We start from the raw sequence: 71,420 nt of genomic DNA, 5'->3' as shown, positions 1-71,420 counted from the left end.
GAAAACTTCAATCACACAAAACTCAACAAAACCTTCATGAGATCCGTTAGTATAAGAAACGAAATCACAACTACAAGTACTGTAGCAAACCAATTCATATTTTATTTTTGCATTATATCTACTGTATTCCAACTTTTCTATGGCAAAAACTCATTAAAGAAAACCATAGAATCATTAAAACAAGCACACAACGCAAAGAAAACAGAATCTGTCAAAAACAGAATAGTCTGTAGCAATCTGAATATTTCGAATACTTCTGAAACTCCAAATATTCTTAAAATTAGGACGACCTAAGAAATTTGTTTATTAATCCTCTGCAAAAATAATCAGGGCAAAGGCACGTTTCTGTGATTTATGAAAATTATTTTCGTGAGTGCATAAGTTTCTGTTTTTCAGCAAGATCAAACAACTATTACCCAAGAAGATCCTAAAGGCTTTGCTTGGCACAAACACTAATTAAAACACAAAAAAACACAATCATAATAGTAGAATAATTGTGCTAACACTCAAGAACAGAAAGCAAAAAGCAAAAATAAATTTTTATTCATTGGGTTGCCTCCCAACAAGCGCTATAGTTTTACGCCCTTAGCTAGGCATAAAGCAAGGATCTAAGTTTTGTCCTCCGCAGTTTTGGCAACTTTTGAGAGGGTTTTCTCAAACCCGGGAGGCTCTTTACACTTCCCTAAATTCTCTGAAAAAGATACCATCTTGAGATCTAAAATATCCAACCGCTCATTGCAAAGAGTAATCAAAGTATTCATGCGATTGATACTACCATTAAGATGTTTGAGAGGTTCACTATACTTTTACAATTCAACCATATGTTTGTGCAAATCACCAAGTTTGTCCAACATTTGAACTCCCTCTGGGGTGAAAGAGAACCCCTTCTTTTGAGGTGGAACCCCCAAAATTCCTTCTAAAATTTCATAGGCAGCATTGGCATCAAGCTCGATAAAATTCCCTTTAGCGGCAAAATCTTAGAGTTGTCTATGATGCAAAGCCAGTCCTATGTAAAAATTACGGAGTAAACTCTTTGCATCTCCTTTTAGGTTGCAAATACGATAAGATTCCATTAGCCTATACAAAGCATCTTTCATATTTTATCCTTGTTGTTGCTTGAAGTATAAAACTTCAAAATCTGGTGACAAAGGAGGAGTAAGCGCGCTAGCCATTATGACTAGAAGGCAAGAACAAGGATAGATCTGGCGAGAAAATGGCGAACGAAAATGAGGCCGAATAAAATGGCAAATTTTTGTGAAGTGGGGGAGAGGAAAATGGCAAATAATGTAAATTGCAAGGAGATGAGCTTTGTGATTAGGAACCTGGTAGATGTTGAAGATCCCCCCGGCAGTGGCGCCAGAAATTCCTTTTGATGCAGCTTGAAGCTACGTCGGTATTTCCCCAAAGAGGAAGGGATGATGCAGCACATCGACGTTAGGTATTTCCCTCAATGATGAGACCAAGGTTATCGAACCAGTAGGAGAACCAAGCAACTTTATGTAAACAACAGCTGCACACAAATAACAAATACTCGCAACCCGACGTGTAAAAGGGGTTGTCAATCCCTTTCAGGTAGCGGCGCATGAAGATAGGCAAACGGACATGAGATAGTTGTAAATATTGATAGATCGAACGCCAAATAATATAAATTGCAGCAAGGTATTTTTGTATTTTTTGGTTTAGTAAATCTGAAAATAAAAGGCAAATAAAATAGATCGCAAAGACAAATAATATGAGAAAGAGACCCGGGGTCCATAGGTTTCACTAGTGGCTTCTCTCGAGAAAAATAGAAAACGGTGGGTGAACAAATTACTGTTGGGCAATTGATAGAACTTGAAATTAAAAAACAGTATAACAGAGCCACCTACAAGCCCTCTCAGGGAGTTGAGCTCCTCGGCCGTCGGATCACATGTACGGACGTATCTGATCATTTGGGCGTTACTTCCTGCGTCAAATCGCGCTGCATGACTGGACAGCCGTATGTGGGCTGCTGCTCCGCGGGTTGACCTGGGTTTCCTCACGTTTACTGGGCCGACTATTTGACAAACGCGTTAAGTGGGCCGTGTATGCGATGCCCACCTCGTGCCTTTTCTTCTCTCTTCGTCTGCTGGGAAAGGCTGAGCGTCGCCGTTATATTGTGCGAGCTTTTCGGTTCCTTTTCTTGCCGGTAGTGGTGATGGTGGATGAATGTTTCATGTGTGCCCATCTCCTTTTCGTGTCGAGGCTGCCTCACTAGGCTGTCTTCTGCATCCCCCTCCCGCCGCCCCTATCATTTCTCACCGTCCCTGGAGTCTGGACCATGCGGCTCTAGGAGGTGAACCTACAGAATGATCGGGGCCGCATCGCTCTCCATCCGCGCGCTCTCACCAGCAAACAAGAAAACCGATCTCCTATGAGGTAAGTGTTTCAGTTCTGTCATTTTTTCCTTGCCTCGCACTGTCGTTCGTGTTGTTAGGTCAATCTCACAAGGAACGGCCATCAATGTATGAGTTTTAGGAGTACTTTATTTTCTAGAAAAGAGAGCTATATTTTTCAAGTACTCTCGCCGGTCCAAAATAAATAGAGGATTAACTTACCAGTGTATGAATAAAGTTGTGGCCAAATAGGTTTATATTATATTGTGTCCTCTATATATTTACACCAACTCCAAACATTCTATAGTCGAAACGAACGGGCGCGGCAACGCGCGCTATTATGATCTAGTAATCATGACGATATCCAGGCAATGATCATTATATAGGCATCACGTCCAAGATTAGTAGACCGGCTCCTGCCTGCATCTACTACTATTACTACACACATCGACCGCTATCCAGCATGCATCTAGTGTATTAAGTTCATGGAGAAACGGAGTAATGCAATAAGAACGATGACATGATGTAGACAAGATCTATTTATGTAGAAATAGACCCCATCATTTTATCCTTAGTAGCAACGATACATACGTGTCGGTTCCCCTTCTGTCACTATGATCAAGCACCGTAAGATCAAACCCACTACAAAGCACCTCTTCCCATTGCAAGATAAATAGATCAAGTTGGCCAAACAAAACCCAAATATCGGAGAAGAAATACGAGGCTATAAGCAATCATGCATATAAGAGATCAAAGAAACTCAAATAACTTCAATGGATAAAAACATAGATCTGATCATAAAGTCAAAGTTCATCGGATCCCAACAAACACACCGCAAAAAGAGTTACATCATATGGATCTCCAAGAGACCATTGTATTGAGAATCAAACGAGAGCAAGGAAGCCATCTAGCTACTAACTGCGGACCCGTAGGTCTACAAAGAACTACTCACGCATCATCCGAGAGGCACCAATGGACATGATGCACCCCTCCGTGATAGTGTCTAGATTGGATCTGGTGGTTCTGGACTCTGCGGCGGCTGGTATAGATTTTTGTCGACACCCCTAGGGTTTCTGGAATATTGGGATATTTATAGAGCAAAGAGTCGGTTCAGGGGGCACCCGAGGTGGGCACAACCCACCAGGGCGCGCCTGGGCCTCCTAGTGTGCCCTGGTGGGTCATGATCCCCTTGGAGCACCCCCCAGGCACTTCTCCGGCCCACTTGATGTCTTCTGGTCCAAAAAATTCTACAAAAAGTTTCGCTGCGTTTGGACTCCGTTTGGTATTGATTTCCTGCGATGTAAAAAACATACAGAAAACAACAACTGGCACTTGGCACTATGTCAATAGGTTAGTACCAAAAAATGATATAAAATGACTATAAAATGATTATAAAACATCCAAGAATGATAATATAACAGCATGGAACAATCAAAAATTATAGATACGTTGAAGACGTATCAATCTTCCACAACGAGCTCCAGGATTTTTCATCTCTATCAAAGTTGGACGACCCACCTCTTCCTTGCAACCATTCCTCCCTCTGTAGCTTGGTCTTATGCAAAAATTTGTAGGCCGAACTCACGGTGAACTTTCCCTTCTTCTGTGGGTACCACGCCCAGAAATCTTCTATGTTGCATGTGCATATGGGTATTTTAAGAATGTCTTCAGCATCAATAGGGAGAAAGACTACCCTAACTAGAGCTTCGTTCCATGATGTCGTGGCTAGGATAAGCAACTCTGAGACATACCTTGGAGGATCTGCCACAAGCGACGTGATCGGTTGCGGAGTCATCTCCTTTGGTATCCAGTTATCAACCCATATCTTGTTTGGCCATTACCAATCCAGCGAATAATTCCTTGTCATAAAAAGTCCCGGCCCTCCAGAACAACATGCCAAATTTGAGACGGTCTTGTACCCAGCTCCGCATCCAGAATCATACTTTCCGGGTAGTAAGCAGCCTTTAGGATCCTTGCGGTAAGGCTCGTTGGTTCCTGAAGTAGTTTCCATGCTTGGTGAGCCAACAACACCAAGTTAAATAGCTCAGGGTCTCTGAAACCAAGACCTCCCAAATGCTTCGGTCGCGTCATGACATCCCAAGAGACCCAAGCTGGCTTACGTTCTCCTTGTTTGCATCCCCACCAGATTTTCTGAATGATAGACTTTATATGATCACATAAACCTCTCGGGAGCTTAAAACAGAACATAGAGTAAACCGGGATAGCTTGGGCTACCAATTTGATTAGAACATCTTTTCCTCCGGCCGAGAGGCACTTGCTCATCCAGCCTTTCACCTTATCCCAAACCCTATCACTCAAATATTTGAACGTTCCCTTCTTTGAGTGACCCACATCAGTTGGCCTGCCTAGGTATCTATCACTTAAGGATTCATTAGGAACATGCAAGTATCCTTTAACAGCATTGCGCACTATCTCCGGGCAGCCCTTGCTGAAGAAGATGGAGGATTTTTCCTTGTTGATACTCTGTCCCGAAGCCATACAGTAAGTATCCAATAGGTTTGACACTTCTTCTGCTCCATTAACACTTGCCCTGAAAACAGCAGGTTGTCATCTGCGAATAAAAGGTGATTCATCATCGGTGCCGACGGTGCCACCTTAATGCCGCTGAGCTGGGATGACAGGTTCTGGGATTTTAAGAGGCACGAAAGGCCCTTCGCTGCTATCAAGAAAAGGTATGGAGAGATTGGTCTCCCTGTCGAATACCTCGTGAGGGGGTAAACACCTTGGACTTCACACCATTGAACATAACAGAGAAAGTTACTGAGCTCACCATGGTCATCACAATGTCAACCCACGATGGTGCAAAGCCCAGTTTATACATCATAGACCTCAAGTAGGTCCATTCCACTCGATCGTAAGCCTTCAACATATCAAGCTTCAGTGCAGCATATTGCTACCTCTTGAGCACTGCGTTGGATTTCCCCGAAGAGGAGAGGATGATGCAGCAAAGTAGCGTAAGTATTTCCCTTAGTTTTTGAGAACCAAGGTATCAATCCAGTAGGAGACCACGCACAAGTCCCTCGTACCTACACAAAACGATAGCTACTCGCAACCAACGCTTAGGGGTTGTCAATCCCTTCACGGTTACTTACGAGGCTGAGATCTGATAGAGATAATAAATAATATATTTTTGGTATTTTTTGATAGATAGATGCAAAGTGAAAGTAAAAGGCAAAGTAAAAACAAAGCAAGTAAATAAAGTGATAAAGATTGATATGATGAGAATAGACCCGGGGGCCATAGGTTTCACTAGTGGCTTCTCTCAAGAGCATAGATATTCTACGGTGGGTGAACAAATTACTGTTGAGCAATTGACAGAATTGAGCATAGTTATGAGTATATCTAGGCAATGATCATGTATATAGGCATCACGTCCGAGACAAGTAGACCGAAACGATTCTGCATCTACTACTATTACTCCACTCATTGACCGCTATCCAGCATGCATCTAGAGTATTAAGTTAAAAACAGAGTAACGCCTTAAGCAAGATGACATGATGTAGAGGGATAAATTCATGCAATATGATAAAAACCCCATCTTGTTATCCTCGATGGCAACAATACAATACGTGCCTTGCAACCCTTTCTGTCACTGGGTAAGGACACCGCAAGATTGAACCCAAAGCTAAGACTTCTCCCATTGCAAGAACTACCAATCTAGTTGGCCAAACCAAAAAGATAATTCGAAGAGACTTGCAAAGATAACTCAATCATACATAAAAGAATTCAGAGAAGAATCAAATATTTTCCATAGATAATACTAGATCATAAACCCACAATTCATCGGTCTCAACAAACACACCGCAAAAAGAAGATTACATCGAATAGATCTCCACAAGAGAGGGGGAGAACATTGTATTGAGATCCAAAAAGAGAGAAGAAGCAATCTAGCTACTAGCTATGGACCCCAAGGTCTGAAGTAAACTACTCACACTTCATCGGAGGGGCTATGGTGTTGATGTAGAAGCCCTCCGTGGTGGATGCCCTCTCCGGCGGAGCTCCGGAACAGGCCCCAAGATGGGATCTCGTGGATACAGAAAGTTACGGCGGTGGAATTAGGTTTTTGGCTCCTGTTCTGATCTGTCGTGGGTACATAGGTATATATAGGAGGAAGAGGTACGTCGGTGGAGCAACCGGGGGCCCACGAGGGTGGAGGGCGCGCCTTGGGGGGGAGGGCGCGCCCCCCTACCTCATGGCTTCCCTGTTGGTTGCTTGACGTAGGGTCCAAGTCTCCTGGATCTTATCCGATGAGAAAATCACGTTTCCGAAGGTTTCATTCCGTTTGGACTCCGTTTGATATTTTGTTTCTTCGAAACACTGAAATAGGCAAAAAAACAGCAATTCTGGGCTGGGCCTCCGGTTAATAGGTTAGTCCCAAAAATAATATAAAAGTGGGAAATAAAGCCCAATATGGTCCAAAACAGTAGATAAAGTAGCATGGAGCAATCAAAAATTATAGATACGTTGGAGACGTATCAGGCATCCCCAAGCTTAATTCCTGCTCATCCTCGAGTAGGTAAATGATAAAGAAAAGAATTTTTGATGCGGAGTGATACTTTGGCATAATTTCAATGTAAATCTTCTTAATTGTGAAATGAATATTCAGATCCGAAAGATTCAAGACAAAAGTTCATATTGACACAAAAGTAATAATACTTCAAGCATACTAATCAAAGTAATCATGTCTTCTCAAAAAAATCATGGCCAAAGAAAGTTCGTCCCTACAAAGATCATATAGTTAGGCTATGCTTCATTTTCGTCACACAAAGATGTTCCCAACTTCTATACCCTCGATGACAAGCCAAGCATTTGTTTCATACTTAAATAATCTCAAACTTTTTCAACCTTCACGCAATACATGAGCGTGAGTCATGGATATAGCACTATGGGTGGAATAGAATATGATGGTGGGGATTGTGTGGAGAAGACAAAAAAAGAGAAAGTCTCACATTGACGAGGATAATCAACGGGCTATGGAGATGCCCATCAATTGATGTCAACATGAGGAGTAGGGATTGCCATGCAACGGATGCACTAGAGCTATGAATGCTCAACAAAAGAAAACTAGTGGGTGTGCATCCAACTTGCTTGCTCATGAAGACCTAGGGCATTTGAGGAAGCCCATCGTAGGAATATACAAGCCAAGTTCTATAATGAAAAATTCCCACTAGTATGAAAAGACAACTTATGAGACTCACTACATGAAGAACAAGGTGCTACTTTGAAGCACAATATATGAGGCTCACTACATGAAAAACTAGGTGCTACTTTGAAGCACAATATATGAGACTCACTACATGAAAAACTAGGTGCTACTTTGAAGCACAAGTGTGGAAAAGAGATAGTAGCATTGCCCTCTTTTTTTTTGGCCTTTCTTTTTTTCTTTTGGCCTTTCTCCCTTTTTTTTATTTGGGCAATGCTCTAATAATGATGATCATCACACTTCTATTGATTACAACATAAGGATTACAACTCGAAACTTAGAACAAGATATGACTCTATATGAATGCCTCCGGCGGTGTACCGGGATGGTGCAATGAATCAAGAGTGACATGTATGAAAAATAATGCATGGTGGCTTTGCCACAAATACGATGTCAACTACATGATCATGCAATGGCAATATGACAAAAGTAACGTATGTCATGATGATGATGGAAGTTGCATGGCAATATATCTCAGAATGGCTATGGAAATGCCATGATAGGTAGGTATGGTGGCTATTTTGAGGAAGATATAAGGAGGTTTATGTGTGATAGAGCGTATCGTATCACGGGGTTTGGATGCACCGGCGAAGTTTGCACCAACTCTCAAGGTGAGAAAGGGCAATGCACGATACCGAAGAGGCTAGCAAAGGCGGAAAGGTGAGAGTGCGTATAATCCATGAAGTCAACATTAGTCAAAAGAACTCATATACTTATTGCAAAAATTTAGAAGTCATCAAAAATCAAGTACTACGTGCATGCTCCTAGGGGGATAGATTGGTAGGAAAAGACCATCGCTCGTCTCCGACCGCCACTCATAAGGATGCACAAGCCAGGTACACTTCATGTTTCAAATTTGTCACACAACTTTAACCATACGTGCATGCTACCGGACTTGCAAACTTCAACACAAGCATTTCTCAAATTCATAATCACCCAACTAGCATGACTTTGATATTATCACCTCCATATCTCAAAACAATTATCAAGCATCAAACTTATCTTAGTATTCAATTCACTCAAAAGAAAGTTTCACATATCTTGAATACCAAGTATATTAACATTAAGCAAATTACCCTGCTATTAACGACTCTCAAAATAATCTAAGTGAAGCATGACAGGTCAATAGTTTCTTTAAAACAAATCCACCACCGTGCTCTAAAAGATATAAGTGAAGCACTAGAGCAAAAATTATCACGCTCAAAAGATATAAGTGAAGCACTATGAGCAAAAACTATCAAGCTCAAAAGATATAAGTGAAGCACATAGAGTATTCTAGAAAATTCCAATTTATGTATGGCTCTCTCAAAAGGTGTGTACAGCAAGGATGATTGTGGTAAACTAACAAGCAAATACACAAATAATACAAGACGCTCCAAGCAAAACACATATCATGTGGTGAATAAAAATATAGCTCCAAGTAAATTACCGATGGAAGTGGACGAAAGAGGGGATGCCTTCCGGGGCATCCCCAAGCTTTGACTTTTTGGTGTCCTTGGATTATCTTGGGGGTGCCATGGGCATCCCCAAGCTTAGGCTCTTGCCACTCCTTGTTCCATAATCCATCAAAAGAATTCACCCAAAACTTGAAAACTTCACAACACAAAACTCAACCAAAATCTCGTGAGCTCCGTTAGCGAAAGAAAACAAAAGACCACTTCAAGGTACTGTAATGAACTCATTCTTTATTTATATTGGTGCTAAACCTACTGTATTCCAACTTCTCTATGGATTATAAACTATTTTATTAGCCATAGATTCATCAAAATAAGCAAACAACACACGAAAAACAGAATCTGTCAAAAACAGAACAGTCTGTAGTAATCTGTAACTAATGCAAACTTCTGGAACTCAAAAAAATCAGCCAAAATAGGACGACCTAGGCAATTTGTTTATTGATCAGCAGCAATTGGAATAAATAATTTATCACGTTCTGGTGATTTTTAACAATTGTTTTCGTGAGCAAAAAGTTTCTGGAAATTACAGCAAGATCAAATAACTATCATCCAAGAAGATCCTATAGGTTTAACTTGGCACAAACACTAATTAAAAGATAAAACCACATCCAAACAGAAGGTAGATGGATTATTTATTCCTAAACAGAAGAAAAAACAAAAAACACAAAATAAAATTGGGTTGCCTCCCAACAAGCGCTATTGTTTAACGCCCCTAGCTAGGCATAAAAGCAACGATAGATCTAGGTATTGCCATCTTTGGTAGGCAATCCATAAGTGGCTCTCATGATAGATCCATATGGTAATTTTATTTTCTTTCTAGGTAAGTGTTACATGCCCTTCTTTAAGGGAAATTGGAATCTAATATTCCCTTCCTTCATATCAATAATTGCACCAATCGTTCTAAGGAAAGGTCTACCAAGAATAATAGGACATGAAGGATTGCAATCTATATCAAGAACGGTAAAATCTACGGGCACATAATTCCTATTTGCAACAATAAGAACATCATTAATTCTTCCCATAGGCTTTTTAATAGTGGAATCCGCAAGATGCAATTTAGAGAGCAATCATCAAAATCACGGAAATCTAGCAAATCACATAAAATTTTGGGAATAGTAGAGACACTAGCACCCAAATCACACAAAGCATGAAATTCATAATCTTTAATTTTAATTTTAATAGTAGGTTCCCATTCATCATAGAGTTTCCTAGGGATAGAAACTTTCAACTCAAGTTTTTCTTCATAAGATTGCATCAAGGCATCAACAATGTGTTCGGTAAAGGCCTTATTTTGACTATAAGCATGAGGAGAATTTAGCACGGATTGCAGCAAGGAAATACAACCAATCAAAGAGCAACTTTCATAATTAAATTCCTTGAGATCCAAAATAGTGGGTTTAGCAACATCTAGGTTTTTATTTCTTTTAACACCACTTTCATCAATTTCATAATCAAGATCTAGAAACTCCGAATTCTTAGAACGCCTTCTAGGTAAAGGAAGATCATATTCAGTTTCATAAAGATTCATATTGCAAAACAAAGATTTGATAGGTGTCACATCAATAACTTTTAGATCTTCATCTTGATTTTCATAGGGATTGGAAGAACACGCTTTAATAAAGGCATCTTTGGAAGCACGCATCCTAGCGGTTCTTTCTTTGCACTCATCGATGGAAATTCTCATGTGTTTGAGAGACTCATTGATATCATGCTTAGGAGGAATAGATCTAAGTTTTAAAGAATCAATTTCAAGAGAAATTCTATCAACGTTCCTAGCTAAATCATCAACTTTAAGCAATTTCTCTTCAAGCAAAGCATTAAAATTCTTTTGTGAATTCATAAACTCTTTAACACTACTCTCAAATTCAGAGGGCATCTTATTAAAATTTCCATAAAAGTTGTTGTAGGAATTTCCATAATTATTAGAAGGATTACTAGGATAAGGCCTAGGATTAAAATTCCCTCTATACGCGTTGTTTCCAAAACTATTCCTACCAACAAAATTCACATCCATAGATTCATTATTATTCTCAAGCAAGGTAGACAAAGGCATATCATTGGGATCAAGAGGAGTATTTTTAGGAGCAAACATCTTCATAAGTTCATCCATCTTTTCACTCAAAACATTGATTTCTTCTATAGCATGCACTTTTTTACTAGAAGATCTTTCGGTGTGCCATTGAGAATAATTAGCCATAATATTATCAAGCAATTTGGTAGCATCTCCTAACGTAATTTCCATAAACGTGCCTCCCGCGGCCGAGTCTAAAAGATTTCTAGAAGCAAAATTCAATCCGGCATAAAATTTTTGTATAATCATCCATAAATTCAAACCATGAGTAGGGCAATTGCGAAGCATTAATTTCATTCTTTCCCAAGAATTGGCAACATGCTCATGATCAAGTTGTTTAAAATTCATGATATCGTTCCTAAGAGTGATAATCTTAGCGGGAGGAAAATACTTAGAGATAAAAGCATCTTTGCACTTGTTCCAAGAATCAATACTATTTTTAGGTAAAGATGAAAACCAAACTTTAGCACGATCTCTAAGTGAAAACGGAAATAACTTCAACTTGACAATATTGTTATCCGTATCTTTCTTCTTTTGCATATCACACAAATCAACAAAATTATTTAGATGAGTAGCGGCATCTTCATTAGGAAGGCCGGAGAATTGATCTTTCATAACAAGATTCAAAAGAGCGGTATTGATTTCACAAGACTCATCATTATTAAGAGGAGCAATCGGAGTACTAAGGAAATCATTATTATTGGTATTCGAGAAATCACACAATTTGGTATTATCTTGTGCCATGGCAACAAGTAATCCAACACACAAGCAAACGGAAAGGCAAAGGGAAAAAGGCAAACGGGAAAGAGAGGAGGAGATTGGGAAAGAGAGGGCGAATAAAACGGCAAGGGTGAAGTGGGGGAGAGGAAAACGAGAGGCAAATGGCAAATAATGTAATGCGAGAGATAGGGATTGCGATGGGTACTTGGTATGGTTGACTTGCTTGCGTGAGCCTCCCCGGCAACGGCGCCAGAAATCCTTCTTGCTACCTCTTGAGCACTGTGTTGGATTTCCCCGAAGAGGAGAGGATGATGCAGCAAAGTAGCGTAAGTATTTCCCTCAGTTTTTGAGAACCAAGGTATCAATCCAGTAGGAGACCACGCACAAGTCCCTCGTACCTACACAAAACGATAGCTACTCGCAACCAACGCTTAGGGGTTGTCAATCCCTTCACGGTTACTTACGAGGGTGAGATCTGATAGAGATAATAAATAATATATTTTTGGTATTTTTTGATAGATAGATGCAAAGTGAAAGTACAAGGCAAAGTAAAAACAAAGCAAGTAAATAAAGTGATAAAGATTGATATGATGAGAATAGACCCGGGGGCCATAGGTTTCACTAGTGGCTTCTCTCAAGAGCATAGATATTCTTCAGTGGGTGAACAAATTACTGTTGAGCAATTGACAGAATTGAGCATAGTTATGAGTATATCTAGGCAATGATCATGTATATAGGCATCACGTCCGAGACAAGTAGACCGAAACGATTCTGCATCTACTACTATTACTCCACTCATCGACCGCTATCCAGCATGCATCTAGAGTATTAAGTTAAAAACAGAGTAACGCCTTAAGCAAGATGACATGATGTAGAGGGATAAATTCATGCAATATGATAAAAACCCCATCTTGTTATCCTCGATGGCAACAATACAATACGTGCCTTGCAACCCTTTCTGTCACTGGGTAAGGACACCACAAGATTGAACCCAAAGCTAAGCACTTCTCCCATTGCAAGAACTACCAATCTAGTTGGCCAAACCAAAAAGATAATTCGAAGAGACTTGCAAAGATAACTCAATCATACATAAAAGAATTCAGAGAAGAATCAAATATTTTCCATAGATAATACTAGATCATAAACCCACAATTCATCGGTCTCAACAAACACACCGCAAAAAGAAGATTACATCGAATAGATCTCCACAAGAGAGGGGGAGAACATTGTATTGAGATCCAAAAAGAGAGAAGAAGCCATCTAGCTACTAGCTATGGACCCGAAGGTCTGAAGTAAACTACTCACACTTCATCGGAGGGGCTATGGTGTTGATGTAGAAGCCCTCCGTGGTGGATGCCCTCTCCGGCGGAGCTCCGGAACAGGCCCCAAGATGGGATCTCGTGGATACAGAAAGTTACGGCGGTGGAATTAGGTTTTTGGCTCCTGTTCTGATCTGTCGGGGGTACGTAGGTATATATAGGAGGAAGAGGTACGTCGGTGGAGCAACAGGGGGCCCACGAGGGTGGAGGGCGCGCCTGGGGGGGAGGGCACGCCCCCCTACCTCGTGGCTTCCCTGTTGGTTGCTTGACGTAGGGTCCAAGTCTCCTGGATCTTATCCGATGAGAAAATCACGTTTCCGAAGGTTTCATTCCGTTTGGACTCCGTTTGATATTCCGTTTCTTCGAAACACTGAAATAGGCAAAAAACAACAATTCTGGGTTGGGCCTCCGGTTAATAGGTTAGTCCCAAAAATAATATAAAAGTGGAAAATAAAGCCCAATATGGTCCAAAACAGTAGATAAAGTAGCATGGAGCAATCAAAAATTATAGATACGTTGGAGACGTATCACATATCTATTATCCTTTGATCTATTCCTCTTCATAAAATGCAAACATTCGTAGGCTAAGGTAATGTTATCTGTTATCAATCTCCCCGGTACAAAAGCTGATTGTTCCTCTGAAATAATATCCGGAAGGACTAACTTCAAACGGTTTGAGAGCACCTTCGAGGCAAACTTATAGAAAACGTTACACAAACTTATCAGACGAAATTGAGAAAGTAACATTGGGTTTTGTACCTTGGGGATGAGAACCAATAGTGTATCATTTAAGCACGCCGGGCTTTCCTCCCCCTTCACAATAGCTAGTACTGATTTGGTTACCACTTCGCCACAAATATCCCAATGCCTCTGAAAGAAATGACTTGGGAACCCTTCAGGGCCCGGTGCTTTTGTGGGAAACATTTGAAAAAGCGTCTCCTTCACCTCCTAGTCGCTGTACGGGGCAAGTAGGGTTTCATTCGTAGCGTGTGTTACTTTCACAGGTATGTGCTGAAGCAAATCATCAACTCCCTGAACCCCCTCCGAAGTGTATAAGGTTTTGTAGAAATCGAGAGCCATCTGTTGCACCTCTGTCAAATCATCTGTCATTTGCCCATTCGGACGTTGCAAGGCCTTGATGAGATTTTTCCTTCGATGCAAAGAAGCTCTCATGTGGAAAAAATGCGAGTTGCGATCCCCTGCTGAAAGCCACTCCATGCGGGACCTTTGCCTCCACATTAGTTCCTCCCTTAGGTACAACTCAATCAAGCGATCATTGATCTTGATCTCTGCATGTGATGGCCCTACTCGCAGAGCATCACTACGCATACATTCAAGTTCCTTCTTTAAGCACTTGATCTCCCCCCTTACACTACCGAAAGTAGTATGTGACCAGTCTCCTAGGTTGTTTGCTAGTGCCTCGAGATTAGCACGCACTTCATGCACATGAGGTTGTGGCTGTTGGACTCCCACGCTGACTGGATAGTAGATTTTAGCTCCGGGTGAGTGTCCCACATCACCTCATATCGGAACTGATTCTTCTTCTTTTTACCCCCATTCGGATGAGATAGTTGTAGCAAGACAGGGGAGTGGTCTGAGGTCGCCGCGGTCAGGTGCTCAACCGACGCAGCGGGAAAAAGACCGCACCAGTCTACCGAGCCCAGGGCTCTGTCCAGTCTAACACGAGTGTAAGAGCCACCCTCTACTCTCTTCTCATACGTCCACCTAGTGCCTTTGAAGCCGAGGTCTACCAAACCGCATACGTCAACTGCGTCTCTGAAGCCTTGTATTTGAGACTGACTTCTAGAGCCGATGCCATCATGTTCATCATGTTTCAGAACTTCGTTGAAATCTCCCAAACACACCCACGACATGTCTTGGAGAGTTGAGAGAATCTTCATTGTATCCCAGGTGTGTTGACGGAGATGGGTTCGAGCCTCCCCGTAAAAACAAGAGAGCCTCCAACTTTGTTCTCCTAAACCAGAAATTTTCCCATCTATATGGTGCTTAGAGTAGCCCAAAACCTCGATCTTTATTTCATTATTCCAAAAGATAGCTAGACCTCCACTCCTACCGGAGGAATCAACAACAAAAGATTTATCATAGCCTAAATTACTCTTTAAATTTTCAGCTCTAACCCCATTAATCTGGGTCTCCATGATACAGAGAACTTTAGGGGCAAACTTATCCGCGAGTTCGCGAAGCTCTTGAACTGTTGGGGCGTTGCCAATCCCCCGGCAGTTCCAGCTTAGAAGATTCATTGCGCCCGGTGGTCCTCCATCGGGAAGGCCGCCGATCTCGCGTCCGAGCTTTTTCTAGTAGTAGGGATCTTCTTTGCAACTCCACCGCTTGGCTTCTCCATCTGCACCGTTTTTGTCCTCTTCGGTTCTTGCTTTGGTGGAGGGCTTGGTGGTACCTTGGCCCCATCCTGCTTGCTTACCAGCACCATCTCCAGCCCCACCTGAGATTTGGGGTTAGGTGTGCCCTCCACCTCGTCAGAGGAACGCTTACAATTGGCATCGGTTGCTTCCATGTCCACCTCCTCTCGCTCAAACTCCTCTTCACCCTCATAACCGGACTGACCCATATCTTGCTTCTCCGTGGACTTGCTCTTCTGATTCTTGCCCCGACGCCTAGTGCCCCACGCTGTAGTAGCCGGTGCACATAGGTTTTTGAATATCAGAGCCGAGGGCGGGTGAATCCCGCTGCCATGTTCTTTGTACTCATGGCCCACCATGCCACAGACTTGACACCAGTCCGGCAGACGCTCATACTTGACAGCAAAAATCTATCTCTCCCCCCCTCGTATCAGTGAAGTAGCTTTTTTCAAAGGGTTTCGCACATCAAGCCTTACCCAGACCCTGTAGAAGTTCCCTTCAAAATCAAAGGATGATGGCTCTGACTCGACGAATTCACCAAACTTGGAGACCAGTGATACGTCTCCAACGTATCTATATTATGAAGTATTCATGCTATTATATTATCCATCTTAGACGTTTTATATGCATTTATATGCTATTTTATATGATTTTTGGGACTAACTTATTAACCTAGAGCCCAGTGCTAGTTTCTGTTTTTTCCTTGTTTTTGAGTTTTACAGAAAAGGAATACCAAACGGAGTCCAATTCATGTGCCAATTTTTGTTGATTTTTTATGGACCAAAAGAAGCCCCTGGAGCAAAAGAGTTGGGCCAGAAGAGTCCCGGGCTGTCCACGAGGGTGGGGGGCACGCCCACCCCCCTAGGCGTGGGCCCCTGCCTCGTGGACGACTCGGAGACCCCCCTGACGTGAAACCAATGCCAAAAATTCCTATAAATACATAAACCCCCAGAAAATAACCTATTTCAGAAGTTCCGCCGCCGCAAGCCTCTGTAGCTACGAGAAATCAATCTAGGCCCTCTCTGGCACCCTGCTGGAGGGGGCCATCATCACCGGAGGCCATGGAGGAGGATCCCGAAGGGGCCATCATCGCCATGAAGGCCAAGGACCAGAGGGAGAACCTCTCCCCATCTAGGGGGAGGCCATGGAGGAGGAAGCACTAGGGGGAGAACCTCTCCTCCTCTCTCTCGGTGGCGCCAGAGTGCCATCGGGAGGGGAATCATCGCCGCGGTGATCGTCTTCATCAACATCACCATCATCATCACCATGCTCGTCTATTTTACGCGGTCCACTCTCCCGCACCCCGCTGTAATCCCTACTTGAACATGGTGCTTTATGCCACATATTATGATCCAATGATGTGTTGCCATCCTATGATGTTTTGAGTAGATATCCTTTGTCTTTGGGTTGATTGATGATCTAGATTGGTACGAGTTGTATGTTTTATTTTGGTGCTGTCCTATTGTGCCCTCCGTGTCGCGCAAGCGTGAGGGATTCCCGCTGTAGGGTGTTGCAATACGTTCATGATTCGCTTATAGTGTGTTGCTTGAGTGACAGAAGCATAAACCCGAGTAAGGGGGTTGTGACGTATGGGATAAAGGGGACTTGATGCTTTAATGCTATGGTTGGGTTTTACCTTAATGATCTTTAGTAGTTGCGGATGCTTGCTAGAGTTCCAATCATAAGTGCATATGATCCAAGAAGAGAAAGTATGTTAGCTTATGCCTCTCCCTCATATGAAATTGCAATGACGACTACCGGTCTTGTTAACAATTGCCTAAGATAATTCCGCACACCGACCCATCATTATTCCACACTCGCTATTTATAATATTTAGTAATATATTCTAACTTTATGATAACAGCACCTACTTTTATGTTTTAGCTCTCCGATATCATGCAAAGTTATCCTCTTCATACCCACAACGTAGTTTTATTTCTCGTTTCTAGTCGGAAGCAAACGTTCGGTGTACGTAGAGTCGTATCAGTGGCAGATAGGACTTGAGAGAATATTGATCTTACCTTTAGCTCCTTGTGGGTTCGACACTCCATACTTATCACTTCCACCTTTGGAAATTGCTACGATGATTCCCTGCACTTGGGGATTATCAAGCTCTTTTCTGGCGCCGTTGCCGGGGAGCAATAGCGTGGGGTTGATATTCTCGTGTGTGCTTGTTTGCTTTCTTCACTAAGTAGATTTTGTTTTTCCTTTTTGTTTCTGTTTAGTTGTGGGTGAAACATACAAAAAAATTAAAGAATGAAAATACAAAAAAATTACTTGCCTCTCATGCCTAAAAAGTTTTTCAAAAAGAGAAGTGATTGGAAAGTTATGCATTGAAGAAGTGAGGGTCGACCTTGAGCACTTGTGTTCATGCTCACGGAAACAATGTAGAATTTTTCATGGAAGTTTCTCTGTAAATAATTATCCCCTTGTATATATCCATTGTATTATAAAAATAATGTGCCAAGCTTTGGTTTTAGGATGATTAGATTGCTTGTTTACTATGTGCAGAATAAAAACAGAAACTTTGGCTGTAGCGCGTGATTTTACATTTTTTACTGGAAGGTCAAATGGGTCTGAAACTTTTTGCACATTACTTATGTACAAATTTTCAAATTTTCAAATTTATTTCATAATTTTGGAGTTACAGAAGTTTACTAAACTTCCAGATTACTACAGACTGTCCTGTTTTTGACAGATTCTGTTTTTCGCGTGTTGTTTGCTTATTTTGATGAATCTATGGCTAGTATCGGGGGGTATGCACCATAGAGAAGTTGGAATACAGTAGGTTTAACACCAATATAAATAAAGAATGAGTTCATTACAGTACCTTAAAGTGGTAGTTTGCTTTATTACACTAACGGATCTCACAAAGTTTTTGTTAAAGTTTTGTGTGGATGAAGTGTTCGAAGATCGAGGAGCTATCAATATGAGAAGAATAAAGAGAGGCAAGAGTTCAAGCTTGGGGATGCCCAAGGCACCCCAAGTAAATATTTCAAAGGATACTCAAGCATCTAAGCTTGGGGATGCCCCGGTTGGCATCCCATCTTTCTTTTTCAACAAATATCGGTATACCTCGGTTTTTGTTTTGTTCACATGATTTGTGTCCTTTGTGTTTTTGTTTTTCCTTTAAGAACCAAGCTAGTATGAGATAGCCCTTCATTTATTTATAGAATACTTCATGTGCTTCACTTATATCTTTTAAGTATGATCTTATAGAATTGCTCTTTGTGCTTCACTTAAATCATTTGAGTACGGTTTTATAGAATGCTTTGTGTGCTTCACTTATATATTTTGAGCTTGGTTATTGGTTAGTCTATATTAATTGTAGAATGCTCCATGAACTTCACTTATATATTTTGGAGTATGCATAATACTATCATCTAAAGCGGGTTTGGAAGAGTGCCAACTTTAGGAATTAGCGATCCCACTATTCCGAATGAGAAGAATTTTGCTTATGTGGAGAGTAGAAAATTCTCTATGCTTGTAGATCATGAAAAGAATGCTTTATGTGATGGTTATATTGATTATTATATTGATGAATTCATTCATGATGCTACTGGAAAATATTATGAGGGAGGAATATATGCTTGTAGGAGTTGCAATAATATCAAGTTTCCTCTCTATGTGCTTAAAATTTTGAAGTTATACTTGTTTTGCCTTCCTATGCTAGTTGATTCTTATTGCTATAAATTATGTGCTCACAAAATCCCTAGGCATAGGAAGTGGGTTAGATTTAAATGTGCTAGTCATATTCTTCATGATGCTCTCTTTATGTTTCAATTCTTTTCTTTTATGTGAGCATCATTGAAATCATCATGCCTAGCTAAAAGGCATTAAAGAAAAGCGCTTGTTGGGAGACAACCCAATATTTACCCTTACTGTTTTTGTGTGTTTACATGATTAAGCTACTGTAGTAATCATGTTTTATAGCTTTTGTTTCAATAAAGTGCCAAGTAAGACCTTTGGGAAGACTTGGGTGAAAGTTAATGTGATCTTGCTGTAAAAAACAGAAACTTTGCGCTCACGAGATTAGCTGCCATTTTTTACAGAAGAGTGCTTTTGAGTTGATTCTTTTTGCAGAAGATTAATAGACAAATTCCTCACGTCCACCAATTTATTTCATAATTTTTGGAGTAGCAGAAGTATGGTTGCTGTTCAGATCATTACAGACTGTTCTGTTTCTGACAGATTCTGTTTTCATTGCATAGTTTGCTTGTTTTCTAGTTTCTATGGCTTATATTTCTCAATATAAATTGTAGAAATGATATGGTACAGTAGGCATTGTGTGAGAAAAATTATGAACCTTGTCTTTGACAGTACCAAAGTGAATGGTTTACTCTTTATCATACTAACCTATCTCACGAAGTTCCGTTAAGTTTTGTGTGATTGAAGTTTTCAAGCTTTGGGTGAGATATCGATATGAGGAGAATAAGGAGTGGAAAGACCCTAAGCTTGGGGATTCCCAAGGCACCCCAAGGTAATATTCAAGGAAGACTCAAGCGCCTAAGCTTGGGGATGCCCCGGAAGGCATCCCCTCTTTCGTCTTCAAAACTATCGGTATACCTTACTCGGAGCTATATTTTTATTCATCACATGATATGTGTTTTGCTTGGAGCGTATTTTCAATTTTACTTGCTGTTTGAATAAAATCATTGGATCTGAAATCTTGAATGAAAAAGAATCCTCCCATGGCTAGTTAATTATTTGACTACTCAGTGTTCTTCACTTATATCTTTTTGGAGTAGTTTGTCATTTACTCACGTGCTTCACATATATCCTATGAGTAAATGGTTGAATGAATTGAATATCATAAATCTGAATTTATATATGTTTCATATGCTTATACCATGGGGAGTAATGACTTCACACAGAATAAGTATAGGTAGTAAACTTATTGAAAGTTAGCAAACGCAGAATTGGTCACTTGAACAATTCATGAAAGAATATTGAAGGAAGAGAGATTTCACATATAAATATACTATCTTGGACATCTTTTGTAATTGTGAGCACTCATTAAAATATGACATGCTAAAAGGTTGATGTTGGACAAGGAAGACAACTTAATGGGTTATGTTTTCCTATATCCGAAACGTTATATTGTCTTGGATCATCCAACATGTTGGGCTTGCCTTTCCCTCTCATGCTAGCCAAATTCTTTGCACCAAGTAGAAATACTACTTGTGCTTCCAAACATCCCTTAAACTAGTTTTGCCATGAGAGTCCACCATACCTACCTAAGGATTGAGTAAGATCCTTAAAGTAAGTTGTCATCGGTGCATGCAATAAAAATTGCTCCTTAAATATGTATGATCTATTAGTGCGAAGAAAATAAGCTTTATACGAACTTGTGATAGGGAAGAAATAAAAGCGACGGACTGCATAATAAAGGTCTTTATCACAAGAGGCAATATAAAGTGACGTTCTTTTGCATTAAGATTTCGTGCATCCAACCATAAAAGCGCATGACAACCTCTGCTTCCCTCTGCGAAGGCCCTATCTTTTACTTTTATCTTCTACCCTTATACAAGAGTCATGATGATCATCACCTTTTCTTTTTACACTTTTCCTTTGGCAAGCACTTTGTGTTGGAGCGATCCGGATATATATATATCCACTTGGATGTAGGTTTTCATAAATTATTATTGTTGACATTACCCTTGAGGTAAAAGGTTGGGAGGCGAAACTATAAGCCCCTATCTTTCTCTGTGTCCGATTAAAACTTTGAACCCATAAATATCACATGAGTGTTAGCAATTGTGAAAGATTAAATGATAGTTGGGTATGTGGAGTTTGCTAAATCAAAGCTCTTACATAGACCCTTTCCGAAAATAAGATGAATTGCAATTGTTTGATGACTAAGAGCATTGTTTGTTAGTTTTCAAGAAAGTTTATGATCTATACTTTAACATGTGAATAGCTTGTTACTTGATCATGAAAAGTTTTATGAGATGAGCTACTGTTATGACATATAATGATGCTAGAAAAGGTTATTGAAATTATCATTGATGAAACTTGTGCACCTGCTAGCATTCACACTTCATAAATTATTTCTTTTATCATTTACCTACTCGAGGACGAGCAGGAATTAAGCTTGGGGATGCTGATACGTCTCCAACGTATCTATAATTTATGAAGTATTCATGCTATTATATTATCCATATTAGATGTTTTATATGCATTTATATGCTATTTTATATGATTTTTGGGACTAACTTATTAACCTAGAGCCCGGTGCCAGTTTCTGTTTTTTCCTTGTTTTTGAGTTTTACAGAAAAGGAATACCAAACGGAGTCCAATTGATGTGCCAATTTTTGTTGATTTTTTATGGACCAAAAGAAGCCCCTGGAGCAAAAGAGTTGGGCCAGAAGAGTCCCGGGCTGTCCACGAGGGTGGGGGGCACACCCACCCCCCTGGGCGTGGTCCCCTGCCTCGTGGACGACTCGGAGACCCCCCCGACGTGAAACCAACGCCAAAAAATCCTATAAATACAGAAACCCCCAGAAAATAACCTAGATCGGAAGTTCCGCCGCCACAAGCCTCTGTAGCTACGAGAAATCAATCTAGGCCCTCTCTGGCGCCCTGCTGGAGGGGGCCATCATCACCGGAGGCCATGGAGGAGGATCCCAAAGGGGCCATCATCGCCATGAAGGCCAAGGACCAGAGGGAGAACCTCTCCCCATCTAGGGGGGGAGGCCATGGAGGAGGAAGCACTAGGGGGAGAACCTCTCCTCCTCTCTCTCGGTGGCGCCGGAGTGCCATCGGGAGGGGAATCATCGCCGCGGTGATCGTCTTCATCAACATCACCACCATCATCACCATCCTCATCTATTTTACGCGGTCCATTCTCCCGCACCCCGCTGTAATCCCTACTTGAACATGGTGCTTTATGCCACATATTATGATCCAATGATGTGTTGCCATCTGATGATGTTTTGAGTAGATATCCTTTGTCTTTGGGTTGATTGATGATCTAGATTGGTACGAGTTGTATGTTTTATTTTGGTGTTGTCCTATTGTGCCCTCCGTGTCGCGCAAGCGTGAGGGATTCCCGCTGTAGGGTGTTGCAATACGTTCATGATTCGCTTATAGTGGGTTGCTTGAGTGACAGAAGCATAAACCCGAGTAAGGGGGTTGTGACGTATGGGATAAAGGGGACTTGATGCTTTAATGCTATGGTTGGGTTTTACCTTAATGATCTTTAGTAGTTGCGGATGCTTTCTAGAGTTCCAATCATAAGTGCATATGATCCAAGAAGAGAAAGTATGTTAGCTTATGCCTCTCCCTCATATGAAATTGCAATGACGACTACCGGTCATGTTAACAATTGCCTAGGATAATTCCGCACACCGATCCATCATTATTCCACACTTGCTATTTATAATATTTATTAATATATTCTAACCTTATGATAACAACACCTACTTTTATATTTTAGCTCACCGATATCATGCAAAGCTATCCTCTTCATACCCACAACGTAGTTTTATTTCTCGTATCTAGTTGGAAGCAAACGTTCGGTGTACGTAGAGTCGTATCAGTGGCAGATAGGACTTGAGAGAATATTGATCTTACCTTTAGCTCTTTGTGGGTTCGACACTCCATACTTATCACTTCCACCTTTGGAAATTGCTACGATGATTCCCTGCACTTGGGGATTATCAGCCAGCGCCTTCACTTTACCATGGAAAGCAATCGGGAGATCAATGATCCTTGCCCAAATCTCAAACTTGAAGAGCTCAACCGAGGATGGTTTTGTGTAGTCGTCATACAGAGCGATAATCATAGGGTTCCCCCTGAAGTGCCATGGCCCCCCTGTGTGACCCGCTCCCAATCCCCCAAGCAACCAAATTGCACATGGAACAAATTCTCCTCTGGAGTTTTGATCTTGGCTGGCCTAGCAAGATCCCAGGCCGTCTTCATGTTGCAGAAGAACCAATACGTACTAAAGCCCTTGTCCATGTGAACTCGAACTAAGATCATCCATCGAAGGTCCTCCTCCACAGGGCATCTTCTTCCTCGAAGATCACATCATCCAGATCATCCTCATTGAGAGCCAATTTCTTCATCAGATATTCCAGCTTGCCCTTGCCCTTGGATCCCGAGGCCGACGGATCGCCCTGGTTCGCCATAGCCGCCGCGGAAAGAGATCTTGCAGGCCCACGATGGAAAAAAACCCTAGCCCCCTCATGGTAAAAACCAACTTCGGGACGAGGGAACAATCAACCCCCCCCCCCCCCCCCCCCCCCCCGTGCTCTGGCCGAGTCAAGGACCCAAGCTCGACGACAGGGAGAATGATCGGATCTCAACGACGCCGGGGCGACGAGAGGAAGATAAACCCTAGCTAGAGGGAAGATCGGATCTCTATCCAGCAGATGCGTCGCGTGCCGTCACACGCCTAAACATGGTATGTGAAGGATTTTGTGTGAAACACAAGGGTAGGGCTAGCATTTTGGGGGAAAAATAGACGGACCGAGGCCAGCCCAGCCCAGCCCAAGGGGACAGCCCGGCCCGCCAGGCACGCTCTCTTTTATATATCGGACAGGGGACGAGACACAAGGAAAGAGGAATCCCAATCTCGAACCCTAGCCGCATCCCTGTTCCAGATCGATCTCTCGTGCCGGCGGCGAACCATGGCGGTGGCGGCGCTACGCAACCTGGCCGCCAAGATACGGATCCCCGGGCCTGCCGCCCTTCGGGCTTCGCCTGCGCCGGGTCCTCTGGCCATCTCCCACTCCACACCTCCAAAGGTTTGCTCCGTCCGTCTCCCACACCGCGCTCAAGTAAATCACCAGTTCATCCTACTACGCAGAGCTAGGACACTACCTATATGTTTTGTGATCAATGTGTGCATGCGTATGGTTCACCAATCCATTGGTAGTTCGTCTCTTCGATTTACCCAATTTCGAATCTTTATCCTTCGCCGATCGGTACCTCAAGTCGCACCCTTTGCAAATTCAGGTCTTGCTGTTGCATCATGTTGCTTGTTTCGTTAAGCAGCAATTTTTAGGCTTTAGAGCGTATGTACACCATTCTCATTCGCGCATGGCTCGCTAATTAAGTATTAACATCGTAGTCTATCCTTGTGGCTTGCCTTTTTTGCACTGTTTCATCTGCATTAGCTATCTGCCGTCCAAATCTCATGGTTTTCACATGTGCCTTTGGCTGTTACAGATTACACTGAAATTCATATGCAAATTGTGTGTTTACTTAAGTAACCATCTTTTCATCAGTTATGGCTATTAGATTGTCATGAAAATGTTTCTCCTTTTACCTTTTGGTCGGTGCTGGACATTCGTTTACTCCCAGCAAGAGGGGTTTAATAATTCCAATGACATTGGTTGCAGTCCTCTTTTGAATGCTATTGTGTCTAGAAAGTTGGCTCCACATATGGTAGATAAATATTTGGATTAAAATCAGAACAGTGAGTATGTAACTCCGTAAATTAGGTAGCCTGGTGTACTGGGTATTTGGTAATGAAATTGAAGTTAGCTAACTTGGTGGGTTGCTTTGGTGATCAACATTAACTAGCTAGCTCCTCTAATATTTCTTTTGGAATTGGTTTATTTGAGGCACATCTAATATAGTGCTCTGTCTGGAGCTGGAAGAATTAGCATGCTATGAACTTGTACAAAGCTAATCCTTATAGGATTAAATGTAGTATCTTTGTTGCTATATACTCAGCCTCATATTGCTCCTCTATTCTATTGCAGAGTGATCTTGAAAAGGCTCTTCTCCTAAGAAACAATATTGAATCTGCTACATATGTGGATCTTCACTCTAGTGCAGAGGTGTTGGGCAAATATTGTGAGCAAACTGAAGAAATCATCAAGTAAGTAGCATGTGATGTTTAATTAAGTAGCAGGTTATCGAATTTTCCTACCTTGCAATAGGGATGTTAAATATAACATATTGTTTTGTTCATCTTTTGAAGACAATATTCTGATGTACATGGGGAGGTTGCAAACAAGATGCGTACACTTACGTTGAAGTATTTCTTTACCGGTGTCGCACTTGGTTTCACTGATTCTATGATATGCAACAAAGATGAAGTCGTGCTTCAGGAGCGTCAAGTTGAAGGCGTGCTTCAGGAGCGTCAAGTTGAATGAGCGCATATCTCTTAAGTTATTGCCAGCTCTACTAAGTTATTACTGTTTTAAGGGGCTATGTATCTCTGTACTCCCGAGTTATGGATGCTCAACAGCTCAAGGCAGCAGTGGTTTATGTGCATGCCAGCTTGTTATGTACTGTATTTGACTATATGTGGTTGCTTATGTATGTCTGTAGTACCTTCTCATGTAGTCATGTATACTAGGCAGCAGTTATATGTACTTTGCCGGCTTTTATGGATTTGGCAGTTGGAAGACATTATTCTATTGTACCCTCGGCCATTGTTCTATTCATCACAATTTGGTAATCCTGGCATTGTTGTATACGAGAGGTTTGCCCCGTCGATTTCCATGGATACTTGAGGTAAAACTGGTTCTTGGAATGCTAGGCCTGACCCCATATGAAGGGTAGACTCCTTGTCAATGTTGCAGTCCGCTAGGGTCTGGCTGCCATACAGGTACGTGCCAGCAAAGGTTAGGCGCTGCTATTTTGGACTCTAGGGTATCCAAGCTCCCAACCTCGAGGCTGATGGTCTTCCCATCCAGAGCCTTCACCAAGATCTGCATCATTCATCTAATACACGGGAGGACGACAAGAAGGATGGACTCCTTCCCAATGTTGTACTGTAGTTCACCAAGTTGTTCCCATCCTCCAACCGCTTGTCTTCAGTTCTTCACACTGTTGATGGCGTCTCGGCTATCGACGTCGAGGGCGATGGTCCTGTCCATAAGTCACATAGATCTACATCATCTCTTCAAGGTTGAGTGTAGATCAATTCATGCTGGATTTTTTTTACGGAGCCTCGTCAAAGGGCGGGAGCTCCTGCATTGCATTTAGAAGATAATTGGTCCAGTTAATAAGGGAAACCGGACCCAAAAATCATACATGGCACAGTTAATTAAGGGAAACCGGCAAACACCACACATGTTGGATGTTGTAATCAACCAGTATCTGATGGATCGACCCTGAGGCGGATCGTCTTGCCAGCGGGGTTCTGAACAAAGATGTACATCACTCTAAATGAGCAAAAACAACACATCACCAATTTTCTTGTTAGAACACTCTTAGTGGTTGTTTGAATAAAGAAAATTAACACCTGGTTTTAACAAAACTCGTTTTAGTAGGTTTTTTTGGAAAATTGGTTTTACTAACAATTCGGTTAAGAATATTTTTTTTTGACACAACTAGCCACCTCGTCGATTTCCATTAAAGAAACTGCCACAAGTTCCACAAAGTTTGCAAACATAACAGACTAACTCACAGATAGAAAACAACCTCGTCAATTTCCATTAAAAAAAGGGTTAATTATCCTTTTGCCCTCAGTGGTGTCCACAGTTTTGCCCTCAGTTGCGAATTGTGCCCAGTTTTTCCCCTAGTCCATGCGCAGCTACTATGACGAGGCCAAACGGCCAGATTTTAGCCGGCGTTAGTGGTAGTGGGTCCGGAGCTTACACGTGGGACCGCGTGGACGTGGGTTCGGAGCTGACATGTGGGACTGTGCAACAAAATCCCCAAATCAATCCTAGGGTTCTAACCTGCCAAATCGACGCCCACTCTATCACGTCTGCCGGCCGGCCGTCCTGCGCCGCCGCCGGCACCTGCGCCGCCACCAGCTGCGCTACCGCAGCCGCGGCCGTCCTGCTCCACCACTACCTACTCCGCCCGCCACCTTCCTGCGCCGCCACTGGTGGGGCGCCCGCCACCTGCTCGACCCGAGGCGCGGCCTCCTTCTGTGCGCCCGGCCGGAGCGCTGATAGGTGGGGGGCTGGTGGAGCAGTTTGAAGTACGAGGGTGAACCCCAGGGCGAAATGGCGAGCAGCGGCTACCCCGGAGTATTTGGCAAGGCAGGCATCATCGGGCTGGAGATCCGCCGCGTCCACGACTGGGTTCCCGAGGGTAAGTCACGCCTCCTGTTTAGATTGAGTTTAGTTGTGCATTTGAACAGTCGATTCGAGTTGGTTTGCCCGGTTAGTGTGCTGATTGCGTCTCTATTTTTCGTCGGTTAGGATGGAGTTGCGGTTTGCTTTCTTTGTGCACATTAGAAGGGACCGGTACATGTTGAATGCAAAGAATAAGAAGAAATTCCAAGGAGGTTTCGATTATCGGTTTCCAGTGGCTTGTAATTGGAGTTTCGGATAATTTGGGGAGGTAATTTGTAGCCAATATCCTTGGGGTTTGCTTGATGAAGTGGAATACAAATATTATGATGGGGAAAAGAAATGGGTGACAGTTAGTAATGATGAAGAGCTGGCTATCATGTTTGCGAGGCATAAGGAGAAAGAGGATTTTCATGTGAGGCTGCAAATTGATGTGCTTGAGCAGGCATTTGGACCTAGGATGGCGGGTGCAACATCTTGGGGAGAACCAAGTCGTCGTAATGGCAGCTCTAGCCAGAACAGTTCAGTTGGTGCACGACAACGTGGTGGCTCGACAAGCGTGGGCACCGGCAGTAGGGTCCCCCTTGAAGTGGAGCCTGATGCCTACAATTCTGGGGTTGATGAAGAGAAGTTATATTCTGATGTTATTCAGAATTTACGACGGGCACCTCGGGCTGAAAACCAAGATGAGGCTCAGAATGCAGTCCGTGTGGATGATGATGCGGTGGGTGAGGACGAAGACCTTGCAGTTGTTGAATGGGACCCTTTGAAACCTCATATGGAAGAAGGTACCCTTCTTGCATCCATGACTGATTGTAGAAATGCACTTGTGACATACTGCATCAAGGTAGAACGTACTTTCAAAGTTGACAAGAGCGATCAAGTACGTTACAGAGTGCACTGCCGACTGAGGGTTGTCCATGGAGGATGCTCGCATCTAAAATGCAAAATAGCACGAATGTTCAGGTCAAAGTGAACCCTTTTAAGCACACATGCTAGGAATCAACCCTTAGGAAGGATACAATCAGTAGAGCCAAGTCAAGATGGGTGGCAGAAGAAGTAAAGAAGTGGGTGAAAGAAAACTAGCAAGTGGGTCCAAAGGAATTGCAGAAGAACATCAAAGACAAGTTCAAGATAGATTTACAATACATGAGGTTGTTCAATGGTAAACAACATGCTATGGATTCTATTTATGGTAACTGGCAAGAAAGGTTTCAATTGTTGTATTCATTCAAAGGTGAAGTGGAGAGGACCAGCCCAGGTAGTATTGTAGATATTGACCACCACACCGTGGAGTACACATTCAGGGGAGTGACAAAGACCAAGGAATGCTTTAGGAGGGTTTTTGTCTGCTTTGAGGCTTGTCGCCGGGGTTTTTTGGCAGGCTGCGGGCCTTATTTGGCTATTGATGCTACTTTTCTCACAGGGAGGTTTAAAGGACAGTTAGTAGCAGCTTGTGCAGTTGATGCACACAGTTTTGTATTTCCAGTTGCGTACAATGTGCTAGAGACAGAGTTTGAGGAGAGCTGGACTTGGTTTTTGCATAATCTGCGCCGTGCTATTGCACATCCCAATGGGTTGGTAATTCATACAGATGCCTGCAAAGGTTTAGAAGTGGCCGTGGACAATGTGTTCCCTGGAGTAGAGCAAGGGAATGCATGCATCACCTTGCTGCAAATTTTGTGAAGAAATTCAAAGGAAAGGTGTATACCTACAATTTATGGCCAGCATCTTTGACTTGCAGTGTGAAGAAGCACAACTACGACTTGAGGCAGTTATACATGAATCCCAAAGTGAAAGAATACTTGGAAACACACCACTCCAAGTTATGGGCTAGAAGCCAATTCAGTGAACTGAGCAAAGTTGACTATGTGCACAATAATCTAGCAGCCTTTCAACTCAACGATCCGGAAACTAAAGGGTCATTATGTGGTGGATTTGCTTGACATGATAAGGATAGAATACATGCAGAAATTTCATTATCGTGCAGGAATAGCCGAGGCAAAATTCACGGGCCACATTATCATCCCTGCCGTGATGAATGAATTGAAGCAGAAAACAACATGCTTGGAAATGAACATGACTCTTTGCTCGGGTACCACAACAGAGATATCATATTTGGATAAAGAGAAGAGGGAATGGAGATATCCAGTGGATTTAGAAGCTAGAACTTGCAGTTGTAGGCAATGGCAGATAACTGGGTTGCCATGCATTCATGCCTTGTTTTTCATCACTTCTCTCCCAGGTCCAGCAGGGAACATACAACAGTATGTGCATGATTACTACTCTGTTGCAAGGTTCAAAGCCACATATGCGTATGCCTTGCCTGCTATGGAGGGAAAACAACAATGGGACATGGTGGACCCTGGATTCAAGCTTTGTGCTCCAGTTCTGAGAGAGCAGCAGGTAGACCAAGGAAGAGTCGAATCAGACCTTGCAGTGAAGGAGCTAGACTTGGAGCGAGGAAGCATAAGTGCACAAGGTGCGGTGGGTCTGGTCATTTCGGTAAGTATTGTGATAACACAGTAGATCCAGCGTTTGGAGAGAGTTTCGATGAAAATGTTGGTCAGCAGTCGGTTGCCTCAACAGATGATTGTTGGAAATATGCCCTAGAGGCAATAATAAAATGGTTATTATTATATTTCTTTGTTCATGATAATTGTCTATTGTTCATGCTATAATTGTGTTATCCGGAAATCGTAATACATGTGTGAATACATAGACCACAACACGTCCCTAGTGAGCCTCTAGTTGACTAGTTCGTTGATCAACAGATAGTCATGGTTTCCTGACTATGGACATTAGATGTCATTGATAACGGGATCACATCAGTACGAGAATGATGTGATGGACAAGACCCAATCCTAAGCATAGCACAAAGATCGTGTAGTTCGTTTTGCTAGAGCTTTTCCAAATGTCAAGTATCATTTCCTTAGACCATGAGATTGTGCAACTCCCGGATACCATAGGAGTGCTTTGGGTGTGCCAAACGTCGCAACGTAACTGGGTGACTATAAAGGTGCACTACGGGTATCTCCGAAAGTGGCTGTTGGGTTGGAACGAATCGAGACTGGGATTTGTCACTCTGTATGACGGAGAGGTATCTCTGGGCCCACTCGGTAATGCATCATCATAATGAGCTCAATGTGACCAAGTGTCTGGTCACGGGATCATGCATTACGGTACGAGTAAAGTGACTTGCCGGTAACGAGATTAAACGAGGTATCGGGATGCCGACGATCGAGTCTCGGGCAAGTACCGTACCGATTGACAAAGGGAATTGAATACGGGATTGATTGAATCCTCGACATCATGGTTCATCTGATGTGATCATCGAGGAGCATGTGGGAGCCAACATGGGTATCCAGATCCCGCTGTTGGTTATTGACCGGAGAGGTGTCTCGGTCATGTCTGCATGTCTCCCGAACCCGTAGGGTCTACACACTTAAGGTTCGGTGACGCTAGGGTTGTTGAGATATTAATATGCAGTACCCCGAAAGTTGTTCGGAGTCCCGGATGAGATCCCGGACGTCACGAGGAGTTCCGGAATGGTCCGGAGGTGAAGAATCATATATAGGAAGTCCAGTTTCGGCCATCAGGAATGTTTCGGGGGTCACCGGTATTGTACCGGGACCACCGGAAGGGTCCCGGGGGTCCACCGGATGGGGCCACCTAACCCGGAGGGCCCCATGGGCTGAAGTGGGAGGGGAACCAGCCCCTGGTGGGCTGGTGCGCCCCCCTTGGGCCCCCCACCTGCGCCTAGGGTTGGAAACCCTAGGGGTGGGGGCGCCCCACTTGGCTTGGGGGGCAAGCCACCCCCCTTGGCCGCCGCCCCCCTTGGAGATTGGATCTCCTAGGGCCGGCGCCCCCCTAGGGACCCTATATATAGAGGAGGGAGCGAGGGCAGCCGGAACCTAGCCCCTGGCGCCTCCCTCTCCCTCTCCAACACTCCCTCCTCCTCTGTAGAGCTTGGCGAAGCCCTGCCGAGATCCCCGCTGCATCCACCACCACGCCGTCGTGCTGCTGGATCTCTATCAACCTCTCCCTTCCCCTTGCTAGATCAAGAAGGAGGAGACATCTTCCCCAACCGTACGTGTGTTGAACGCGGAGGTGCTGTCCGTTCGGCACTAGGATCATCGGTGATTTGGATCACGATGAGTACGACTCCATCAACCCCGTTCACTTGAACGCTTCCGCTCGCGATCTACAAGGGTATGTAGATGCACTCCTCCCTCTCGTTGCTAGATGACTCCATAGATTGATCTTGGTGAAGCGTAGAATTTTTTTATTTTCCTGCAACGTTCCAAAATAGTGGCATCATGAGCTAGGTCTATGCGTAGTTTCTATGCACGAGTAGAACACAAGTCTGAGACCTTTGAAAGGTTCAAGGAATTTCAGAATGAGGTAGAGAATCAACGTGACCGAAAGATAAAGTTCTTACGATCAGATCGTGGGGGAGAATATTTAAGTCACGAATTTGGTACGCACTTAAGGAAATGTGGAATCGTTTCACAACTCACGCCTCCTGGAACACCTCAGCGTAACGGTGTGTCCGAACGTCGTAATCACACTCTATTGGATATGGTGCGATCTATGATGTCACTCACCGATTTACCGTTATCTTGTTGGGGATACGCTCTAGAGACAGCTGCATTCACTTTAAATAGGGCACCGTCTAAATCCGTTGAGACGACACCGTATGAATTATGGTTTGGAAAGAAACCTAAGCTGTCGTTTCTAAAAGTTTGGGGATGCGATGCTTATGTCAAGAAACTTCAACCTAAAAAGCTTGAACCCAAGTCGGAAAAATGTGTCTTCATAGGATACCCTAAGGAAACCATTGGGTATACCTTCTACCTCAGATCCGAAGGCAAGATCTTTGTTGCCAAGAACGGGTCCTTTCTGGAGAAAGAGTTTCTCTCGAAAGAAGTAAGTGGGAGGAAAGTGGAACTTGATGAAGTACTACCTCTTGAAAGTAGCGCAGCTCAGGAAGATGTTCCTGTGGTGCCTGCACCGGCTAGAGAGGAAATTAATGATGATGATCAAGATACTTCGGATCAAGTTACTACTGAACTTCGTAGGTCCACGAGGACACGTTCCACACCAGAGTGGTATGGCAACCCTGTCCTAGAAGTCATGTTGTTAGACAACGGTGAACCTTCGAACTATGAAGAAGCAATGGCGGGCCCAGATTCCAACAAATGGCTTGAAGCCATGCAATCCGAGATAGGATCCATGTATGAAAACAAAGTATGGACTTTGACAGACTTGCCCGATGATCGGCGGGCGATAGAAAACAAATGGATCTTTAAGAAGAAGATGGACGCGGATGGTAATGTTACCATCTATAAAGCTCGACTTGTCGCTAAGGGTTATCGACAAGTTCAAGGGGTTGACTACGATGAGACTTTCTCTCTCGTAGCGAAGCTGAAGTCCGTCCGAATCATGTTAGCAATTGCCGCATACTATGATTATGAGATATGGCAAATGGACGTCAAAACGGCATTCCTTAACGGCCATCTTAAGGAAGAACTGTATATGATGCAGCCGGAAGGTTTTGTCGATCCTAAGAATGCTAACAAGGTGTGCAAGCTCCAACGCTCAATCTATGGGCTGGTGCAAGCATCTCGGAGTTGGAACATTCGATTTGATGAGATGATCAAAGCGTTTGGGTTTACACAGACTTATGGAGAAGCCTGTGTTTACAAGAAAGTGAGTGGGAGCTCCGTAGCATTTCTCATATTATATGTGGATGACATACTGTTGATGGGAAATGATAAAGAATTCTTGGAAAGCATAAAGGCCTACTTGAACAAGTGTTTTTCAATGAAGGACCTTGGAGAAGCTGCTTATATATTAGGCATCGAGATCTATAGAGATAGATCGAGACGCCTCATTGGTCTTTCACAAAGTACGTACCTTGACAAGATATTGAAGAAGTTCAATATGGATCAGTCCAAGAAGGGGTTCTTCCCTGTATTGCAAGGAGTACGATTGAGCACAGCTCAATGCCCGACCACGGCAGAAGATAGAGAAAAGATGAGTGTCGTCCCCTATGCCTCGGCCATAGGGTCTATCATGTATGCCATGCTGTGTACCAGACCTGATGTAAACCTTGCCGTAAGTTTGGTAGGAAGGTACCAAAGTAATCCCGGCATGGAACACTGGACAGCGGTCAAGAACATCCTAAAGTACCTGAAAAGGACTAAGGATATGTTTCTCGTATATGGAGGTGACGAAGAGCTCGTCGTAAAGGGTTACGTCGACGCTAGCTTCGACACAGATATGGATGACTCTAAGTCACAAACCGGGTACGTGTATATTTTGAATGGTGGGGCAGTAAGCTGGTGCAGTTGCAAGCAGAGCGTCGTGGCGGGATCTACATGTGAAGCGGAATACATGGCAGCCTCGGAGGCAGCGCATGAAGCAATCTGGGTGAAGGAGTTCATCACCGACCTAGGAGTCATACCCAATGCGTCGGGGCCGATCACACTCTTCTGTGACAACACTGGAGCTATTGCCCTTGCTAAGGAGCCCAGGTTTCACAGGAAGACCAGGCATATCAAGCGTCGCTTCAACTCGATTCGTGAAAGTGTTCAAAATGGAGACATAGATATTTGTAAAGTGCATACGGACCTGAATGTAGCAGATCCGTTGACTAAACCTCTCCCTAGAGCAAAACATGATCAACACCAGAACTCTATGGGTGTTCGATTCATCACAATGTAACTAGATCATTGACTCTAGTGCAAGTGGGAGACTGTTGGAAATATGCCCTAGAGGCAATAATAAAATGGTTATTATTATATTTCTTTGTTCATGATAATTGTCTATTGTTCATGCTATAATTGTGTTATCCGGAAATCGTAATACATGTGTGAATACATAGACCACAACACGTCCCTAGTGAGCCTCTAGTTGACTAGCTCGTTGATCAACAGATAGTCATGGTTTCCTGACTATGGGCATTGGATGTCATTGATAACGGGATCACATCATTAGGAGAATGATGTGATGGACAAGACCCAATCCTAAGCATAGCACAAAGATCGTGTAGTTCGTTTTGCTAGAGCTTTTCCAAATGTCAAGTATCACTTCCTTAGACCATGAGATTGTGCAACTCCCGGATACCGTAGGAGTGCTTTGGGTGTGCCAAACGTCGCAATGTAACTGGGTGACTATAAAGGTGCACTATGGGTATCTCCGAAAGTGTCTGTTGGGTTGGCACGAATCGAGACTGGGATTTGTCACTCCGTATGATGGAGAGGTATCTCTGGGCCCACTCGGTAATGCATCATCATAATGAGCTCAATGTGACCAAGTGTCTGGTCACGGGATCATGCATTACGGTTCGAGTAAAGTGACTTGCCGGTAACGAGATTAAACGAGGTATTGGGATACCGACGATCGAGTCTCGGGCAAGTAACGTACCGATTGACGGAATTGAATACGGGATTGATTGAATCCTCGACATCGTGGTTCATCCGATGAGATCATCGAGGAGCATGTGGGAGCCAACATGGGTATCCAGATCCCGCTGTTGGTTATTGAACGGAGAGGTGTCTCGGTCATGTCTGCATGTCTCCCGAACCCGTAGGGTCTACACACTTAAGGTTCGGTGATGCTAGGGTTGTTGAGATATTAATATGCAGTAACCCGAAAGTTGTTCGGAGTCCCGGATGAGATCCAGGACATCACGAGGAGTTCCGGAATGGTCCGGAGTCCCGGATCGATTCTCGGGCACGTAACGTACCGATTGACAAAGGGAATTGAATACGGGATTGATTGAATCCTCGACATCGTGGTTCATCTGATGAGATCATCGAGGAGCATGTGGGAGCCAACATGGGTATCCAGATCCCGCTGTTGGTTATTGACCGGAGAGGTGTCCCGGTCATGTCTGCATGTCTCCCGAACCCGTAGGGTTGTTGAGATATTAATATGCAGTAACCCGAAAGTTGTTCAGAGTCCCGGATGAGATCCCGGACGTCACGAGGAGTTCCGGAATGGTCCGGAGGTGAAGAATTATATATAGGAAGTCCAGTTTCGGCCATCGGGAATGTTTCGGGGGTCACCGGTATTGTACCGGGACCACCGGAAGGGTCCTGGGGGTCCACCGGGTGGGGCCACCTATCCCGGAGGGACCCATGGGCTGAAGTGGGAGGGGAACCAGCCCCTAGTGGGCTGGTGCGCCCCCATTGGGCCTCCCACTGCGCCTAGGGTTGGAAACCCTAGGGGTGGGGGCGCCCCCCTTGGCTTGGGGGGCAAGCCACCCCCTTGGCCGCCGCCCCCCCTTGGAGATGGGATCTCCTAGGGCCGGTGCCCCCCCCCCCTTGGAGATGGGATCTCCTAGGGCCGGCGCCCCCCTAGGGGCCCTATATAAAGAGTGGGGGAGGGAGGGCAGCCGCACCCTAGCCCCTGGCACCTCCCTCTCCCTCTCCAACACTCCCTCCTCCTCCGTAGAGCTTGGCGAAGCCCTGCCGAGATCCCTGCTGCATCCACGACCACGCCGTCGTGCTGCTGGATCTCCATCAACCTCTCCCTCCCCCTTGCTAGATCAAGAAGGAGGAGACGTCTTCCCCAACCGTACGTGTGTTGAACGCGGAGGTGCTGTTCGTTCGACACTAGGATCATCGGTGATTTGGATCACGACGAGTACGACTCCATCAACCCCGTTCACTTGAATGCTTCCGCTCGCGATCTACAAGGGTATGTAGATGCACCCCTCTCTCTCGTTGCTAGATGACTCCATAGATTGATCTTGGTGAAGCGTAGAAATTTTTTATTTTCTGCAACGTTCCCCAACAACACTCCTCTCTCTCGTTGCTAGATGACTCCATAGATTGATCTTGGTGAAGCGTAGAAATTTTTTATTTTCTGCAACGTTCCCCAACAATGATGAAAATGATGGTCAACAGCCAGTTGCATCAGATGAGGATTTTGACGAGGTTCCAAATGATGATGGTCAACAGTCGCATGATTTTGACGATGATCCAAAATATCCTCCAAATGATGATTCAAGTGAGGCTCCAAATGGTGTTTCAAGTGAGGCTCCAAATGGTGATCCAAATGAGGCTCCGAATGGTGATCCAAATGAGGTTCCAAATGGTGATCCAAGTGAGGCTCCAAATGGTGACCAACCTTCTGTTGTTGTGAGTTCTGCTAGGTATGTAAATCTTGCAAATACTACTGTATATTTATCACTTGACATTATCTCATTACCCTTTATGTTTTGCACAGCTCTGCGGTAGGTTTGAAAAAGACGCGCAAGGTACCGACAACCAAGAGAAGAAGAGAAGAAGCAATGAGCACAAGGTGCACGAGGAGCAAAGTGATGACAAGAAGCTCAAGGAACAAACAAAAGCCCCAACGCTATTTATGAATAATTATGAAACAGTATGAATAATGTTGTATTTCTGTTGAATGATGTTGGACCTATGTTTGAATGATGTTGGACCTATGTTAGAACTTCAAATTTGACATGCTATATGGATGTTGTAATTCTTTCGAAACTTTGGTAAACTCACATTCATGAAAAATGTGCTAAAAAAGAGCTCCAAAGGTAGGGTAAACGGCCTCATTTCTAAGTGAGATTTTTTTGACCTTGTCTAACTAAGCCAAATAACTTTCCAACACATATATTCTATATACACAAACTATGTGTGCTGGTTTTTCCTTTTTTTGATTTTTTTAATTTTGTTTTGCTCATTTGAATTCCGGTCAAACTTAACTTTGACCAAGATTTAAACAAGTCTAAAACATCAAAATGAAAAACTAAGCCTGGATCCTTCTTAGTCACTCCAAAATGAAGCTGTGGTGAGGTTTTTGAAATTTTCATGAAAAATATGATAAAAAAGAGGGGTCCAAAGGTAGGGTAAACGACCTCATTTCTAAGCAAGTTTTTTTTTTGACTTTGTCTAAATCAGCCAAATAACTTTCCTACACATATATTCTATATATACAGACTATGTGTGCTGGTTTTTCCATTTTTTGATTTTCTTAATTTGTTTTGCTCATTTGAATTCTGGTCAAACCTAACTTTGACCAAGGTTTAAACAAGTCTAAAACATCAAAATGAAAAACTAAGCCTGGATCCTTCTTAGTCACTCCAAAATGAAGTTGTGGTGAGTTTTTTAAAATTTCATGTTCATTTCCCCAAAACACTTCTCTTCACTTCATGCAAGAGAGTTTGAGATACTTGAGATATCACATAAGACACATGAAATTTTCATTGTGTGCGCAGGTTTTCCATTTTTATGATATTTATTTAATTTATTATGCTCATTTGAAATCTGGTCAAACCTATGTTTGACTGCTCCAAACCCCTCCAAAACCCCGCTAACCCTAGCGCTGAACAAGGACCGTCCATCTAACCCTAGCGGCGATCAAGGACCGTCGATCTAACCCTTCTAGAAGGAATCTGCGGGGAGGAGGGGGGCGATCCGCGAGATGCAATCTGATTGGCTGGGCGATTTTTTTCTCAACACGTACCAGGCACGCTGGATGGACCGTTGGGCCGTCTCGCTGTCCGGGCCTGAGCGCAGTTAATTGCCCGTTTCATCCTTTCCAGGCCTGCATGCATGGGAAGGGCGGTGACGTGGGAATGTATGCGCGGGAGGCGGACATGCATGCATGCGAGCGACGTGGCCATGCACGTATTGATTCAGAATTAGGCCATTGTTTCAGATTACAACAGCGATTCAGATGCACGCGCCCGGTCAAAGAGCATCCCTGTGCGGTGATTCAGATGCACGCATGCGCTCCGTGCATCGTTTCCGTGCAAAAATTTAAGGGTCCAAAACTTAACGGATACACACACGCGTCCGGATTCACACACGCACCGTTCTCATCCCTTGTTTCTTCATCTCCCACCCACAGGCCTATTTATATGGGGTGGCTCTCTTCCTCTCCCACTCAGCACCCAAAAGCCAGATCCATTCTCTCAAACTTCAAACACCCAAGCGTCCGAGCCCTCCAAGCGACCAAGTGAAGATGCAGTACAACGGGCCGACCTTCCTTCGTCCTCCTGTCGTGCCGGAGCTGCGCTACCCACCGGACGTGCTCGTGGAGAAGGAGCTCCGTGTGTGGGCAACTTCAAGGTGGAGGGGGTCCGTCGAGCTCACCCGCGCCTTCCTCAGAGTCGGCTATGCCCACCTCCCACGGGGCTCGCCTAGGATGTACACCATCAACGAGGTACGTGACTGCGCCGGCATCCTCCTACTGCTCATAGTCACCTTCACTAACCCGTTTGACGCGCGCGAGCTCCTCGGCCAAGTGTTTTGGTGCGGCTGTGAGTCCATCTTCTTCACGGTGTACAACATCTTCACCAACTACGAGTGCATCTTCCCCACTAAAAACCAGATGCACTCCCTTCCCTATGACGACGAGGAGGAGTGAAGTTGAAGACGGTGTTGAAGGGGAGCATGGCCAAGGTGGAAGAAAGGTCAAGATGAAGATGTTCAAGAAGGGGTGCGAGCTCGGAGTGAAGTTGTTCGTCAAGCTCGTCATGTTTTAGTTTTATCGTTTTTTATTTGGTTGCTTTTTTATGTCCTGCGTGCCGTGTCGTGTCATGTCCCTGGACTTATCTATCTATGTAGGGTACCCATCTATGTAAGGGTACAGTGTGTTGCATCTTATCTATCCAAGTTATTATGTGTGTTAAAAAATGTTCGTGCCCAAAGATATCATTTCTTCCTTAAACCAAGCATGAACTAACATGCATGTTTATTCCGTTTAAATCCTAAACTAAGTGCCACTCTAACCAGAATCATGTGGCAGTGCAAACATACGTTTCCAACCCTTCAAAATTTCAGTGCAAAACAAAGGAAATCCACTCTCACGCGTGTGCAAACATTCAGTACAAACATGTGTTTTAAACCCTAAACCAAGTCACGGTCTCACTATGTATAGCTTCCTTTCCTAGCCATGTCAAAGTCTTTCCATTTGCCCTAGTGGTTACCAGCGCAGCCCTAAACGCCACAAACCCACGTGGTCCTGGGTTTGAGTCCCAGCCGCATCAATTTTTTGTGCATTTTCCACCCTTCATTTTTTAGACAAATTATTTTTTTCTCAACGTAATGCCCTTCAAAAATGTTCATTAATTTTGGCACCAGGTGTAAACCTCTACCAGAGCTGAGGCACATTTTCCATGACATTTAGGTCTTTGATTCACGGTGTATTTGATTAGGAGTAATTAAATTGCTTAAATATTTAACAGCTCCAAAAATAATTATAAACTTAATTGTTTGGCTCTGGAATAATTCAATTAGCTTCCACAAAAAGTTTCAGCCTTAAATAAAATGATTTACTGCCTAAATTAAATCAGAACAGAAAACAGAAAAACACGCAAGAGATCTCATTTGCCCACCCCGGAATGGGCCTAATTGGATGCAGTTGGCCCATTAGTCTAGCCGGCACTTGGATCTTCGCTCTGAATTTGGCCCACAGAGGAACTTTTTTTGACAGAAAGGCAGAGTAGAGGGCTGCATTTCATTGATCAAAGTTTCTGAATTTCTCATTTCTTCTCCCTTTTTCAACATTTTTAAATGTTGGTCATTTCTTCTTCTTTTTTCAATATTTAAACAACTTTGACCAACATTTAAACAAGGTGAATTTCTCATATAATCTCAAGCTTACAAATTTCTCCATAATTCGTGCCTTTCCATACAATTTCAACATTACACCCAATGCGATTACCATAGCTACAAATGCCCAAAAGTATAATGAAAGCCATTAACCTGGCAGAAAGTTTCGGCATGGGGCGGGTAATCTTCATGACGGATTTTCTCCCACTGAAACAAGCGCTGGATGCCAATTTGTCTGATCGAAGCCAACTCGGGTGCCTCTATCGCGAGTCCAAGTATTTGTTGCAGTTGGGTTTCATTGAGTATAAAATCGTGTTCGAGCGTCGCTCATGTAATAAACCAGCCCATCTGTTGGCTGGCTGATGTGTAAGGATGGGCACTGGTAGTGACCATGTATGGATCACGAACCTCCCCCTTGATGTAATGGGTGCTGTGGCCGACGATTTAGTTGAGCCCACTAGCTGATGGAATGCATGGTGTTCCAGATAAAAAAAAATTTATAAGAAGTTCTAGAGTATAAATTAAACTATTGCATGATGTTTTACCAAGAATGTATGTATGGATTTAGAGTACAAATTGAATTTAGATTTTTTCTGAATAATAGTGGTTCTAGTGTATTGTTAGAGTATAAATTAAACTACTAGCATCATGTGAATTCAGTTCGTCCTTCTCGTCGTGAGTGTTTGCGCGTGCCTTTGTGAAAAATGGGCGTTGTGATTTAAGGTCATCATTTAATCATGTGTTTGTTTGATCGTTTCAGTGTTTAGTCACCATATCATTAAAGACAAATGCTTATATGGTACAGCGAAATACTTGTTTATGTGACTCCATCTTATTTGCTTCAAACAATGCGCTATGTCACTTGACCGAACAAGTGCACGGTGGCTGCCATGCATGGATGGCGCCAATAGGGGCGGAGGGCGGATCCAAGGCAGGACCGGGGGGGGGGGGGGTAGACGGGTGTCGACCTTGACGAAGAGGCAGCTGGGTACCTAGGAGGTGAGGCGGCTGGGTAAAAAAAGCATAGGTCTAGAAAAGCCTGGGCGACATTGGGATCCGGTAGCAGATGAAGAGGGGCAGATTGCGATAAAATAATTAGTTGCTTCGGGTGGGGTTTTCGGTTAGTTCGGACTATTGGAGTGTGTCCAAACATATCTGGTCCAATATAGACGTCCATGTTAGAGACCTAAAAATATCCAAACCGTTCAATCCGAACATATAATGAAGAAATGAACGCCTGCGTTGGAAATGGCATGACACCTTTTTTCCCATGGAATGCTATGACACCTTGACACGCTATGCCTAAAGAAGAAACTCGTGCAGAGCGAAGAGCCGTTATTTAGAGTCACTCGTACCTTCAGCAGCGATGCATCTACGAAAATAATGTCGCATGAGAGCAAGTTTTTTTTAGCAGTGTGCTTGAGGACACGTTTTTCTTATGAGAAACAACTGTAATTTTAATCATACTCACATATATCGCAGTTACATTGTTTTAGATCTAGAATCCAATTGTTTTTTTACAAAGCTACTCTAAGAATTACAATAATATCTTTTGCCAAATCTGCTTCGTGCTATCAATCTCTTCAAGACGAATACTCTGAAGATTACAATAAAGAGACTGTAATTAGATTAGCACGGTGATAATGTCACTGTTCACCCGCACGAACATGATTGCCAATCAAGGTTTCTAAACCCCCTTGAGTCACCCATCCAAAAAGATGGAAAATCTTGAGCAATGAAAGTACTTGGGTCGGCATGAACCCCTAGAAGTGCATGATGTCGAATCACGAGATCGTCGCCATACTGTCGAGGAAAGATTCCAACCAAAAAGAGTCGAACCAAGAAAAGCAACATGGCACAATAATATGAACTCCTCAGATGTGAACAATCGGATCTGCAAGAACACAAACCTCTCTACTCCGCGGTAATGCCAAAGAAGGAATTAGAGTAACTTTATTCGTAGAAACACCAGGACCACCAGTAGACGCTGACAAAGAACATAAAACTCCTAAAAATTGGAGGTCCGTCCACCTCTCAGAATCAAGATGATAGTCAGAGGCGAGGGGACCTGTAGTGAATATAATCCTGATAGTACTTAGGGGGTGTGTGAATGTAGAGGCAATCTTATCTATTGATTAGTACAGATGGGAGTATTCTCAAGGTATTATGCAGGTTCGGGTAAATGTGCGCTGGGAGGGGGTGCCATAACAGACTGGTATAAATGCTGTTTGATGGTTGTATGCACGATTGACTATTCATGGTGGTTGTTGTATTTAACCAGATTATGCTGCCGTTGAGTAACAACTACATTGAATGCTTCGTGGTGGTTATGGTATCCTAGGACTTGGCTGACTGATCTTATCTTCTTGGTGACCGATTCATGGGCTCCGTCCATCGCCCATTAATCCATCTGTAGACAGTTAGCCCTTGTGCAGATCTTCCTTGGTACTACCTCCGTCCGGGTTTATTGGTCCCCATTGTATTTCGTGCCAAATTTTGACCATAGATTAAACTAACAAAATGTTCACGCATGTCACCAAACATTATATTTTTGAAAACTATGTTCAAATACGAATCCAATGAGATAATTTTTCTTGACATGCATTAACATTTTGTTAGTTAAATCTTTAGTCAAAATTTGACACAAACTATAAAAGGGACCTATAAACCAGGACGGAGGTAGTGACACCTCGGGCTATAGCTCCAATAGGCCTAGTGTGTAGCTCCTTGGCCAGTTGACTTTTAGACTGTATTCTTGACTGGCATGGGCCAGTAGCTAGGCCATATGTGTATTTGGGTCTACCCCTTAGGTATAACCCCGTATGTAGCCCCCGATTATGTCGATATCTTGTTGCCAAAACAGAATATACATCGACACATGGAGTTCTAACCATTCGATGGACCCAAAGAACCACTGGTTGAGTAGCCGAGAGACCTGAGCGGACTCTTTCGATCATACCTCCTAGAGGTTAAGGATGAGCAATTCAGAAAAAACTTGGTGATACCTGTTTCTTAATCTCTTCGGGAGAGGATGGCTCATGGCCCGACTATGGGCATATCATCAAATTTTGAGTGGCGATCTACGACGCATGGGCTTGAGTGGATCAAGTTTCCCGTGTCACTATCCTTTGTGCGGAACGCCCGATCAGATACCTTTCTCTGAACCAAGTTTGTGCAGCTATGCATTCAATTTTTCTTGGGAACCCGACTCGTGCCACGGGGGATGCCATGGGTGCTCCTTGCTCTACACAGAATGAATATGTGATGAGTGTCACTTCACTCGGTTTTTATTGGGTGTTGTGCACTCGGATTATCATCATGTTGAACGCATGGATTTTCTGACTCTGAACTGGCCTTGGCAGTCGAATCAGAGCGAACTCCTCGACCTGGTTGAACACTTTAGCCGACTAGAAGAATCGTCCAAAGTCATCATTGCAATTCTTTTTGAGCTGTCACGTCAAAATCTTTGGCATGTTGTTAGACTCCTTCCTGATTGGGTTGTGATAGCAAACTCCTCGGCTTGTGTGATCGGACTGATGAGAAATCCGATAGTCTCTTTGCATGTTGTTGGGTTGAAATGTTGAATGTATGGATTCCCACGCTTGTGATTGATGTTTTGGCTTCCCCTCATTAAATATTATATACTCAGAAACAAAAAATTTAATTCATGAACTCTTTTCAAATACATGAACATTTTTTGCAAATACATGAATACTTTTTTAGTTGAATGAACATTTTTTTGAATGCATGAACACGTGTTTCTAACTATATGAACATTTTTCAAACCCATGAACACTTTTCAGAAAATACATGAATACATATTTCTAACTAGATGAACATTTTTCAAAATCCTGGACATCTTTTTGAAAAATTCGTGAACATTTTACAAAATGCTCGAACATATTTTCAAAATACCATGAACATATTTTCGGTAATGCGCATGACATCTTAGTTACAAGGCAGTAACTAAATTCTTTTTTTTGCTTGGCCGCAGATAGTCACAATTTTTTAATTAGATAAATACCACTCTAATTATGGTGATTCATAAAAATGCCACTGTAATTTCCAAACTTTGAAAAATGCCACTGCAATTTTTGCGAACTTTGAAAAAAACCCTCCAGACTTCCAAAAAAGCCACTGAAAATGGCATTTTTCAAAGTTTGAAAATTGCCGTGCGATTTCTCGAAATCGCCAGATTTGGAGTGGCATTTATCAAATTAACCATTTTTTTTAAAATATTATGTATCATCAAGATGCAAAAGGCCCACCTAGTGGAAACTGGAAAGTGTCACACTACACTGGAGAGTGGGAAAAAAAAAGTTTGTCCCCATCCAGCCGTGCCTGCCGAGAGAGCACCAAATCGAAATCGGCGGCTAGCCGGCGGGGGTCGAAGGGGAGTCGGATCGAGATGGTCGCGCCGAGGGGGCGGCGCTCCCCGTCCGGTCCAGATCGACGGCCACAGGCGGGAGGTGGGGAGCGGAGCGCCGGAGGAGCCGCGGCCTCGGAGCAGAAGGCCGCCGCTAGGGTTTCGGTCAATCAGCCGGCCCCGCCGCCCAAGTTCAACGCCGGCGCGGACAGGATCAGCGCTCTCCCCGAGCACCTCCTCCTCGAGATCCTCGAGCGCCTTGACCTGCGCGAGGCGGTCCGCGCCGGGGCGCTCTCGAGACGGTGGCGGCGCCTCCCGAAGCACCTCTCGCGCGTGGACCTCGACGTCGCTCACTTCCAGGGCGCGACGCCGCTCGAGGCCATGGACGCGTTCACGGGTGCGGCGCGGTCGCTGCTCGCCGTGGTTCCCCTCGCCGAGAGCAGCGCCCTCAAGTCCCTTATCCTCGGCTTCTACATGCCTTCCCCTCCTCACCTGAGCACCATAGGCCGCCTCGTCCAGGACGTCGTGAGCTTGGGCCAGACCGAATGCCTTGAGTTTTGCATATCCCTGCCGTCCCCGAGCAACACCGTCCCGCAGCGCGCTGAGATTGGGCGGCAGTTCATGTCCTTCTGCCAGGCCTACCCGGTCGCCTTCTCTTGGCTCACGAGTCTTGCACTCGAGCGCCTTGCATTTGGTCATTCTGACATCACCGAGCTCATTAGCTCTTGTGGTAGGCTCAGGCGCCTCACCCTGCGTACCTGCAGACTGGTTGATCTGCCCTTCGTGCTCAAGATCGACACGCCGTGCTCTGGGATCCAGGAGCTCAAGTTCCTCTGTGTTGGGTGCACGCGGATCGACCTCATTTCTGTCCCTAAGCTTAGGCAAGTGGTGTGCCATTCTTGGATCTCCGAGAAGCTTCCACTGCACTTTGGCTATGTTCCTGAGCTTCGCAGTGTACTACTCGATTCTAGAGCCATGGCATGGTAGAGGCCATTTCCGCTGAGCGAGTGCCTGTCAAGGAGTGCCAGCAACCTGTTGAGTCTTCATCTTGGTTTCGAGCAACAAATGGTACAATTAATTTCTGCGCACCACTTAAATATCTTCTGCATCTACATACCATATGTCCTTCTGTACCAATTTCAGCCGTGTGTTTATGTTCTTGCTGTAGATTTGGATTCTGCCAGAACATCCGAAGAAGCTCACTGCTATGTTCAGAAACCTGACCTCTGTGTTTCTTTGGGATATCTTCAATGAGTGTGATCTGAACTGGACACTGTTTATCCTTGAAGCTGCACCTTGCCTACAGTGTATTGATGTAAGTGTTACTTAACCTTCTTTTTAGTTTAGTCCACATCTTAGCATGTACATGACTTATTCTACATTTTTACAATTATATGTTCTAAGGATATTCAGCATTAAAAACGTACCAGCAAGTTGATCTAATTTCCAACTACTCACCAACTTATTACAAATACTAAAAGTAGTGCATACAAGCCACATTCTATTTTTGCTGCGAGACAATGTCCATGCAAAAAAAAAAAAACTGCAGGATATCTTATGTTAAGAGTTCTCCAAAAGTTCTTCCTATGTTTTTCTCGAGGAGGAAAGCCCTCGCCTCTTGATGGAAATTCTTTATTATTCAAAGTATCTTGGTCGAAAGAAATACGAGGAATATAGTTGTAATTTCATAAGAACCCCGGAAGCATATTCATCTGTCGTACTTTACCTAGGATTTAATTCATGCAAATTTCTCCAAAATCTAGGGGCCTATACTTATATTTAATTGCAATTGTTGTCACGTTGTCCTTCATGGGTTGGTGGCAAGTTTAATTAACATGAGTTATTTACTTTCTATGTCCTTGCTTGAAGTTATCTCGACATTCATGCATCGAGACGCCCGACAACAGTGCCGAGAAGACCAACGTGGTGTGGGAGCCATCCAAGGATTTCAAGCACCTAAACTTGAAGTTGCTGGGGATCCAAGGGTGCGAGGATGAAGACAAGGTGACAAACTATGTAAGGCTTGTGATGGAACGAGCTGTGCGGCCGTTGATAATCAAGCTGCAGGATGAATTCCCATGCAGGGACTGCAATGCCACCAACCTTGACAGATCCAAGGCGGACAAAGCTAGCAGGCGCCGGATTAAGGAGCGACTCGCGCATGGATCATCCTCATGTGTGAAGATAATTATCTGATATGTCAAGGAATGCTGGTAGTTTCATAACGCTCACAGCCTTGCAGGAGCTAGAGCAATGACTGTGTGAGGCACATCCAGTAGTAATTCTGATTTCTAGTTATTGGTAGCTTAAGAATACTTGATTGGTGTGGACCTCGCGGTGTAGCTAAATTATGTGTGTACTGTAATCTGGCCGCATGGTTCTCTTTTTCAGTTTACCGAGTAACTAATTGCCTATTTGTCTACCTAGTATATGATGATTTGTTTGCCCTCGGATATTCAAATTCTTGACTTGTTTTTCTTTACAGGAAAAATTCTTGACTTGTTGAGGCTCTCTATTTTCAGAATGCGTCTTTGCCGCCTTGCCTGGACCCAGATTGTGGTCTTTGGGAAACATTCTGGTGGTAGACTTTGCTTTCTGAATTTGTCTTTGTCACTATGACCGAATCAATGGAAGCGAAGGTGGATTGCGATGACGGTGTAGGAAAGGGAAATTGTGAACTTTTTTTGTTTCTGTTTTATATACTCACAAACTCCATGTTGTATGCCCATTTCAGCCAGGAGGGTGTCATTCAAATTCTTGATGGGTTCTCTGCTTGGAATGTGACTGAATGAAAAGGGTGCAAATTAATTGAGTTCTGCTCTTTTATATCTGATGAGTGGAAGCCTGTCGTAACGCTCATGGAAAATGGAAGACAGTCCTGGAGATGGTATTGTTACATTCGGCCAGAGATACACAACAAGAGGTCTATGGTGCGAATTTTTGTCAATGTGAGGTTTAACCAGGCCTGGAGATGGTATTTGATGGATGGCACTCTTCTTTTTGCATGCCTCGAAGAAATTGCAGCTCCAGCAGGAACTTGTACGACATCAATATGCCAACCTGCGCCAGCGGAAAAGAAATCTCTGCTATTTGATTTTTGGATGATCAGAGGATTTAAACTACCTATGTTACATTACAGGGGAGGCAGATTTGGCTAGACTGTCCAGAGCCAACTAAAGAAACATAACTAGGCTCCCAGCTTGTATGTAAAAACTTGTCAAGCAAAATTTCCTGTGCTTTCCGGAACCAATAAAGCCATCTAACAGAGTAACAGGTGAAGAATAACGAAGTCTTACTCATTCAAGAGAAAGCTGACATGAATATATATGTTTAGCTTATAACGAGTGAAACTTTGATACCAACAACAAAATGACTACCAATGGCATGTGTGCGGTTCCGAACCAGTTGCTCTTGCAGGGGGTTTGGCAGCTTCAGAATGAAAACGGTGCGATAGGGAGTAATTGATACTTTGTTTGGCTGGGAATTTTCGACTATATAATGTTGACTATAGATAATGTGGCAACAAGATATAGCCATCAGTTGGCTCTATTATTGTCCTTGCCCTTGCTCTTATATGCATGTCAATTGGCTTCCACGGTTGCTTCCATGTTTCATTGTTTTTTATAATGTTTCATTGTTTTTAATAATGTTTTGTTGTTTTCCTGTATGTGGTTATGTGATTGGTAGAATGCTGATTTTAGTGTTCACCACTAGTGTCCTTTCATTCAGCGCAAGGTTTTTATGAGGCTAGTGAACTGACGTGAGGTGTAATGTTCCACATTTGTAAACTTATGTACCACATATTCCGAGAGCTCCGTGAATGTATTGATTCACCGAATAGAGATATACGCCAATATAGACAAATTGTCAACCGTGTTACCTTTTTTTGTGTGTGTAGAAACAGATGTGCTGGACAGAAAAGGTGTAAACAGTTATGCTGTTCAAGGAAAAAAGATGTAAGCAGATAGAGCAGCGTGCAGCAAGAATGCACTAGAAAAAGGGCTGCGTACATGGTTTCCGTCGACCGTGCTCATAGGAATAATGGTCTTTCAGCTCGTGCTCCTGCTCATCGGAGGTGTTGCTGGCGCCGACAATAGGCTTGTGGAGTCCAAGCTGTTGGGGCAACTTGGCGTTGCGTGTTGGCGTGATGGCGGGGATGGGCTGCTCTTGGAGTGCGGCGATAAATGACTGCTACGGATTTGCGGAAGACGGTGAAAGATCCGGCCTCCTGTTGAAGGGTGGGATGGAGTTGGCCCTGGATCCGGCGTTGAAGAGGCTCAGAGGGCTCCTCTGAATGATGTTCCTTATCAAACTAGATCCAGCCTTCCAGGATTGACGACTATTGTGGTTCGTTAACAGTGCCAAGGTGTGAACCATCTGTTGGCGCTCTCGGTATCGTTACTATTATGAATACAAGTATTGTATGCCTACGGGTGTACATCTTCAAAAAGGAAAAAAAAAGTGTAAACATTTGTGCTGTTTTTTAAAGGGTTTAAACAGTTTTTTTAGACAATTTTTTTAACAGTTTTTTTTAGCAGCGTGAAGCAGAGCGCCTGAGAACTGCGTGGAATGCAAGGCCCATAACACTGGCTAGGTTGGGCCGAGCTGAGCCGAATCACCAAAGAAAGCCCTTGGGCGTTGGCCCAGCTGCGCGAGAGGATTGCCTCGAAAAAAAAAAGTATGGAGGTGGTCGACAGGAGCAGAACGGCGGGGGACGGAGACGCCGCATCTCCGGCGGGAGGAGGAGAAAATATCGGCGCAACCTTCTTCCTCCTCCCCCCACCCCCACCCCCTTCCCGGCGTCACATTTGGAGCCAGTACGGGCTCGGGCGGCAGATATGGACGGGGAGCCGGCCAAGACGCGCCGCCACGCCGACGGCTTAGCGCGCGAGGCCGTCCGGGCGGAGTGCGGGAGCGAGAGCTTCTCAAAGGTGCGTGCTCTACATGCCAATTGAGCCATACAACCTATGCCCCTTGGCCTTTGTTACGGAATCTCGAGCCGAGGTGTCCTCGGTTGATGCCCGTGAGCAGTGAGCTAGAGTGGGCACAAGGTGTTTGTGGAAATGCTAGTGGCATATTTTTTCAGTTTTCACAAATCAATTTATCCTTGAAAGGAAACTTTACGGTGCTTATGCACTCCCCCAAAAGCTTATTTCAACAGATTTCAAAGTGTAGCATAGCATTACCTTGTTGATCAATGACTCTTTCAAGCGGGGTGTGGTGTTTATCAAAAACCCCAAAAAGAGGCGACACACAACCTTGGTATTGTTAAGGGTTCACATTCTCCTACACAAGTTTCTCATTTCTGGACCGATGGCACTTGCTTAGTTAAGGGTTATATCGTATACTTTAAGCACTCTGGATCAATGCGACATGATGCCTTTTCTTCTAGGTAAGCGTCGTGTATATTTTCTAATGTAATTTGAAGTTGCTTTTCTACATGATTTCCGGCACAATAAAGTGATGTATCCGATAACTCTGACTATTTCTTACTTTCATGCCTGTCTTAAAAAAAGCTCCATGGTAACTAAGAGACAAATTGCATGCAAAACTAAGAAATATACGATTCTACTATCCTTTTTTTAAGGACACAAAATTCAACTTCTTAACTCGCCTCCTTTTATGCATCCAAAATTCTTTCGTGAGAAGAGTCTTTAGTAAGAACATTTCGACCTCTCCCATTTTGCTGTGGGAGCCATCGGAGTTGAAATACATTATCTATATTAAAACAAAGCTTCTTCTTCTTCTTCTTCTTCTTCAATACAAATACCAGTTTCTTATCCGGTATACAGTTGTAAAAGGTACCCATGAATATGCAGAAACTAGACTGCTAGGTGCTAGCGTCCTTCTAGTACTGTAATGCTCATGTTGTTTGCAGACTTCACAGTATTTTCTGCTGCTCCATCAGTACCATAGTTATCTTCTGCAAAATACATGGGCTCTTTTGGAGTTGGAAGTGATATATCTCCATTTTCCAGGAAGGACACGATTGATGACACGAGTGGCCGCGCATTTGGGCTGCCTTGAACACATAAGAGTCCGATATGGATGCACCGTAAAGTTTCATTAAGTGAGAAGCTCCCCACAATTGACGAGTCAACAAAATCCTTTGTGTTCCCATCCTTCCATAAGCTCCATGCCTGCATCCATTCTTTACCCTTTCAAGATGCATATATTTTCTATACTTGCAGAAATTCGAGCATGTCATTTTACTTACATAGGCTATAATGCTGCTGAAGTCTGCTTTTAGGTGCACAGAGCTAATCTTTGAGCCACTCACAGTCTCCAGTAGTAAAACTCCAAAGCTATATACATCAGACTTGACAGAAAACACTCCTTTCAAAACATATTCAGGGGACATGTAACCGCTGTTTGAACACACAACAAAATTTTGGTCAAGCACAAGAATAATGCATAAAGATAATTCATGCAGTATATCACTTACTATGTGCCTGTTAGGAATAAGCAACTTGTATTCCCATGAGGCCATAGGCCGATATATATACATGTACAGGTGTGGAACATATGCAGGAAACCCCTTATACAACGGGATAAATACAAAGGGGTACATGACCTATATTATAACTCTAACACCCCCCCTCAAACTCATGGTGGAGGAACCACACTGAGTTTGGAGAGATAAAAGCCATGTTGCGCTCTAGTCTGGGCCTTCGTCAGGAAATCCGCCAACTGTGACTCGGAAGGCACATACTGAAGAGCAATAACCTGATCCTGCACAGCAGCGCGCACATAGAAAGCATCAACACCAATATGCTTGGTGAGCTCATGCTTCACAGGATCGCGCGCAATGCTAATAGCACCTGTACTGTCAGATAAGAGCATAGTCGGTGTAGTGACAGAAACACCAAAATCCTGAAGTAACCACCGTAACCAAGTCACCTCTGCCGTCAAAAGAGCCATAGCTCGCAACTCAGCCTCAGCACTCGAACGGGAAACTGCAATCTGTTTCTTCGTCTTCCAGGCAATGAGAGAACCGCCAAGAAAAACACAGTAAGCAGAAAGTGAACGGCGATCAGAAGGATCACTAGCCCACGTAGCATCCGCATAGGCCTGAAGCTGTAAAGAACTGGAGCTAGGAAAGAAGAGACGGTGAGAGATCGTGCCCCGAAGATATCGGAGAACACGAAGGAGATGACTATAATGAACCGATGTGGGAGCAGAGACAAACTGACTCAGAATATGAACCGGATAAGAGATGTCCGGACGAGTGACAGCTAGATAGACAAGACTGCCAACGAGATGACGATAACGCGTCGGATCAGGGAGAGGATCACCATCAGTAGCACGAAGGTGAACATTGAGCTCCATAGGAGTCTCAACAGTGCGCTCGTCAGAAAGAGCAGCACGAGCAAGAAGATCCTGGATATACTTTTCCTGGGATATAAAAAAGCCATCAGAGGTAGAAGAGACTTCAATCCCAAGAAAGTAGCGAAGAGGTCCAAGATCAGACATAAGAAACTGCTCACTAAGACGGGCCTTTACAAAGGCAATATACTCGGGGTCATCCCCAGTGATGACCATATCATCAACATAGAGAAGAAGAGTCCGGCCACGAGGAGAAAGGTGAATAAACAATGCGGGATCATGAGCACTTGCTGAAAAACCAGCAGTAGTGACCACAGAAGCAAAACGCTCAAACTAGGCGCGAGGGGCTTGCTTAAGGCCATAGAGAGAGCGACGAAGACGACACACCATGCCATCAGGAACAGAATACCCAGGTGGTGGCTGCATGTACACCTCCTCACGCAGTTCACCATTAAGAAAGGCATTCTTAACATCAAGCTGAGATATAGACCAGTGGCGTGCAGAGGCAACAACAAGAAGTGTACGAATAGTGGTCATATGGGCCACAGGAGCAAAAGTCTCGTCATAATCACGACCATGCTCCTGCTGAAAACCACGAGCCACGAGACGAGCTTTGTGACGCTCAAGAGAACCATCGGAGCGAGTCTTAACCTTGTAGACCCACTTACAAGTGATGGGACGGACTCCGGGAGGAAGAGAAACAAGATCCCAGGTACCAGTGCGTTCAAGAGCAGCAATCTCCTCTGCCATCGCAAACTGCCATTCAGGATGAACAACAGCCTGACGGTAAGAAGTCGGCTCAAGAACAGCAGCACCAGCGGTGGGAAATCCAAAGCGATCAATAGGCGGACGAGGACGAGAACGCAAGCCATAAGTAGGCTGAGAGGAAGAGGACGACTCATCCAAGGAAGCATCCACAGGTCGTGAACGACGAGTGTAATGCTGAGGAAGAGATGGAGCAAGAGAAGGAGGAATCGCCAAGGTAGAATCAGGGGGTGGCGACGAAGAAGTCACCGGAGATGAAGGTGTAGAATCCGGTGACATGCTAGGTGAGGAGACCGGGGAAGATGGTGGCGGCGAATCGACGAGGGGTGGAGAAGCAGAGGGAGTGGAACGAATAGGCACAGGCGCGACGGGAGTGATAGGAGAGTCAGGAAAAGTGAGGAAAGAGATATCCTCCACTGAAAAAAACGAGGAAGATGGGCGTGGGTAAAAAGGACGAGACTCATCAAAAGTCACGTCTCGAGAGATACGCATCCGACGACCGACAGGATCCCAATAACGATAGCCCTTATGCTCATCACTGTAGCCTAAGAAGACACACTCAACAGACTGAGCGGTCAGTTTGGTGCGTTCGCGAGGGGCAAGAAGAACATAGCAAACACAACCAAACAAGCGAAGCATCGAATAATCGGGAGAACGATCAAACAGACACTCAAAAGGAACACCACCCTGCAAAGTAGCAGATGGCTGAAGGTTGATGAGATAGACGGAAGTGGAGATAGCCTCGGCCCAAAAATGAGGCGGAAGAGAGGCGGCGATCATCATAGCACGAGCCGTCTCAAGAAGGTGACGATGCTTGCGCTCAGACACGCCATTCTGAGCATGAGCACCAGGACAAGAGAACTGGGCAAGAGTACCCTGCTCAGCAAGGACACCACGCAACATCTTAGAGATATACTCACCAGCGGAGTCAGCACGAAAAACACGAATAGGTGAAGAGAACTGAGTATGAACCATGGCAGCAAAACGCTTATAAATAGACAACACCTCACTACGTGAAGTCATGAAATAAAGCCATGTGTAACGAGAAAAATCATCGATGAAAATAATATAGTATTTATGACCACCTTTCGAAGCGAAAGGAGCCGGACCCCATACATCAGAATGGACTAAATCGAAAGGACGCTTAGACATTGACTCACTATGGGAATATGGTAACTGAATCTGCTTGCCAAGACGACAACCCTGACACTCTAAAGAGACATCTCCTAAGACAGACCCCAGAAGACCTCGACGAACTAAAGACGATAACCGAGAACCACACAGATGACCAAGTCGATGATGCCACTGCTTGAAGGAACCAGTAACAGAGGCGACAGCAGCGGAGGGACTGGCGATGGTGGTGGCAGCGGAAGGAACATGAAGCCAGTCCAACTCCCAAAGACCCTGAGAATCACGGCGGTGAGGGCCAGCCCCAACCAGAGTGTGCGTGCGACGATCCTGGACAGAACAAGAGTCAACATCAAGGATGACACGACAACCAGAATCAGTAAGTTGACCGGCAGAAAACAGATTCATGGTAAGTCGAGGAACATGAGCAACATCAGGAACAAAATAAGGAGTGGAAAGATGGCCTCTACTAGCAACAGAAAGTGGAGTACCATCAGCAGTGAAGACATGAACAGGAGAATCCAGCGAGCGAAGAGAGGACAAAGCGGAAGAATGAGAAGACATATGAAAAGAAGCTCCAGAATCCAGAACCCATGGGAATGTACCTGACTGTGTAGAGGGCGGGTGCTCAGTGCGGGAAGCATCAGTCACAGAACCAGCAGTACCCGTCGAGGAAGAACCTGAAGCCGCGAGCAGACGCTTAAGTCTCAGAATATCCTGCTCAGTCAAAGCAATGGCTGAAGCTGGCGAGGGAGATGACGAAGTCCCTGAGGAGGATGATCGCGCCTTGCGCAGGTGTTTCCGCTTTGTGTAGCACTGGGACTCAATATGACCATCATTGTTGCAGTAGTCACAATGTGAACGGGGGCGACCTGAGCCTCCAGAAGGAGTGGGCAAGAGCGGCGGAGCACTCGAGCGAGAATGGGGCAGTGCAGCAGGTGGAGTGGAAGAAACCCGAGTAGCGAGCACAGAGGGAACCTCCAGCAAACCAGCACCACGTAGGCGAGTCTCCTCAGCACGAATCTCTGAAAGCGCCTCCATGAGAGAAATACGGCCACGAGCAAGCAACTGAGCACGCCGGGGCTCAAACTCCTTACGGAGCCGAGACAGGAACTCGTAGACGCGATGAAACTCCAAATCGGCCTGGACAGCCTGGCAGCAGGGGCAAGTACGACAACCAGCACTGCGGAGAGAATCAAGCTGGCGCCAGATAGCAGAACTCTGTGCATAAAAGTCATCAACAGTAGAGTCACCCTGCTGAAGAGCATGCTCCTGACGAACCACAGAAAGGTATAAGGCATCACCAGAGGGCTCATAGCGCTGACGAAGACAGGTCCACATCTGGAAGACAGTAGGAAGACCCAGAAACTCAGAAGCAAACTGAGGCAGAACACTAGCAGTGAGAACAGCTGCAGCACGAGCATCATCATCAAGCCACTGGGTGTAAACAGACAAAGCACCATGATACGTCTGAAGAGCCTCCTCATAAGCCAAAGCCCTCTCATCATAGGCACGATCAGCAGCCTCATCAGCAATCTTAGCCGCATCCTTGGCGGCCTGATTAGCATCCGTAGGAAGAACCAGTGGAGTCGGCGGAGTAGGGGCCACCGGAGGAACCGGACGTGGCGGACAGCAGACCTCGCCAGAAAGAACACCCCAGAGACGGATGCCACGCATGTGAATGCGCATGAAGCCAGCGAACTCGGTGTAGTTAGTACCATCGAAGATCACCGGACAGCGAGGGACAGCAACATAGCCCGATGCAGCAGAATTTTTTTAATTTTTTTTTTGAAGAGACCCGAAAGCAGTAGAACACCGGACGGCAGGCGGAAGACCACGGGAGACCACGAGCGAACGGCAGCCGCGAGAAGTGGATGCGTGACCGCGAGCTTGGCGGACGGCAAGGGCGAAGTCCTGGCGGGAGGGCACCTGGCGGGCGGGAGCTGGCAGGCGGGAGCGGCGCCTGAGAGCGGGAGCGGCGCCTGAGATCGGGAGCGGCAGGAGCGACCGCGGAGTCCTGGCGGACGGCAGGAGCTGGCGGGCGGGAGCGGCCCTGAGAGCGGGAGCGGCGGGAGCGACCGCGAGTCCTGTGGCGGGCGGCGGGAGGCGTGAAGGGCGCCTGGAGACACAGCAGCGACGCCGAGGCAAAGAGAAACCGCGGCCGCGGCGGCGGAGATGGGATCGTAGCACGAGTTGCGCGTGCGAAAAAAAGAGACCTAAAGCTCTGATACCATGTTAGGAATAAGCAACTTGTATTCCCATGAGGCCATAGGCCGATATATATACATGTACAGGTGTGGAACATATGCAGGAAACCCCTTATACAACGGGATAAATACAAAGGGGTACATGACCTATATTATAATTCTAACAGTGCCAACAACGCGGTCGGTATTTTCTTGCTGCTGATTGCCGCCAAATATCCTTGCCATACCAAAATCAGATATTTTAGGGCTCATTTCGGCATCTAGTAATATGTTGCTTGCTTTCAGATCCCTGTGAATTATCTTCAGCCTTGAATCTTGATGAAGATAAAGAAGTCCTCTAGCTACCCCTTTGATTATCTCGAATCTCATCGGCCAATCAAGCATTGATTTTCTTGTGGCATCTGCTACCATAGCATCAATTGAGGGATAATATCAGCCATTCTGGTTGATTTCATTACTTACTGAAATTTGTCAAGACGTAAGCAGAACATACCGAAAAGCATGGCGTCTAGACTCTTGTTAGGTAAGTATTCATATATCAATAGTTTCTCATCTCCATGGATGCAGAAACCTAGAAGTCTAACCAAGTTTTGGTGCTGCAACTTCGCAATGAGTATTACTTCATTTCTGAACTCTATTACCCCCTGGCCAGAACCCTTACTAAGCCTTTTCACAGCAATTTTTGTACCATCTTCTAATGTCCCCTGAGCACTTGATACTTTTAGTTCAAACAAGAGGGAAACACAGTTATGTTGCTCTATAAGAGAAAATTTCATGTTACCTTGTAAACATTGCCAAAACCTCCATGTCCAAGTATGTTGGAGTTAGAGAAATTGTTTGTTGCAAGTACAATTTCTTTGAAGCTTATAAAAGGATACTTTAAGTTTCCATCGTGAAGTTCAACAGAAGTGCTCGAAGTTCCTGACATCACCTTCTTCCAATTTTTCTTGTTTTTTTGTTTGCCTACCAGGAACATTGATTGCAAGCATTATAATAAAGGGACATAGCACATAAATATGGAATAACATTGCCCTGCGCAAACATGCTTGGGGGAAATATACGAGAAAAATATGGAACTGTGTTCTACCTCCCAAGTTGCAGATCCAAACAAGCCACGCACATATGACTATGAGCAAACTTGACACGACTGGCAGTGTAATTTTTAAAACAATGCTCTTCCGCTTTTTATCTGCCAAAATTCAATCTGTAAGCAAACATAATTTAAAGATTTGCTAAATAGTTAGTTTCACAAGCCAAATATTTCTTACAAGTATGAACTACATGCACATTGTTTCAATTCTCAAGCAATCTATTTCTCACATGAACAATTGCATCACGAGTATCGCAACATTTGGGACATACAAAATGTCTGCCTGATACTTAACATTAAAACGCACACAACATGTTTTGTTGAACTGGATGGAGTGGTTGTCATGCCCTATTTTTTTTACACTATAATCAGATGGCATATACAACTTATGCCAGAACGCGAAGGTTTCCTTTTATAGTTATGTATAGACATGGATTCTATGAACTTGTACGAGCAACTACATTTTCTATTAATAGGAAATATACCCTCTGTTTATAAATATAAGACGTTGTGGCAGTTTAAACTGCCAAAATGTCTTATATTTAGGAACAGAGGTAGTAGATTGTATACCAAATTCAAGTCCAATGAAATAGGACTCGAACCAGGGTTGTGGCACTGTACACTGACTCTCCCGCCAATATGAGCTAGGCTCACTTCCTATACATTGGCTGAGATTGGATATATATACACTCTGGAATAACTGTGTTGGCGGCTGGCAAAATGTTTCTGGACACCTCAATGTTTGAAACATGTATTAGAAGCTGTTCATTAATAAATGTTTCAGATGGAAGTGCTTTACATGCTAACTAACTTTATAAACATGATCTGGAATATTGTGAACCACTGCATGCTCATATTTTCATGCTGCATCCAGTGGCTCCTAATCTGCACCCTCCAATTGAATAAGCTATTGTCTTTTCGTATAAAAAAGATTGTAGTGATTCACACGCTGCATATATGTTACACCAAACTGTTCTATCATAATGGCATTATAAAGTCTTTACCCTCTAATATTTGCCCGCCACTACTAACTTAAACCTATCTTGTACTCACATTGTACATATAACTCTAGAGGATATTACTGGAGCTCCACTGGACCCGCAAATAGAGGAGTATATCTAACAGCACAAGCAGAGAAGCAGAAACAGTAAACTGTACCACTCAATCCGTTAACTCGGATATAGAGGGTTTCCCCTTGTCCAATGAGCTTCTCCATGTCGATCAAATCTCTGGTCCATAATAGGCACCTAGTTTCATCCCCATTGATAGCATCAATGCTCATATTGGTGTAAGTAAAGGCCGTGCAGGAGCAGTTGCTGGTGCATTCTGCTATGCATTCATCTAAGCTTCTATTCTTGACATACAAGAACTGGCTGGGAACCTTCATGGTTGACATATTTAAGAAGCCATCCCCTTGACCACATGTAAGTGCTTCCATTCGGTGACATCCCTGTGAAAACCTGCTGGCCGTCCAGTCTTGTTTGTTGTTTGGCTCAAAGCCATCAAGACACTTGCATGTCACAATAGGCAGTGTGTTGTCGCAGTAACCAAATGGACCACAATAACCAAATTTGTTGCATTCGTGGTTAGGTCCTGACCACAGGTCAGTCCATTTGGACTTGTTGCTATTCCAGACTCGTGTTTTTATCTTGCCTGAGTAGTCAATCTTCATTTGCAGTAATGCGACACTTGGTGGCGGCAGTCCAAAGGAAGCGTAGACCTCATCATCAATAGGTTGCAGTCTATAGTAAATTGTGGACTTGATACTCTCGACATACTGTCCAACTACCAAATTGTTGTTCCATATCGAACCTCGCATGTATGGGGTTGAGCCATTCCATATAAAACGCTGTCGAAACTCATCAGGGTCTGCACCATATGAGAAGTTGCCTGGGGACGGGTCTTGGGGGCTTCTCCAAGAGATGAGCCGTTGTAGTGCATGCGTCTTGTGGGTGATCCTGAGGTTCATACGTGGAAGGAGAGTGTCGGTCGGGTAATCGAAGCTTTGCCATATGATGGTGCCATGTGATGACTGAAGGATAAAATTCCCATTGTTATCAAGCATGGCTTTTCCACCAGTTGCCTCTGACGATGAATTTCCTGCAGCGCTGATGTTTGTCGTCCAGAGAAGCGTATCTTTGGTGTCTGACAAGGCGAGATTGGATCCGCTTGTGAACGCGAGTGTTGCAGAAGAAGGATCAGTTATGGGCATAGCACGGTTGGCAACCCACACAAAGTTGTCTTCGGGTATGTTCTTGTACCATATGCCGACGTAGTAATGTTTTGTGCTGGAGCTGGACAGGGAGAAGAATCCCAGGGCAAAAGTGCCGTCATCGGAGGTGATGGTGCTTCCAACAGAAAGCGGCTTGTCGGGAAGAAGGTGGCTGCCGGATGATGCACAGAACGGGAATAACCAAAATGACCAACAAACAAGCCAGATGATTGTGTGTAGGGGAAGGGGATCCATTGCTGTAGTGAACTATAGAACTGGGATATGGAAGCAAAGAAGTGGATGAGTTGCCTTGGACAATGCACATCAGAACTGAGGCAGAGCCAGTCAAGCATTTTGTTTGCGCTCCTTTTTCCACAGGAAGCTACTGGGAAAGTGGGAATCTTGGAAGTAGTCAAAGAGAGATGTTTCTAGGAAGTTTGAAAATGTTGGGTTGGTTGCTATCATCTAGACTATCATGGACTACCTTTCTCAGCAAACAGAATAGCCATTTACTTTTCTTTTCGGTGTGACTGCTGGTTTTGTTGTTTGAATGTGCTGATCACTACAATTTTACTTGGAATAAACCCCTTGTCGGTTTTGATATGTTACCTTAGATGTTTTTTGAAAGAAACTTATCTTTTGTGTGTATACATATGCGATCATGGGTCTTTATGTCAGACATCAGTGGTGCAGGAAATTCCGTGATCTTTCCTTTGGACTTGCTTTACCTAATGTTTGACCATGTGAATTATAACTGGATAAGTTAAAAACATGGACATATCACCTCATAAAGAAACACACATTTTCTGTTCTTTTGGGCTTCAGAAGAACATCATTGGACCCTGACCGAATGTACAAAGGGACCTTGTGCTTGTTTCTTAAAAATTACATTAGGATGTGCGGTCAAACACTATGGTGGAATAACGTGTATAACCCTGTTCCCTGCAATTATAGAATTTGCCAGCTACGTGGTTGAGTGTGCAGTCCTGCCCGCATTTGCGCCGCTGGCTTTGCAAGGAAAATGCAATTTTTAGCTGTCGTGTGCAACTACATATCTGTAAAGAGTGTATCACCTGTTTAGTGTCTCCTCATGCTACTCATTATGTTATTGCAGATGTTCATGGTGCACTTCTTCCACCATAAATGTATTACTAAGATATTTTTTTCCAATGAAGGTGAAAGTGCAACCATATACTCGTTGAGATGGCAAGGCTGGAGAAGCTCTATAAAATGCACACATGTATAAGGGGGTGAGGCATAAGTACTAATTTTGAGCTGTACTACCTCCGTCCGGGTTTATTGGTCCCCATTGTATTTCGTGCCAAATTTTGATCATAGATTAAACTAACAAAATGTTCACGCATGTCACCAAACATTATATTTTTGAAAACTATGTTCAAATACAAATCCAATGAGATAATATTTCTTGACATGCATTAACATTTTGTTAGTTAAATAAAAAGGGGCAGCCCCAGTGCAGGTAGCTCCCGCTTGCGCAGGGTCTGGGGAAGGGTCTGACCACTTTGGGTCTATTGTACGCAGCCTTTTCCTACATTTCTGCAAGAGGCTGTTTCCAGGACTTGAACCCGTGACCTCATGGTCACAAGGCAGCAGCTTTACCACTTTTGTTAGTTAAATCTTTAGTCAAAATTTGGCACAAACTACAAAGGGGACCTATAAACCAGGATGGAGGTAGTACTAAGAGGGTTATTACTGGAGCTCCTCTGGACCCGCAAATTAGAGACTACATCTACTAGCACAAGCAGAGAAAACAGAGACAGTAAACTTTACCATTCAATCCATTAATCCGGATGTAGAGGTTTTCCCCTTGTCCAATTAGCTTCTCTGTGTCAATCAAATCTCCAATCCATAATAGGCACCTAGTTTCATCGCCATTCATAAACTTGGTGCTCATATTGGCATAAGCATACGCCGTGCAGGAGCAGTTACTGGTGCATTCTGCTATGCATTCATCTAAGCTTCTATTCTTGACAAAAACGAACTGGTCGGGAACCTTCATGTTTGACGTATTTAAGAAGCCATCCCCTTGACCACATCTTAGTGCTTCCATCCGATGGCATCCCTGTGAAAACCTGTGGGCTGTCCATTCTTGTTTGTTGTTTGGCTCAAAGCCATCAAAACACTTGCATGTCACAATAGGCTGCGTGTTATCACAGTAACCAAATGGACCACAGTAACCAAATTTGTTGCATTCCTGGTTAGGTTCTGACTGCAGGTCAGTCCATTTGGACACGTTGCTTTTCCAGGTTCGTATCTTCATCTTGCCTGAGTAGTCCATCTTCACAAGCAACAATGAGGAGACACTTGGTGCTGGTAGTCCAAAGGAAATGTATACCTCATCATCAATAGTTTGCAGCGTAAAGTAAATTGTGGACCTGATACTCTCGATATACTGCCCGACTACCAAAAAGTTATTCCATACCGGACTTCGCCGGTATGGTGTTGAGCCATTCCATATAAAACGCTGCAGAAACTCATCAGGGTCTGCACCATATGAGAAGTTCCCCGGGGATGGGTCCTGGGGGTTTCTCCAAGAGATAAGCCGTTGTAGTGCATGCGTCCTGTGGGTGATCCTGAGGTTCATACCTGGAAGGAGAGTGTCGGTCGGGTAATCGAAGCTTTGCCATAAGATGATGCCTTCTGATGACTGAAGGATAAAATTCCCATTGTTATCAAGCATGGCTTCTCCACCAGTTGCCTCTGATGATGAATTTCCTGTAGCACTGATGTTTGTCATCCAGAGAAGCTGGCCATTGGTGTCTGACAAGGCGAGATTGAATTTGTTTGTGAAGGCGAGTATTGCAGAAGAAGGATCGGCGATCGGCATAGCACGGTTGGCAACCCACACAATGTTGTCTTGGGGTATGTTCTTGTACCATATGCCGACGTAGTAATGTTTTGTGCCAGAGCTGGACGGGGAGAAGAATCCCAGGGCAAAAGTGCCGTCGTCGGAGGTGATGGTGCTTCGAGCAGAAAGTGGCTTGTCGGGAAGAAGGCAGCTGCCGGATGATGCACAGAACGGGAATAACTAAAATGACCAACATACAAGGCAGATGATTGTGTGTAACGGAAGGGGATCCATTGCTGCAGCGAACTATGGAACTGGGATATGGAAGCAAAGAGGCAGATGAGTTTGCCTTGGGCAAGGTACATCAGAACTCCGGGAAAAGGCAGAGTCAGTCAAGCATTTTATTTGTGGTTCTTTTCCCACAGGAAGTTTCTGGGAGTCATGGAAGCAGTCAAGGAGAGATATTTCTAGGAAGCTTGAAATGCTGGTTTGTGGTTGTTATCATCTGGGCCATGATAGGCTAGCCTTTCTCAATAATGAGACTAGCCATCTACCTTTATTTTAGATGTGACTGCTGGGTTTTCTTGTTTGAATGTGCTGATTACTACAATTTTAGCTGGATCAGAACAAACTCATATACTTTTAGTTGTTTTGGTTTTGGTATTGTTACCATGGATGTTTTTTTTAAATGAACCAATCTTTTGTGCATATACATATGAGATTGTAGGTAAACGTGAGGCATCAGTAGTGCAGAAAATTCCATGGTCTTCCCATTGGACATGCATCACCTATTGTTTGACCATGTAACTGGAGAAGCTAAAAACATGACAGATCAGCTCATTAAGAAGCACACATCTTATTTTCTTTTGGGTTTCAGAAGAACATCATTAGGCCCTGACTAGATTTAGAAAGGGACCTTGTTGCTTAAAAATGTGTGGTCAAACTCTGTGGGTGGACTCACGCATTCGTTCTGGTCCCTGCAATTATAGAAGTTTGCCAGCTACGCATTTGAGCGCGCAGTCGTGCCCACGTATGCGCCCCTAGCTTTGCAAGAAAACGGTTTTTTAGCTGTCTGAATAGAGCGTATCACCTGTTTAGTATCTCCTCATTTATCTGAAAAGAGTGTATCACCTGAAAAGGATTTTTTAGCTGTCTATGCATTTATGTTATTGCAGATGCTGACAGTGCATTTCTTTCAACATAAAGGTACAACCCAGAAATGTTTGTTGTGCTGGAGGAGGTGACAGCACAACCACATACTCGCTAAGATGGCAAGGCTGTGCCAGGACCCAAGTATGTGTTCTCTGAAGAATTCAACACTGCATCGTCGATTCAGTTAAGTTTGAACGAGACAACTCTGACGCTCCTCCTGTCTCCGTACCGCTTCGCTAGTTATGAAGATCCGGATGGCGTCCGATCGGCATCTAACGGCTGCGAGAGCGTCCTGTGTCGCTGTTGGCTTTCCGGCAAGCCTTCAGAGAGCCAACTACTCCATTTTGCTTTTCCTTCTTTTTCCTCCAAGTTGTAAGGCTATAAAGCCGTGTTTCTAAAACTTTCTGGGTATCTCTCCTTGTATTAGGGTTTCCCCCTTAGCCGCCAGTGTTCCTGGTTGGCCTTAGGTTCTTCTTGTATCGCGCTAGAAACCCTGAATTCGTCCAATAAAGTAGCTAAGATTTGCGAGTTTCAGCTATTCTTTCTGAATCCTAGTCTTCAGACCAAGTCGGGTCTGACAAGCTGGAGCAGCTCTGTATTTCCATGCATGGGTAGCACTGTAGCAACTCAGAGATCTATTATTTACAGAGTTGTTTCAGCGGATATTCTTATGCTCATACTGATCAGGACATCAATCTGTAAGTGACTATCTGACCTTGTTTTGCTGAGGCATATGAGTTTAGATAGCATCGCTGTTCTAATAATACACATGTTCTTATGTGTGACAGATAGTTGACTTCAGTTTGCAAAGAAGTTGGAAGCAGACTTCAGGACTTACATAGTATGTGGCATAGCTGACTCTCTAGCTGCAGTGATTGTTCTTGGCAAGGGGCATGAGTTTACTGCTGACCGGTAAGTCGTTTTGTACTAGTGTATGGTCTTCCAAATTATGCATGTGCTCAACATTGTTATATACTATATTTTGTATAAGAAAATTTACAGAGTAAATACTCTCCGCAGCTCGTGCTTTGTGTTCCCGAGTGAATTGGCTATTTTCTTCATTTACAGAAGTAAAAAACTAATTTGGGGGCTCCATTTTCTTCAGTTACACATCCAGCACATGCCCCCCATACGGGCCTGATCGGCTGCTGCGAGGTTTCTCATTTTATCAGTCAGTTCCATCAGGCAAGGTCAGTGTCTCCCGCTTTGAGCCCAGCCCAGAAACGTGCGTGACTCCCGTTGGTGGGTTCATGCTGTCAGTCCCCATTACGGTGACCTATTGACCCTTTCTCGTAGTCACCTTCGATTCCGGTGACGGCACATGGTGCGGCAGTTGGTGCTTGCGGCGACGCTGCTGGGGCCAGTGGGTGGAGTGGCACAGTCGCCGACGGAGAAGGAGCGACATCCGCAGCGGCTGGCGCAAAGTCTTCGAGGTGATGAACGACATTGCTGGTCTGAACTTCTGTATTAGCCGAAGCATCAAGTAACAACTGTCATCTGTTCTAGGCAATTAATTACGATATGTGTTCAGCAGACTACCGGAGTTCAGTATCCTCTGCTGCCAGTAAAATTTCTGATGAATTCTTTCAGACTGCTTTGAAATTTCACTTGAATTTGGGACCTGTTTCGGTGTGAAATTTAACAAAATATTTTTTGAAATGCAGGAAATTTCGTGGGCCTCAATTTTTTTACTAGCTTCAGTGTTGAGTATAACAGCTCATGCTACAGTAGAAGAGTTCAAAGTATAGAGGTGACAAAACAACGTTACAACTCTGGAACCTGACAGCATATCTCTCTGAACCCAGCTGTTTCAACTTAACCTAATGCATGATCTATCAAAAAATGTGGACTTTGAATGAGAGAGAACTTGCAGGTAAGAGAACAACTCGCTTTGAGAAAGTGAAGAGATAGAACCTGAGAGAGAGAGAGAGAGAGAGAGAGAGAGAGAGAGAGAGAGAGAGAGAGAGAGAGAGAGAGAGAGAGAGAGAGAGAGAGAGAGAGAGAGAGAGAGAGAGAGAGAACAGTGTCATTCTGAGAGAGTGCTATTTTAGAGAGAACTTGAGTGTGAGAGTATGAGAGAAAGCCTTTATTTTCGTATGTAAAAGAGAGCTTGTGCAGCATATGAGAGCGTGAGGAAAGAGATAGCTTGTGTGAGAGAGATTGAGCATGCATGTGACAGAGCTTTGGACGAGAGACATGGACCTCATACAATAATGTTTTTTTGTGCTGGGAGATGCTGGGCATTGTGAGGAAAAGAACAAAACCCCGCAGGTCTACTGCCGGCCACTGTTGCTAATCGAGAGTTTAAGCGCCCCATGTTCTCCTCGCATCTCGAGATGCACTACAGTGACGGATGGCCAAGATAGCAGGGCTCTGAAGCATATGCATGAAAAATCCGCGTCAAGTCGTGTCTCTAGTCGTGCTTGAGAACACTGCAACGACTCGGCTGCTTCTGATCCTCAACCCAAAGGAGGACGTAGAACCCTCGTCCCACGAGCACACCAGGCCCTTTCCTGGATGCCAGTTTCAAATTTTCCAACTTGGATGTGAATTCGCTAGGTCCACTCATCGGTAGCTGATGAGTATACAAACGCATACACATACCCCAGACTGTCGCCATCCACGTGCTTGTCGTCGTCCAAGACAATAAGAGCCACCAAAAATGGGGCCGAGTTGCAGGGGTCATGGTTGCAACCTTCTGTTGCACAAAGCACCGTGGCGGAATAGTCTGATCCGTATAGCACCGTGGCGGAATAGTCTGATCCGTAGTCAGGGTCTAAGATGTGAGGATATGGTAACTATGTCCGGCTCCCCGACACGGGATCCCATACAACCATCTTCAGTCTCTCCTCTTTCTCTTCCTCATCCTCGTCTACCTCGTCTACAACACACACAACAAGAATGTGGCTATGGACATAACTGTCCCGGCGATTGGCTCGTTGCGAGAGCGAAAGTTGTTGATGGGGAAGAAGCACTTGACGTCGTCTCTCCAGCTTTCCAGGAAGCCCGGGATAAGAGGTGTTTTGTGCACGGTGAGGTAGTGGCTGCGGAAGGTATGGCCGGAGAGAAGGCTACACCACGCCTTGCAGGCGAGTGAGGCACGGATGAGGACAGCAGGCTCTTCCGGCGGGGTGCGGATGAGGATCTCCTCCACGAGTTCTTCCATCTCTCATAGCACCTGAACAACCGGCGGTGCCATCATGGTCGCAAAGTTTTTCTGATGAAGAAAGAAACCACAATATCGGTTTGTTAAGCCAATGTACATGTAAGTATGTTAAATCACAACGTCTACAACACATGCAACAAGAACGCGGCCATGGCGGCAGTCGAGGACATAAGTCTCCTCCATAAATTTTATAGTTTAACAGCCTTACATGTACATTGGTTTAACAAACCGACGATGTGGTTTCTTTCTCCATCAGAAAAACTTTGCGACCATGATGGCGCCGCCGGTTGTTCGGGAGCTGTGGGAGATGTAAGAACTTGTGAAGGAGATCATCATCCGCATCCCGCTGGAAGAGCACGTTGTCCTTATCCGCGCCTCCCTCGCCTGCAAGGCGTGGTGTAGCCTCCTCTCCGGCCACACCTTTCGGAGCCGCTACCTCACCGTGCACAAAACACTTCCGATACTGGGCTTCCTGGAAAGCTAGAGGGATGACGTCGAGCGCTTCTTCTCCATCAACAACTTCCACCCTCGCAACGAGCCCAATCGCTATGACAGTTATGTCCCCGACTTTCACCATGGCCGCGTTCTTGTTGCGTGTGTTGTAGACGAGATAGACAAGGATGAGGAAGAGAAAGAGGAGAGACTGAAGATAGTTGTATGGGACCCCGTGTCGGGGGGCCGGACAGAGTTACTAGATCCTGACATCTTAGACCCTGACTACGAATCAGACTATTCCGCCACGGTGCTCTGTGCAACGGAAGGTTGCAACTATGGCGCCTGCAACTCGGCCCCATTTTTGGTGGCTCTTATTGTCTTTGAGGACGACGACAAGTATGTGGATGGCGACTTTCTCGGGTATGTGTATGCGTCTGTATACTCAACAACGACCGGTGAGTAGACCTCGCCCATTCACATCCAAGTTGGGAAATTGGGAACCGACATCCATGGAAGGCATGGTGTCCTCGTGGGACGAGGGCTCTACGTCCTCCTTTCGGTTGAGGATCAGAAGCAACCGAGTCATTGCAGTGTTCTCAAGCACGACTTGGATAGACAGAAGTGGAATCTCTTGTACTATTCAAAACTCAAAATACCAAGTCATGCCTCTCTATAATGAATGCAACACAAGAAAAAGTTGAGGGTGTATGATGACAAAAAAATTAAGTGAGTAAAAGGGTCCATGGCTCTAAAGAATGTAATACTATATATCCAGGGCAGATAAACACAGAACATATACACTTGGTAACAACACAACTCCAGCACAGCTTAAGCAATATCACCTACAATAACACATGCCTTGCTAAAAAGGAGTATAAATCACATATCGTCTAGTAGACCATAGCAACAAGACGAAAGAGAAGGTTCCAGTCCCTAATTCTTCATCAAACTCTAGAAATCAGGAGGTAAAACCAAGTGTACTGTCATGTCTAGAAATACATGTAACAGACAAGCGATCAATCAAATCATCGAGAACCATCTTCTTGATTCTAAACCATCAGATACATGTAAACAGTCTAGAGAAGGAACTCATCTACTTAAAAATCTCATTCTGGACAGGCTTTTGGTTTACATGCCTATATGAGAACAAAGTAAGTGTAGGCTAGCACTTCATAGAGTAGAAATGAATTTCGCTCCAATTCTTTGCAAAAACTCATACGTTTCTTGCAGAAAGATTTAGTTAACAGTCAAGTTTATCTATATGTTTAAATCTACAAGGGCTACGAAAATTAATCCTTTCATATCAAGATCTATACCCTGGGCAGGAATGCCAAGATCCTAAATGAGTATCAAAACTAAACAAATAACACATGCAAAAACAAAATATCCTAATCAACACATGGACTAATTTTAACAAAAAGAGCATCACAAACACAAGATATTGTGGTGGCCAGAAGACCACAACCGCAAAACTAAACCATAAACCATTGACCAAGTGGACAACACCACAATTGGCCACATAGGCCATCCCAAGGCACATGGGTAAAAGAAGAAGACCAGGGACTCACCAGAACCAAGGAAGAGGGAACCAACATAGCCACCGTTGTAGACAAACCGATGTCATCGTGCCGCGGAGAAGTCGATGTAGTGGCCGAGGAGGAGACATAGTAGCTGGACATGAAGGTTACGATGCAGCCACTGTCGTCCCATTGGTGTCAGTGCCAAAGCAGAAGGGGCACAACGGTGACAACCATCCGGTCACCACCCTAGCAGCCAAAAAAGGGTGTAGCGCCCAGGGATTCCAACATTGAATCTGGAGCATCTTCATTATAAATAACATGCAAAGCACGTGGTGTATTAGTTGACATGAATAAACATAACTACTTAAGCACACAGGACACATGCATGCTAGTTTGGCAGCAATCACTATACCAACTTAGTTTACTAAGGCCCCTCCCAATGCTCCGTCTTGTACATGTGCTAAGGCAGCCATGCAGGTAAAAAAATCTGATGTGGCAAGGTAATTAAGAGGAGAGAGATGAGTGTGGTGACTCCAGGAAGAAACAATGCCAAGCGCGTGAACCAAGGCAAAACACTTAAATGAAAGAAATCCACCAATGCATGAAGAACTTTAGTTGCAAAATCATTAAATGTAATATGCTTAGCTACAACAAGTTAAGCACCTATGCATTAGAGGGCTTTAGTTGCTAAAGTTTTTAATGTGCTTAGAACCTCATGTAAGCACCGGTGCATTGGAAGAGGCCTAAGATGTGCTTAGTAGACATGCAAAGCACTGCATCGGGCCACACAGGTTAATGAATTACATGGAAAAGGAAGGCATTAGATATGCTCTCTGGCAAGTCACATTTAGATGATAGACTTGGTCAGAAATCTAATATTCATGTTCATTAGATGGCAATGCAAGTAAGAAATAAGGTACATGTATAGATTTAAGATACCAATCATACTAAAATGGATCCTGACATGATTGTTGGCAAATTAGAAATATATGTTTCGGCTTCTAGTAATGTAGATTTCATCCAACTTCCTAGTTATGCAACGACAACACTTAATATTGGTCCTAGCAAGCAACAACAACATCCCAGAAAATAGGACTGACCTTGTTCGGCTATATCAGATGCATACTCAATGACACCAATTAATCTAAGACAACAACAAGAAGCACAAAAATCGGCATAACAGATCAAGACTTCATATTGTTGTAGTCCTCACTGAAGTACCCGTACATCTAGATGTATCATCTAATAGAGAACATTTGCACGCAAGAGACCATCTCTATAAAATGCAACACTTGGTGAAAGTGACCATGTACTCCATAACAATTTTTCTTACAAAAAAGTATCATGCTCGGTTTGACAAAATAGAGGAAGGAGTTTTAGTCCTACAACCACTATCACAGAAGTATGTCTGGCCAAACCTGCGCTAGAAATGACCATAGCTCAACATGATCCCAGCATGGCCGGACACCATAGAGCATAGGTAGAGCAAGGCAGGGACCAGGTAGTTACCTAAACCACAATCAAACGAGAGGCGGTTGCGGCGCGACAAACTCGCCGGCATCACGTGGGGTAGAACTGATGCTGATGCTCATTGACAAGTCTAGCACTTCCGCACATACTAGAACCCTAGGAATCAAATAGTCATATCAGTAGCAGATACAATCGTAGCAAAATTAGCACTCCAAGGCTAAATCCATAGAAACGTGACACTAATTATCATTGCGGAATCAAAAGAAGCACAGATGTTTGCATCTATTTGGTTAATATGCAACTGTAACTTGGGCCTTAATATATACTCCCTCCGTTCCATAATATAAATGATACCGACATGTGACAACATGAAGACGCTATGCTCGTTTTGATAGGCAGAGCCACCCATCATCATTTCAGGGACGCCATCGTCATGTCGGGGATCAACATGTTGTCCTTGCGACCTTGCCCTACTACATTCCTCCATTCAGCAGCATGGTTGTGGATACAATAAGGTTGTGTTGGGGAACGCAGTAATTTAAAAAAAAATTCCTACGCACATGCAAGATCATGGTGATGCATAGCAACGAGAGGGGAGAGTGTCGTCTACGTACCCTCGTAGACCGTAAGCGGAAGCGTTATAACAACGCGGTTGATGTAGTCGTACGTCTTCACGATCGACTGATACGTCCAACGTATCTATAATTTATGAAGTATTCATGCTATTATATTATCTGTTTTGGATGTTTATGGGCTTTACTAAACACTTCTATATTATTATTGGGACTAATCTATTAACCGGAGGCCCAACCCAAATTGCTATTTTCTTGCCTATTTCACTGTTTCGAAGAAAAGGAATATCAAACGGAGTCCAAACGGAATGAAACCTTCGGGAGAGTTATTTTTGGAACGGAAGTAATCCAGGAGACTTGGAGTAGACGTCAGGGAAGCTTCGAGGAAGCCACGAGGCAGGGAGGCGCGCCCCCACCCTCGTGGGCCCCTCGTGGCTTCCCTGACCGACTTCTTTCGCCTATATATGTCCATATACCCTAAAAACATCCGGGAATAGAATAGATCGGGAGTTCCACCGCCGCAAGCCTCTGTAGCCACCAAAAACCAATCGGGACCCTGTTCCGGCACCCTGCCGGAGGGGGGATCCCTCACCGGTGGCCATCTTCATCATCCCGGTGCTCTCCATGACGAGGAGGGAGTAGTTCACCCTCGGGGCTGAGGGTATGTACCAGTAGCTATGTGTTTGATCTCTCTCTCTCTCTCTCTCTCTCTCTCTCTCGTGTTCTTGAGGTGATATGATCTTGATGTATCGCAAGCTTTGCTATTATATTTGGATCTTATGATGTTTCCCCCTCTACTCTCTTGTAATGGATTGAGTTTTCCCTTTGAAGTTATCTTATCAGATTGAGTCTTTAAGGATTTGAGAACACTTGATGTATGTCTTGCATTTGCTTATCTGTGGTGACAATGGGATATTCACGTGATCCACTTGATGTATGTTTTGGTGATCAACTTGCGGGTTCTGTTTGTGAACTTATGCATAGGGGTTGGCACACGTTTTCGTCTTCACTCTCCGGTAGAAACTTTGGGGCACTCTTTGAAGTAGTTTGTGTTGGTTTGAATAGATGAATCTGAGATTGTGTGATGCATATCGTATAATCATACCCA

At 44.2% G+C, this 71,420-nt stretch overlaps 5 protein-coding genes across 7 annotated transcripts; 2 read left to right on the top strand and 3 right to left on the bottom strand.

The window, feature by feature from the left end:
• Window positions 1–24,066: 24,066 nt before the first annotated feature.
• LOC123142167 (uncharacterized) lies at window positions 24,067–25,958 on the top strand. The gene is made up of 3 exons (XM_044561169.1): window positions 24,067–24,273; window positions 25,237–25,355; window positions 25,458–25,958. The coding sequence occupies exons 1-3, from the start codon at window positions 24,157–24,159 to the stop codon at window positions 25,630–25,632; spliced, it is 411 nt and encodes a 136-aa protein (XP_044417104.1). The 5' UTR covers window positions 24,067–24,156; the 3' UTR covers window positions 25,633–25,958.
• An 18,442-nt stretch (window positions 25,959–44,400) lies between these two features.
• LOC123146155 (putative F-box/FBD/LRR-repeat protein At5g44950) lies at window positions 44,401–47,706 on the top strand. 3 transcript variants are annotated; one of them, XM_044565744.1, is made up of 5 exons: window positions 44,401–45,528; window positions 45,629–45,775; window positions 46,330–46,464; window positions 46,545–46,673; window positions 46,946–47,706. In XM_044565744.1, the coding sequence occupies exon 1, from the start codon at window positions 44,503–44,505 to the stop codon at window positions 45,445–45,447; it is 945 nt and encodes a 314-aa protein (XP_044421679.1). In that variant the 5' UTR covers window positions 44,401–44,502; the 3' UTR covers window positions 45,448–45,528; window positions 45,629–45,775; window positions 46,330–46,464; window positions 46,545–46,673; window positions 46,946–47,706. The 3 variants fall into 3 exon arrangements, with proteins under 3 accessions (XP_044421679.1, XP_044421678.1, XP_044421677.1); XM_044565743.1 differs by having other exon boundaries at window positions 46,330–46,673; window positions 46,946–47,099; window positions 47,195–47,706; XM_044565742.1 differs by having other exon boundaries at window positions 46,330–46,673.
• A 2,358-nt stretch (window positions 47,707–50,064) lies between these two features.
• On the bottom strand, window positions 50,065–50,997 carry LOC123146152 (cysteine-rich receptor-like protein kinase 5). Its single transcript, XM_044565741.1, has 2 exons — window positions 50,678–50,997; window positions 50,065–50,600 (listed from the first exon to the last, which is right to left on the bottom strand). Exons 1-2 carry the CDS (start codon window positions 50,966–50,968, stop codon window positions 50,298–50,300), a joined length of 594 nt encoding a protein of 197 aa, XP_044421676.1. The 5' UTR covers window positions 50,969–50,997; the 3' UTR covers window positions 50,065–50,297.
• Window positions 50,998–55,661: 4,664 nt separating this feature from the next.
• LOC123146150 (G-type lectin S-receptor-like serine/threonine-protein kinase B120) lies at window positions 55,662–62,458 on the bottom strand. Its single transcript, XM_044565739.1, has 5 exons — window positions 60,980–62,458; window positions 56,974–57,075; window positions 56,668–56,849; window positions 56,380–56,590; window positions 55,662–56,287 (listed from the first exon to the last, which is right to left on the bottom strand). Exons 1-5 carry the CDS (start codon window positions 62,034–62,036, stop codon window positions 56,034–56,036), a joined length of 1,806 nt encoding a protein of 601 aa, XP_044421674.1. The 5' UTR covers window positions 62,037–62,458; the 3' UTR covers window positions 55,662–56,033.
• On the bottom strand, window positions 57,870–60,330 carry LOC123146151 (S-locus-specific glycoprotein S13-like). The gene has a single exon (XM_044565740.1). It carries the CDS (start codon window positions 59,441–59,443, stop codon window positions 58,055–58,057), a length of 1,389 nt encoding a protein of 462 aa, XP_044421675.1. The 5' UTR covers window positions 59,444–60,330; the 3' UTR covers window positions 57,870–58,054.
• Window positions 62,459–71,420: the final 8,962 nt, after the last annotated feature.

The sequence above is a fragment of the Triticum aestivum genome, chromosome 6D (assembly GCF_018294505.1).
Source record: "Triticum aestivum cultivar Chinese Spring chromosome 6D, IWGSC CS RefSeq v2.1, whole genome shotgun sequence".
Taxonomy (NCBI): domain Eukaryota; kingdom Viridiplantae; phylum Streptophyta; class Magnoliopsida; order Poales; family Poaceae; genus Triticum; species Triticum aestivum.
Note: the sequence above shows the minus strand (reverse complement) of the source record. Positions and strands in the feature narration are given on the sequence as shown.

Coding starts and splice junctions, on each gene's coding strand:
- LOC123146150 (XM_044565739.1), bottom strand. CDS start 62,036: ATGCCGATCGCCGATCCTTCTTCTGCAATACTCGCCTTCACAAACAAA. Junction 57,076..60,979: donor CCGGATTAATGGATTGAATG/GTAAAGTTTACT, acceptor GAATTTTGGCAG/ATAAAAAGCGGAAGAGCATT. Junction 56,288..56,379: donor TCTAGACGCCATGCTTTTCG/GTATGTTCTGCT, acceptor CTATGGTAGCAG/ATGCCACAAGAAAATCAATG.
- LOC123146152 (XM_044565741.1), bottom strand. CDS start 50,968: ATGTATATATATCGGCCTATGGCCTCATGGGAATACAAGTTGCTTATT. Junction 50,601..50,677: donor TCAGCAGCATTATAGCCTAT/GTAAGTAAAATG, acceptor GAATGGATGCAG/GCATGGAGCTTATGGAAGGA.
- LOC123146151 (XM_044565740.1), bottom strand. CDS start 59,443: ATGGATCCCCTTCCCCTACACACAATCATCTGGCTTGTTTGTTGGTCA.
- LOC123142167 (XM_044561169.1), top strand. CDS start 24,157: ATGGCGGTGGCGGCGCTACGCAACCTGGCCGCCAAGATACGGATCCCC. Junction 24,274..25,236: donor CCCACTCCACACCTCCAAAG/GTTTGCTCCGTC, acceptor ATTCTATTGCAG/AGTGATCTTGAAAAGGCTCT. Junction 25,356..25,457: donor CAAACTGAAGAAATCATCAA/GTAAGTAGCATG, acceptor CATCTTTTGAAG/ACAATATTCTGATGTACATG.
- LOC123146155 (XM_044565744.1), top strand. CDS start 44,503: ATGGTCGCGCCGAGGGGGCGGCGCTCCCCGTCCGGTCCAGATCGACGG.